The sequence below is a fragment of the Nomascus leucogenys genome, chromosome 9 (genome assembly GCF_006542625.1).
Source record: "Nomascus leucogenys isolate Asia chromosome 9, Asia_NLE_v1, whole genome shotgun sequence".
In the NCBI taxonomy this organism is placed as follows: domain Eukaryota; kingdom Metazoa; phylum Chordata; class Mammalia; order Primates; family Hylobatidae; genus Nomascus; species Nomascus leucogenys.
Genome location: NC_044389.1, coordinates 47,369,743 through 47,432,680, shown reverse-complemented (window position 1 = coordinate 47,432,680; position 62,938 = coordinate 47,369,743). Strand labels below are relative to the sequence as shown.

The 62,938-nt window shown below is 37.8% G+C and overlaps 1 protein-coding gene across 3 annotated transcripts; it reads right to left on the bottom strand.

Annotated features, from left to right (window-relative positions):
* Positions 1 to 2,675: 2,675 nt before the first annotated feature.
* NMU (neuromedin U) lies at positions 2,676 to 40,135 on the bottom strand. 3 transcript variants are annotated; one of them, XM_030818918.1, is made up of 10 exons: positions 39,899 to 40,135; positions 34,196 to 34,254; positions 23,805 to 23,852; positions 16,604 to 16,663; positions 14,921 to 14,950; positions 14,782 to 14,832; positions 12,758 to 12,832; positions 8,064 to 8,117; positions 6,676 to 6,715; positions 2,676 to 2,856 (listed from the first exon to the last, which is right to left on the bottom strand). In XM_030818918.1, the coding sequence occupies exons 1-9, from the start codon at positions 40,005 to 40,007 to the stop codon at positions 6,680 to 6,682; spliced, it is 522 nt and encodes a 173-aa protein (XP_030674778.1). In that variant the 5' UTR covers positions 40,008 to 40,135; the 3' UTR covers positions 2,676 to 2,856; positions 6,676 to 6,679. The 3 variants fall into 3 exon arrangements, with proteins under 3 accessions (XP_030674778.1, XP_030674780.1, XP_030674779.1); XM_030818920.1 differs by lacking the exon at positions 12,758 to 12,832 and having other exon boundaries at positions 39,899 to 40,092; XM_030818919.1 differs by lacking the exon at positions 23,805 to 23,852 and having other exon boundaries at positions 39,899 to 40,092.
* Positions 40,136 to 62,938: the final 22,803 nt, after the last annotated feature.

The following is a 62,938-nucleotide window of genomic DNA, read 5'->3' as shown; positions in this document are numbered from 1 at the left end:
CCCTTCAGAGGAGGCGTTCTTAACCTGGAGTCCATAGACTCTATATTTTTTTGTTTTGAAACAGGGTCTTACTCTGTCTCACCGACTGGAGTGAAGTGGTACAAACACTGCTCACAGCAGCCTCCACCTCCAGGGCTCAAGCAATCCTCCTGTCTAAGCGTCCCATGTAGCTGGGATCACGGATGCATGTGCCGTCATACCTAGCCAACTTTTTAAATTTTTTTGTAGAGACGGGGGTCTCACATGTTGCCTAGGCTGGTTTCGAACTCCTGAGCTCAAGTGATCCTCCCACCTCAGCCTCCCAAAGTGCTGGGATTACAGGCATGAGCCACTACACTTAGCCCATACAATGTATTTGGATAGATTTTAGGGAATATGTTGCCCCCCAGCCCCCAAGTGTACAGGTAATTTTGTTGTTATGTGTACTTTTTTTCTGAAATTAAGAGCCAGAGCTTTCACTAGATGCTTAACTGGGACTGTAGGCTCCCCAACTCCATCTTAAAAAAATCCACTGCCTTAAGTGACAGAAGCTCTGGCTTTAGGCCAGGCATGGTGGCACAAGCCTGCAATCCCAGCTCTTTGGGAGGCTGAGGCAGGTGGATTACCTGAGGTCAGGAGTTCAAGACCAGCCTGGCCAACATGGTGAAACCCCATCTCTACTAAAAATACAAAAACTAACAGGACGTGGCGGGTGCCTATAATCCCAGCTACTCAGGAGGCTGAGGCAGGAGAATCACTTGAACCCAGGAGGCAGAGGTTGCAGTGAGTCAAGATCACGCCACTGCACTCCAGCCTGGGCGACAGAGTGAGATCTGTCTAAATTAAAAAAAAAAAAAAAAAAAAAGCTCTGGCTTTAGGTAGGATGCCTAGACAGGTAGGGGTTCCTTTGTGTTTAAATTAAGGAAAGGATGTTTACTGGGAGCTGCCAGGAACTTGAGGAAAACACTTGGTGTTTTATACAAGTTGTTTTACACAGTTCCAGAGATATACTCACAGGACTTGGAAAGAAAAAAAAAAATGTTTTTAATGACATAACTTTAAACTTGGGTTCAACATGGGACCAGTCCATCTCTAGTGCCTAGCTGACACTTAATACAAATCTCATACTCCTAGTAGCCCATATATTCTGTTGTGTTTGTGTATGAGACATGAATCGGTTAAATATAAATAATTAAAAACATATCACAATTTTTGTAATCATGTCTTGGTATTTTTCTCATCTTCTTCTTCTTTCTTCTTCTTCATCCCAGGAGCCCTAAAAATGTTACCTATGTCTCTCTGGATTTCTGAGAGGCCCTGAGAACTGCTGATTAAATTAATATTCTTTTCTTATTTTGACAATCCAAAGTCCAGGCTAGTTGAAGTACTGTGCACAGAACTAGCTAATGCTGCCCCATGCATTTGTGGTTTTAGGGCAGCATGCTCTCCTTGCTCTCAAGTCCCCATCTTATCAAGGCAATTTATTTTTCTAAAAATAATGTATTTTTTTCTCTTCTTATATTCTTCACTCAGATTGACAAGGAGTGAAATTCAGGAACTTTGTTAGTAAAAGGTGTAACTTAAGCTACAATAATTGGTCAACATTAGAAAGACAAGGGTTTGTTAGATACTCTGCTCTGAAGAATGTCTGTATAGACCTAATTCTACCTACTCAAAAGAGCCATTCCTTTCTAATCAGCCAGCAACCTTCCTGATGGAGGAGGTGGGAATCTAAGACAGAGGTCAGAAGGAACAAAGATCAAGGGGAACCTGAGAGGAGATAAATTCAATCTCCATCTGAAGTTAATTCTGTGCCCACTAAACATTTATTTGATGTTACAAGTTCCCAATGTGTGTTCATGATCCTCTATCAATAAGATTATTTTCTTTCTGTTAATAGACAAGACTGGTTGCTGTTCAGATATTGCGAGGTGAAGTAACTTATTTTAGGATAAATTGAATACTATGAGTTGGTAGAAAAAGTTAGTCCTCTGATATATTTGTAGCAATCAGAAATCCATTATACAGTTTATAAATCAGAACTTGCTTATTGGACTATTCGATGGGTTATGGCCCAATCCTCCAACTAGTATAGTTTCAGTTGATGCTCACATTCTAAGATTGGTAGCTACTGGGCATTCTGGTATTTATGAGAGCTGGTGGTTTTGTCACTGACAAAAATCCAAATATGATAAAGTAAAACAGCTCATTAAAACTCAACTCTCAACTCTCTCTGAGTGCCTTTAATGAAAACATCAAAAAAGCATGTGGGCAGGGCACGGTGACTCATGCCTGTAATCTCAACACTTTGGGAGGCCAAGGCAGGTGGATAACCTGTGGTCAAGAGTTCAAGACCAGCCTGGCCAACATGGCGAAACCCCATCTCTACTAAAAATACAAAAAAAATACACACACAAAAAATTAGCTGGGCGTGGTGGCGCATGCCTGTAATCCCAGCTAGTCGGGAGGCTGAGGCAGGAGAATCGCTTGAACCCGGGAGGCAGAGGTTGCAGTGAGCCGAGATCGCACCACTGCACTCCAGCCTGGGTGACAGAGCCAAACTGTCTGAAAAAAAAAAAAAAAGAAAATGCATGTGTGCATGTGTGCCAGTACTGTCAAACCCGGCAGGGATCTAAGGAACATCATTATTTACAGGTTTATTACACAGTATTTCTCATTAAAACACTAAGCAAAAATATTTTTAGATGTTTTAATTTTCAACAAATTGAACATTTACAACATTGTTACAACTGAGAACAGTGACAACACGGGGATTTTCAACAGAGTACATTTAGCAAGGATTTTTTTCAGAAAAAAACAAAATGTCAGTACATTTTGTATTCCATAGCATTGCTCTGTGGAAAATTAGCTGGTATCCTGTAAAAAAAGAAAAATTGAATTAAAGTGTAAACGACCACATGAACGTGTATATATGTTTGTATATAGACATTTCTATAAATATTTTGTCATAGAATGATAACATTAGCATCTGACATATTTCCCAGCTGTATATATATATATATATATACACACACACACAGACAGAAGAATATATGTGTGTATATATATATATTATATGTGTATATATAATATATATGTAAGTATATATATATTATATATGTGTATATATTATATGTATGTATATATATATTATATATGTGTATATATAATATATATGTATGTATATATATATTATATATGTGTATATATATATATTTTTGAGACAGAGTCTTGCTCTGTTGCCCAGGTTGGAGTGCAGTGGTGCAATCTTGGCTCACTGCAACCTCCACCTCCTGGGTTCAAGCAATTCTTCTGCTTCAGCCTCCTGAGTAGCTGGGATTACAGAAGTGCACCACCACGCCCGGCTAATTTTTGTATTTTTAGTAGAGACAGAGTTTCACCATGTTGGTCAGGCTGGTCTCGAACTCCTGACCTCTAGTGATCTGCCCGCTTTGGCCTCCCAAAGTGCTGGGATTACAGGTGTGAGTCACCGTACCCGGCCTGTCTGTATATTTTTAACTATATATCATTTAATCTATCTCTAATGGAACACTTCTTCTGTATGTCTGTGTCTTCCAACAGTTTACAGTATTTAACTATTTAAAAGTGATTTCCTAATGCTCATTAATACCAATAAGATTTATGAATAAGCTATTTCAAAAGCTTGCATTTACTCCTTGTATATCTATTTCCTCCTATATTTGCAACTAAATCATTCTATTTTATGTTTAACCACTTTCTAAATAAATATAGGTCATCAGGATAGAGAAAGGCCTTAGAAAATCAGATGAGAAAAACAAAGAAAAAATGATTATTATATTGTTCTTCTATTGGCAAAATAAAATGAAATCACGAGTACATTAGTTTATGTACACCCTAATCTTGAAAATAATCTGAATAAAGCAATTATTCTCAATTTTGAAGTTTTTTTTTTTTTTTACTAAATTCGCCAAATCATGGATTAAATTCTGTTTCACATTGTGAACACTCTAATACTTATTTCAATGTTACAATCACAGGTATTTTTTCCCATTTAGTATTAAGCTATTTAATAAAATTTTTAAATGCCAATGTACATTTATAATATTATAAAAGATAAAATAGTTTCTTTTCCATTAGCTCTCTGTTCTTTGTTCCTGAAAAAATACAAAATTAAGAATATGTTTTCTCATATTCCTTATGTGAACATAATTTATCAGGCCTCTTCTGAAGCAGGAGTTAATACTAAACACAGTTTGCAAATTCAAGTTCCTAATTATGTCCCATGAGCACATTAAATTTTTCCTTCGCTTTTCCACTATTTGAATCTTTTATTTCTTTCTTTTCTAATTGAATTGGCTAACACATTAAGAACTACATTAAATAAGAAATTAGAGAGTATCTTTATCTTGTTCCTGACATTAACGGAAATGCTCCAAAGTGTTTCACTAACAAGCCAGCTACTGTACTAACTTGGTTTGAGACCATTATATAAATCATGTCAAGAAAGGATTAATCTCTTTCTAATAGATCAGAAATTGATGTGAAATTTTACCAAAAGCATCTATTGAGATTATCATATAACTTTTCTTCTAATAGTGAAAACTTTTAACACACTTCTTAAAGTTGAACCATCCTTGAGTTGCTGGAACAAATCTTACTTAGTGGGATCATAAAATTATTTAAGTATACTGATGAATACTGTTTAATAATATTCCTTTTAAATTTTTACATTAATATTTATAATTACAATTTACTTAGAGTTTCATTTTTTATACTTTTTTTAAGTTTTGGTATTAACATTATGCTGGCTTCATAAAAATATTTAGTAATTTCTCTTCTTTCTCTGAGCTGAAAAAATTCAAAATTATTGGCTTAGTACTTTTTGAGGGTATATTGTGAGTATAGTTTCTTTTTTTTTTTTTTCTTTTTTTTGAGACAGAGTATAGTTTTGAGTGGGCATAGTTTCTTTTTTTTTTTGCTCTTGTTGCCCAGGCTGGAGTGCAATGGTGCGATCTTGGCTCACTGCAACCTCCATCTCCTGGGTTCAAGTGATTCTCCTGCCTCAGCCTCCCGAGTAGCTGGGATTACAGGCATGCACCACCACGCCAGGCTAATTTTGTATTTTTAGGAGAGACAGGATTTCTCCATGTTGGTCGGGCTGGTCTTGAACTCCCTACCTCAGGTGATCTGCCCACCTTGGCCTCCCAAGGTGCTGGGATTACAGGCGTGAGCCACCGCACCTGGCTGAGAGTACAGTTTCTAGATAACATTTTCCAATTTTTCCCCATACCTATTAGTCTGTTTAGTGTTTTTCTTTCCTCTGAGGTCAATTTTGGTAGCACCTACTTTATTAGACAATCCTCCATTTTATCCAGGTTTCCAAACTGATATGTAGAGAGATGTGCAAAGTACTCTTTCGTGATTTTTATTTCTTCTCTGTTTTAATTTCTCTTTTCATTTGTACTTTTTTATATTTATGATTTTACCCTTTTTCTTGATTACACTAGTATAATTTATTTTATTTTTTGTAAAGAATTACTGACAGATTTTTGCTTTGTTTACCGTCCTTCTACTTTACTATTTTTAACATCAATTTCTTCTTTCATTTTTATAACTTTCTTCCTTCTGCCTTCTTGAAGTTTACTTTGTTGTTGTTTTGGTTGTGGGGTTTTTGTGTTTTGTTTTGTTTTGTTTTTTGTGAGATAAGTTCTTGTTCTATTGCCTTGGCTGGAGTGCAGAGGAAAGATCATAGCTGACAGCCTCAAACTCCTGGGCTCAAGTGATCCTCCCATCTCAGCCTCTGAAGTAGCTAGGACTACAGGCATGCATCACTACATTTGGCTAATGTTTTTTCTTAAGTTTTTGTAGAGATGGGTCTCAAAATCCTGTGCTCAGGTGATCCTCGTGCCCTGGCCTCCGAAAGTGATGGGATTACAGGCATGAGCCACTATGCCCAGTCTAAAATGAATGATATATTTGAAAAAACACGTTCAGCAAAAATCCAGATTTAGGATTACAAAAGCTTAATAGAATACACTTTTATTTTTGTGGTATAAATTTATGAATCTGCATTTGGGTTTGATTTCAACATTTTATTGTCTAATAAAATATTAGAATTAACATATTTATTAAACATGTGGGAACAGTCAACAGCTACTAAATTTCTACTCTATGTCCAGCACTGAGGTAGAAATTCTGGTAGCACAAAAGAAGAGGTCATTCTCTCATGTCTTTCCACATTTTAAAATATTCTCTAGAAACTGGTAAATCACTAGCTTTTATAAAGAATCTTTGAGTATCGGTTATTTAGATGACAGAAGTACTTTCAAGTCTGTAAATCTTGGCCCGTTATGATAGACACTGATTACTGCAATAAGAATTCATTCCTTGACATATCCTACTTGCACAATAAATGATCTTAAGATCAATGTCTACAAAATCACTTATGATAATTACTATTGTGACATAGTCTGAGGAATAAATGACATAGGCAAAGCAAATGAGGCCCTAAAATACTGGTATTTTCTCATTACAATAAAGCCCTTACAGCTCCTATCATTGTAGTATTTATATGGAATATTCATGTACATATGCAATCAAATAATAGAAATATATTTAGCATAATTTGTGACTATTTGAAAACAACAGCAAATGTCAAACTGTGTTGAACTGTGAAATGCATACTATTTATTTATTTATTTATTTCTCACATACCATTTTAAATGAACCCTGCTGACCTTCTTCCATTCCGTGGCTGAAAAATAATAGATTAGAAATAAATCAGTTTAACTAAAGATGGAAGCTAAAAGTCATAGAAACAGATTGATGATTTAGAGGAGTGTTTAATGCACATCACAATCATCTAGGGGGCTTTTTACAACATAGACTGCTGGACCCCATAGCCAGAATTTCTGATTTAGTAGGTCTGAGAATCCTGAGAAATTTGTATTTCTAACAAGTTCTGAGGTGCTGCTAATGCTGCAAAGACCACCATGAACTAGATGCTATTTGACTTTGCTTATTTCCTTGATGGTACCAACATTTTAAAACAAATGTTCTCAATTTTATTTTGATATGAACCAAAATGAACTTACTGAAGTCAGGGCTGTTTAGTTGCTTACTTCTTCCTGCTATCAGTCCAATTCCTTCATTCAATCCCTTCTCTAATTTGCTGTTAGAATTATTTTTCAAAAGCCAAATCTTAACACATTTGCCCCCTCCTTAGCCTTTAGTGTAAAGCTGAAATTTCTTGGCTAAATATTTCATCAACAAATTCCCATTGATTCTTCAGGATTCAGCCCTTGAAGTCTTCTCTGTACCTCTTCCATTCCCCAGCTGGAATTAAATGCTTTTCTTTTGGAAATCACAGCCTTTGGACTACAAGTGCATTGCACACAGTACTTTATATTTGTTTACTTATCTGTTTTAGAGCCTATCTAAATTCCTAGATCATAGGAATGGAATCCTATCTGTCTTGATAGTCCCAGCCCTTGGTACATTGCTCAGCACCCAGTAGAAGTTCAATAAATAGTTGTTGAATGAATTAATTAAAACTTTCTGGTAATGTATTAAGGATGCAAATATTTTACCAAGTGTAGCTGCCTAGAAAAAAACCTCACATTTTATAGACAATGTGGACAAACAAAATCAGAAATGTAATCCTGAAATTCTGTCTACGTATACCTTTTATTATGGCAGATTCTTTTAATTTTAAGAATTTGTGAAAGTATTCATAACTCTTCCAATCTACTGAGTTAAAATTTTTGTAAATAATTCCATAGAACATAAGGAATAGTGTATCTTTAAGACACTTGCTTTCTATACATAAAATGTCATGGAATTAAAGTGTCAAATAGGTGAATGCTATTTGAGGTGTTTAAACATGAGCAATAATAGATCAAAGAAGAGATCAGAGATCAGAGATACTGTGGTATTGAAGCAATAAGGTGGTGACAGAAGTGAATGTCAGACTGTAGCACCTGATGCCAAGCATCTATAAACTTTAAAACTTAATTGAAATGTAAAAGTTAATTAAATACACAGGGAACATATTTTTAAATTTTGGTGTAGATTGATTTTTTAAAAATACAGTATGTACCTACCCTGAATAAAAAATATCCTCGACTTTGACTTGCAAAGGGACTTTGGAATTGTTCCTAGAAGAGAAAATGAGGGCATTACAAATCAAATAACACTAAAAATAAGTGCAAATTCTCCTTGAAAGTACATTGACGGTCAAAATTACTTTCAACTATCATAACTAAACATAGAGGGAATCAGGGACTTGAATAGAGAATTTTTGTATCATACCTGAAAATTTTCAACAACTAGCAGTATCATCAGAATCTTATATTTAAAAATAATTTCCTTGTCAGTGTGACAGATTTGCCTTTCAGGAATTTTGTCAGTTGTAGGTGAATTCATCAATAAGTAGAAAGAGAAATGACAGACACTTCATAATTGACTATATTTAAAATCTCCTTTCAGCATTTTGTAAGAATGAAATAATTTATTTAAAATACATATTGCATGTGTTAACCCATGAACAGGGGAAAATATAAAACAGAATTGTGTTAAAGCTAAAAAATATTATCCAATATTTCTACAGAAATGTAGTTTGAAATTTCAGGACAAATTTGGTAAATTACATTTATTCAATGAAGCTTTAGGACAGATGTTCCTAATATAATTATATGTGCAGAATGTTAATTTTTAAATTTCCAAATATTAATAGGAACGACCCAATTATTCATAATAAGTATATCTTTTTCTTAAACATTTCATTTTAAAATTCATGAAAAAAATACATTAACATTTTATGGTTTCCATAAAATTGGCTTATAGCTCCCTATTTTCATTAACAATTACCCATATCATAAAAGCATTATCAGCATGGCTATCACCATGAAATCTTTCAGCCAAGACCTTTTTCAACTATTTTATAATATGAATACAATCATATTAAATTCTAAGAAATGGCTCTGATATATGTTTAAATTCTGAAATACTTAGTTTGCAACAAATGTATCTTAAATCCTCAATATTTGTACTTAATTTTCATCTTTACTATAACTCCCCAAATTACTTAACATTGACAAAAAATCTGTATTTAAAAATGTACACACTGTATACATGTATCAAAATATCACGTGTACCCCCAAAATATGTATAATATACCAATGAAAAATAAAAAATAAAGTTTAAGTTTTCAAAATTTAAAAAAATGTACACATATAAACCATATGTTTATATACCTATATAAGCAACATTCTCAGCTGGGCACAGTGGCTCATGCCTGTAATCTGAGCACTTTGGGAGGCCGATGTGGGGGAATCACTTGAGCCCAGGAGTTTAAGACCAGCCTGGGCAACACAGAGAGACCTAGTCTCTACAAATAATAAAAAAATTTAGCCAGGTATGATGGCATACACCTGTGAACCCCGCTCCTCAGGCTCCTCAGGAGGCTGAGGTGGGAGGATTGCCTGAGCCGAGGAGGTCAAGTCTGCAGTAAGCCATGATCACATCACTGTACTCCAGCCTAGGTGACAGAGAAAGACCCTGTCTCAAAAAAAAAAATAATAATAAAAATAAAAAATTCAAATGCATATTATATCAAAGAGAAAAAACTAAAAGGCAGGACAAAATGTAAATTTAAATGTGCCAAATATTTAAAACTTCCAAATGCTAAACCCAAACATACAGATTTTTTTAGAGTTTTATCATTAGCATAGAGCATCATATAAAATAATCTGGGAGGTAGAGATAAAAGATGTGGGAATGAAACTGGAAGATGTGTAGCAAACAAAATTTAAGAAAAGTGTTTTAAGATCTAAAACCTCATTTCTTCAAGAATTCAAAATATTTCACTATCAAAGATATATTTTAAAATTAGATGACTTAGGCCCAGCAAAGCAAACACTATCCTGCAATTGCATTTCATCTTTTACTTTATTTTCTTTCATAGCTTTCTAGGAAACTTAACTGGCTGCAAAATACCCTTAAGATTTATCATTTGTCTGAAAATATAGATGGTATCACTGAAGGTGGAAAATTCAGTCAATGTACTAAACTGTCCACAATACTGAGTGATTAGCTTTGGTTTTGTAAATCACGGCACTGAAATAATGTAGTCACACTAATGATTGTTGGTGTCTTTTAAGAAACTGAAGCTTTAAGTTGAAATTGTTTACTAATTCATAACTCGAGCGAACACTTTAAGAAGTAAAAGTTAAATCAAAAAAGCATGTATTACTTCTAGAGAGTTTGATGACAACTGCTTTTTTCTTCATTCTGCAAATTCTAAAATTTTAAGTGGCTACTGCCTAAGATCTTACATTTCTCTTCACAGTTGGCATCAGATATTGTCTTCTTTGATGGAAGCTTCATTTAAGAATGTGAAGATTCTAGGGAGGAAATACTGGCCATAAAAATAAATTTTGAGGAATATATTCACCTAAACTCTATGCGTTTTTAAAAGTATCTGAAAACTTTGGGTAGCACTTTAAGAAGAATAAATTAAATATGGTATTGAAATTAAGGAAAACTTTGATGATCTGAACTCAACTTTTTTTTTTCTTTTTGAGATGGAGTCTTGCTCTGTCACCTAGGCTGGAGTGCAGTGGCACGATCTCGGCTTACTGCAACCTCTGCCTCCCCGATTCAAATGATTCTCCTGCCTCAGCCTCCCAAGTAGCTGGGATTACAGGTGCCGCCACCACGCCAGCTAATTTTTTTTTTTTTTGTCTTTTTAGTAGAGACGGGATTTCATCATGATGGACAGGCTGGTCTCAAACTCCTGACCTCAGGTGATCCACCCACCTCGGCCTCCCAAAGTGCTGGGATTACAGGAGTGAGCCACCGTGCCCAGCCTGAATTCAACTTTTAATAATAAAATACATAACTTAAAAATAACACAATAAAAGTATCCAAGATTAAACTACAAAGGGTACAGCATAGTGAAAAAAAATTGCCTAGATCAGAAGTCAGAAGACTATGTTGTACTTTCTCTTACTAATACGATCTGGGGAAACTCCTTCAACTATTCTGACTTGCTTTCCCTTTTGTAAATGGGAAATAATACTTGTATAAGTACTAACAGAATTCCTCAAAGAATAAAATGAGATAATATAAGACTGAAAATTATAATGTATTATAGCAAGGGAAGGCATTACTTAAAAATAATCCTAGAGGCCGGGAGTGGTGGCTCACGCCTGTAATATCAGCCCTTTGGGAAGCCGAGGCGGGCGGATCACGAGGTCAGGAGATGGAGACCATCCTGGCTAACACGGTGAAACCCAGTCTCTACTAAAAATACAAAAAATTAGCCGGGCGTGGTGGTGGGCGCCTGTAGTTCCAGCTACTCGGGAGGCTGAGGCAGGAGAATGGCGTGAACTCTGGAGGTGGAGCTTGCAGTGAGCCAAGATCGCACCACTGCACTCCAGCCTGGGCGACAGAGCAAGAGTCTGTCTCAAAAAAAAAAAAAAAACGTATGTGTGTGTATGTGTATATATATATATGTACACACATATATGTGTGTACATAATCCTAGAAATTACATAATCCTAGAAATTATCAGTGTTACAAGAGTTAGGATTCTTTTTTCTTTTTTTTTTTTTGAGACAGAGTCTCGCGCTGTCACTATGCTGGAGTGCAGTGGCTCCATCTCTGCTCACTGCAACCTCCGCCTCCCGAGTTCAAGCAATTCTCCCGCCTCAGCCTCCCGAGTAGCTGGAACTACAGGCGCACACCATCATGCCCAGCTAATTTTTGTATTTTTAGTAGAGACGGGGTTTCACCATGTTGGCCAGGCTGGTCTCAAACTCCTGACCTCAAATGATCTACCCACCTCAGCCTCCCAAAGTGCTGGGATTACAGGCGTGAGCGACAAGAGTTAGGATTCTTTTTAAATGACTGTAAAATCTCCACAATGTAACACAGTAAGAATGTGTTAATGGGGTTACATTCATCTTACACATAGATGCTGGATTTAGATCACATTTTTTGTTGAAAAAAACAAAGTACATAATATTTAGTTTCTGATATTTACTTCATGAACCATACTCTTACTTTTTTTTTTTTGAGACAGAGTCTGGCTCTGTCACCCAAACTGGAGTGCAGTGCGACCGCTGCCTCCTGGGTTCAAGCGATTCTTGTGCCTCAGGCTCTGAGTACCTGGGATTACAGGCATGCGCCAATATGCCTGGCTAATTTTTTTTTTTGTATTTTTAGTAGAGATGGGGTTTCGCCATGTTGCCAAGGCTGGTCTTGAACTCCTGACCTCAAGGGATCCACCCACCTGGGCCTTCCAAAGTTGAAGGGATTACAGGTGTGAGCCACCAGGCCTGGCCTACTCTTAACAACATTTAAATAGTTGAGCAGAAAGCTTGCCATCCTAGCTATTTGCCAAGCTGGATACAGAGGGGCAGTACATTGCATTGTCCTTTTATTTGTTCTCTTATTCCTACCTAAGGACTGGACACAAGCAATGTCCTTTCTTAAACTAAGAATAGATTTTCTCACCAAGAGAGTCATGGCTTTTGGAAAACAGTATAATTCCAGCTTTCCTCAATGTCCACAGCTTCAGCTAGAAGGGACACAATATTGCAGGGGGCCATGGAAGGGCGGCTTGAACAATTCTCTTCTAGTCTGCAAACAGATGCTCTTACATTGGCTAACTGGGTATTAGTGTGGGCTTATCCTGAAGAGCAGCATTTGATGAACTACCACAGCTGGGAATTAACAGAAAGGGCTGCCCCACACGGAATGGCAAAGCCAGCATGCAGTTTGTATTACATACGTCCACTCTGAATCTCTTCATTCTTCTTTCATGCAGGTGAGGAATGAGCTGCAGCAACGGATGCACAACAGACGACTGAGAGGACATGAACACACACGTGATGAGTGCACGGCTTCTCAGCACTGGCCATCAAGACGGTTTCCTAATTTGTTTTTGTTTTTACCCACTAAACTTGTCCCAGACAAAACAAAATTAAAGATGTCACCTAAAACAGCTCTTTGGGAGCAATTCAAAGAACTGTGGAGAATAAACCAAGAGGTGGGATAAAATTTGGTAGCCCTACGCTGGGATTTTTATCCTCATATTGAGAAGAAGCACTTTCCCGACGGCTGCAGCTCTCTTGTGAACTGTCAGCAAGTAAAACCCCTCACTGCCTCTTTGAGAGGCAAAAGGCAGTCTGTCTGTTACTAGACTTACTCAAAATAATTCGGACCAGGCGAAACCCACGCTGCCAGTAGCAATTTTCCACTATAAATATGTTAATCTGGAAGATTATACTATACACACATCTAGTAACCTCCTTTGTAAATTATATACTTAAAACAGAAATGTTGGGAGAAAGACAACAATGTGTGAATATGATAATGTGTTCTCGATAGTGAAAACTGTGACTAAGATACATTTTCCCAAAATGTAAAAGTGCCAAGCCAAAGAAAATGAAAGCACACTTGAGATATGTAGCTACCTACCTGACATGGCTGCATTTTTTAAAAAGGTATGGGTCACATTGAGACTTCTCATTAATGTTAAATTCATTTATCACATGGGTTATGTTGAGCCCTGTAGAACAGTTATCTGTTAACTAATTCAACTTGTACTTGGTGTACAGCCAGTATAATCTTTTGCCTCCTCATATGTAAGAATATTCCATGTGATAAGTATTTCAAACTCAGTTTAAGATTACAGTTACCTTTCCATAGGTATATATCTGTTTAAAATACACTATGCTCCTCATTTCCTAAATTCGTTCATGGAAGTGAATCACAAGTGTGGAAATAATATTATAGTCAAATAATTTCTAACTATTCTAGATTGAAACACCAAATAGGTTGGTTAGCATTTTTAAAATCCATGCATACAAAAAGAAAACTACTGCTAATACTACAAGACTTTAAAGTGAACTGAATTCAAATTACTGGTTTTTGGCTAACCTTAGAGAATACATTCTCACATTAAATGCCTAATTACTAATAAGAAGATCTTAGGAATAGAAGAGGATATTTCTAATTATATTTAATTACATTTTTCATAATCATCCTTTAAAATAAAAAATGCCCTTGGATCAAATGATTTTTAAATTTGCAACAACTGCCATCTAAAACAATATGTTTTACTTATTTATTTGCTTTTTTTATTTTCTTGGTCTTTAGAATGTGTTTCACAAAAGCAGGGATTTTTCTTTTCTTTTCTTTTTTTTTTTTTGAGACAGAGTATCGCTCTGTCATCCAGGCTGGAGTGCAGTGGCGTGATCTCAGCTCACTGCAACCTCCACCTCCTGGGTACAAGCAATTATCTTGCCTCAACCTCCCGAGTAGCTGGGACCACAGGCATGCACCACCACACCCGGCTAATTTTTGTATTTTTAGTAGAGATGGTTTCACCATGTTGGCCAGGCTGGTCTCGAACTCTGGACTTCAAGTGATCCTCCCGCCTCGGCCTCCCAAACTGCTGGGATTACAGGCATGAGCCACCATGCCAGGCCAGGGATTTCTTTTTTAAATTTTGTTTTATTTATTGCTATATTTCTAGTACCTAGGATTGTGCCTGGCACATAGCATGTAGCTAATACTTTGTAAATAACTGTTAAATGAATGAATGAATTAACAAATGAATTTAATGTACAGGTAGTAATTGACATATAAAATAAATCAAATGTATAATAAATATTGAATTTCATTCCTTTACTCACATATAAACTTTTAAAGTAAAAAATTTGAATTCTGATCTAGCTCTATTATGCTGCAAAAAGTTTCATTCTTTTAAACAAATATTAGTGATTACTAAGAAGTAGTTCTACAACTTACCACAACATGTGAATTGCCCAACTTCTGTGTCTTCGAATAATGAAATAAGAACTGTTTAAAAAAAGCAGTAAGTTTTACTATAAAAGTTAATGGTTCCCTTATTATTTTATAAGGTATAGATTTATGAAAATCATCTTACCCTTTTAGTATTATCTTTTTCATCTTGTTCCTATTGAAAAGAGATATTATATATATCATTATACATTGTAAAATTTTACTATCTTATATAGAGTAATTTTATAATGTTATAACACACAATTATTTAAAACACATGACTCATGTTACATATAAAATATAAGAACTGAAATTAGTTAAGCATCCGTTGCTCTAAAAATAAGTGGGAAATTAATTGAATATTGTTTACAAATAAAGATGTGCATGAAGATCTCTTTACTACAACTTTATTCATAAGTGTAAAAAATTGGAAACATCCTAAATATTCAACAGTGGTAGAATGGGAAATTATTATATCATGACACAATGGAATATTCAGAGGAGACGACTGAAAGAATCACATGCAAATATTTTTACTGTTTATCACTAAATATGAAGGTTATGAGTTGGTTTTGATGTCTTCCATAAAAAAACTTTTAGCCAGGCGCGGTGGCTTACGCCTGTAATCTCAGCACTTTTGGAGGCCGAGGCGGGCGGATCACGAGGTCAGGAGATCGAGACCATCCTGGCTAACACGGTGAAACCCCGTCTCTACTAAAAAAAATACAAAAAATTAGCCAGGTCTGGTGGCGGGAGCACCTGTAGTCCCAGCTACTCAGGAGGCTGAGGCAGAAGAATGGCGTGAACCTGGGAGGCGGAGCTTGCAGTGAGCTGAGATGGCGCCACTGTACTCCAGCCTGGGTGACAGAACGAGACTCCATCTCAATTAAAAAAAAAAAAAAATTAAATCATATAATTCCTTTTTTGTTGTTCTTTCTTACTTGCTTTTAATATAAATGGAAGATCATGAATAAACACCATTGTCCTTTCTTTTATCTTAATTAGGAAAAATCAATTACACTTTTTGGACAATGTCACCATTAGAAACAATGGATAAATATACAATTGTAGGCAGAGATTATTTAGTTTCATAAAACATTTATGCTTTCAAATTATCAATTTTTTTCTTTGAGTTATTATATATGAAAGGTATGGAATTCAGAGTGTACCAATGACCACAGATTAAGTTAGAATTGCAAATGAAGAATATAATTCCAAACCTGAAGCTCTCATCTTTAATAAAGTAGCTTTAAAATAAGTTCATCCATAAGATAAGAGATTATAAAATTAGGTATGGTGCTTATGCTACTTTTCAAGTTCCCATCTACTCTCACTCCAGGACAAAAAGTTCTCCCAGAAGAATCAAGTAATTTTAATAAGAAACCAAGACAATGACAATACAGTTTGCCTTTTTTTTTTTTTTTTTGCATTCTTAATGCCCTACTCTCCCACAAAGTACAATGTCCTAACCTTTGAACCATGAGATGTGCTTAGCAGCTTAGAAAGATGCATCTGTTCTCCAAAGTAGCATAAGTCAGGGCAAGAAAAGAGAGCCAACATGACCCCATATTTATTCCTCCGGACTGGAACTTATTTTATGTTTGATGGGGCCATATGATTTCCCAATTAGATTACTGTAAGCTCCATTAATATGATGCTCAATGCTCAGACATCAGAGAACGTGAAGTATTTCTTATCCAAAAACAATTTTTCCTCTTCTAACTTGTCTTGGCATGCTTCCTAAATTGGGCATATTTCCTTCCAGGAGAAATTCCAAGAAATTTTTGGATAATTTTTGTCTACAAACAAAACACTATTTCAACCTTACCTGAGGCTTTGGTAGCATTCCCATAATCACAAAGCAAAGCTCCTCCAGCGCATTGGATGCCTAACAGAAATGAGAAGATATGTAAGTTATGCTTCTGCTTTAACGACATTTACATAGAAGAGATAACTATAAAATGTTAGGGGCATGAGGAAATGCTAACTACCTAGAAAAGAATCCTTCTGTAGATTATTAAAACTGTTGGAATCCTTTGATTTCTCTCACAACAAAAACTTGGCTGTAAAAGTAAAGCCTTCCTTCTAACCAGAAAACAAAAAAAAAGGTAAGTACGGTACATATGCACCCATGAAGGCTTCCGCTGTGATCTTGATACATAGTTCTCAGCACTTGCTAAAATATTATGAAATTCTATGACTGAGAGTAACAAGGGACAGTGCCAGAAGAGGAATTATTCTTCCCAGCTTGTAGCAAAATATCTACATGCCAAAGCCGTGAGCCTCGCTGAATATTACTCATTATTGGCTAATTTGAAAATCCTGCAATTGCTCGAAAACAATGGGAAGTGGAGGAGAAGAAGCCATGCGTGGTGCACCTAATCTGAGTACCACCCTTCCAGATTGCTGACTGCACACCCCAGGATCAGGTTTTTCAAAGCACAGAAGTAGGGCAGGGCTCTGTGGTTAGCAGCCAGCTGGGTGTGGTAAGGAGTAGAAGAAATGGACAAGCAGGGGCGAAACCTGCTTTGCACGGAATTTAGCACAGTAGCACCATGAACAATGGATTACTTAATATATGCATTTTGGAAGTAATGAAGAACTAGAACAGTAGGGAGGGCAATATAATTAGTGGTTAAAAGCATGAGCTGTGGAGTTGGGAAGCCTGTAACTCTATCGCAGTGCAAATTCCATTTCTGCTCTTTATTAGCTGTGTAACCTTGGGCTGGTTACCTAACCTCTCTAAATTTCCGTTTCTTCAGCTCTAAGTCAGGGATGACGTCATTGCAGAGCGTTCTTAGAAGAATTAAATGTAGGTAAAGTTCTCAGGTTGATTTACAGCTGAAGTGATTCTTAATTTAGAAGTTATATGAAAAAGAGGTCAGGTGCAGAGGCTCACGCCTGTAATGCCAGCACTTTGGGAGGCTGAGGCAGACGGATCACCTGAGGTCAGGAATTCGAGACCAGCCTGGCCGACATGGTGAAACCCAGTCTCTACTAAAATACAAAAAATTAGCCGGGCATGGTAGCACGCACCTGTAATTTCAGCTACTCGGGAGGCTGAGGCAAGAGAATCACTTGAACCTGGGAGGCAGAGGTTGCAGTGAGCCGAGATCTCGACACTGCACTCCAGCCTGGGTGACGGAGTGAGACTCTGTCTCAAAAAAAAAAAAAAAAAGAAAGACATATGAAAAGAATTGTTCAGGGCCTCCAGTAATCTCACCTTCTCTGCCTTTGAACAACAGTACATGCTTGACATGGTTGGTTGCGGTTAGAGATGCAGGTGGAGTCAACAGTTTTTCTGTGCACCCTTCCTAGCATCAGAGGTCTGCTTTGTTCTCTTCATTCCATTTGTTTGCTTGTCATGCAAATTCTTGGGATATTTATTAATAATGCCTCATATGTATACAGTGTTTCAATAAACTATAAAACATTTTCATATACAGTCATGCACCACGTAATGGCATGTCAGTCAATGAGTCAATGATAGAATGCATATACAATGGTGGTCACATAAGATTATTATGAAGCTGAAAAACTCCTATCATCTAGTCACATCTTGATGATCCTGACCTGTGTAGGCCTAGGCTAATATGCATGCTGTGTCTTCATTTTTAACAACAAAGTTTAAAAAGTCAAAAAAATTCTTTTTAATTTCAAAAGCTTATAGAAAGAGGATATAAAGAAAGAAAATATTTCTGTATACCTGTTCAGTGTGTTTGTGTTTTAAGCCAAGTGTCATTACAAAAGTGAAAAAAGTTCTAAAATATTAAAAAGTTGGCCAGGAATAGTGGCTCATGCCTGTAATTCCAGCACTTTGGGAGGCCGAGGTGGAAGAATTGCTTGAGCCCAGGAGTTTGAGACCAGCCTGGACAACGTAGCAAGATCCTGTCTCTACAAAAAATACAAAAAATTAGCCAGGTGTGGTGGTGCATGCCTGTAGTCCCAGCTACTCAGGAGGCTGAAATGGGAGGATCATCTGAGCTAGGAGTTTGAGGCTACAGTGAGCCATGATTATGCCACTGCACTCCAGCCTGGATGACAGAATGAAACCGTCTTGAAAAAGAAAAAATTAAAAAGTTTATAAAAGTAAAAAAGTTACAATAAGCTAAGGTTAATTTATTATTGAAGAGAGAAAAATTTTTAAATAAATTTAATGCAGCCTAAGTTTACAGTGTTTATGAAATCTGCAGTAGTGTATAGTAATGTCCTAGGCCTTCACAATCACTCATTACTGACTCACTGACTCATCCAAGGCAACTTCCAGTCTTTCAAGCTCCATTCATAGTGAGTGCCCTATACAAGTGTATCATTTTTTATCTTTTATATTATGTATTTACTGTACCTTTTTTACATTTAGATATGTTTAATTACATAGTGTGTTACAACTGCCCACAATATTCAGTGCAGTAATGGGTTGTACAGGTTTGTAGCCATATAGCCTAGGTGTGTAGTAGGCTGTACGTCTAGATTTGTGTAAGTATACTCTATGATGTTTACACAATGACAAATCATCTAAGGACACATTTCTCAGAATGTATATCCCCATTGTTAAGTGATGCATGACTATACATAATTTCTATTCTGTCCTACACAGGACATGAATTGTTATTCTTATATACAGAAGAAGTAAGGTTCTAAAGACTGTCACTTGCCCAATACCACACATGGCTAGGAGTTGGAGGAGTGAGGCTGGGACCTTGGCCTTCTCATTTGTAGATATTATTGTGTTGCATTGGTATTGCCTGCTAAGCCTGGAGTTGGGAGTTGGCTGCGAGAAAAACTAGAGTGTGAACACTGATACATCCTTTCTCACTGGTTATACTTAAGGGCTGAATACACAGGTCACCCCACAAAAATCTGAAATAAAATCCCTATAACTTCTCTTACCAGCTTGGTCAAGATGGTGAGACCCCCATCTTTACACAAAATTTTTTTCTTTTAATTAGCTGGGCATGGTGGCATGCTCCTGTAGTCCCAGCTATTCAGGAGGCTGAGGTGGGAGGATTACTTGAGCCCAGGAGTTCGTAGCTGTGGTGAGCTATAATTGTATCACTGCATTCCAGCCTGGGTGACAGAGTGAGACCCTATCTCTAAAAACAACAACAAAATGCTCCACTTATGCTCATTTCAAAATAGAAAATACAAAACAATAAGAAGAAAATACCCAGTGGTGTTATGTGTCAAAAATGTATTTCACCTCAAAGAAGAATAAACACTTATGGCTGATTTCAAAATAGAAAATACAAAACAATAGGAAGAAAATACCTAGTGATGTCATGTTTCAAAAATGTATTTCAACTCAAAGAAGAATAAATTCACACATGTGAGTTGTTTCTTCTTAGAAAACAGTTTCTAAGCTGGATGAGCTTCAGTAAGATTGAACTTTGACTGAAAAAGTTTCAAGGCAAATTCATTTTCCCCAACTCCCCTTTACAAGAAGCCAATTCTCAACTATTCTTCAAAGGATTTAAATACATGAAAGTTTTAATATCTTATTTTTAAGTGTATAGACCTTAAAGATAACATTTTCTACTTGGTAAAAATGTTTCATAGCAATGGTCACATAATCACATAAATAATAAGATAATAGTGTATGTGAAAATTAACAATGTTTTAACATTGTATCAAATTTGGTGGTACATATATACCACCGAATACTATGCAGCCATAAAAAAGAATGAGATCATGTCCTTTGCAGCAACATGGATGGAGCTGGAGGGTATTACCCTAAGTGAAATAACATAGGAACAGAAAACCAAATACCACATGTTCTCATTTATGAGTAGGAGCTAAACACAGATGCAAGTGGGCAAAAAGAAGGGAACAATAGATACCGGGGCCTACTTGAGGGTGGATGGTGGAAAGAGGGTTAGGGTAAAAAAATACCTATCTAGTACTATGCTTATTACCTGGGTGATGAAATAATCTATACACCAAACCTCCACGACACACTGTACCTACATAACAAACCTGCACATTTACCCCTGAACCTAAAATTAAAAAAAACTATTTAGGGTCTGTGGGCTGTATCAAGGGATTTTGATACTATTCTAATTGCAATAAGAAACCATATGAAGATTTGGAGCAAAGCAGTGATATGATGTCTTAGTATTTTAAATGACTAAGTGATGCTAAAACCTTAAATCTGAGTACAATAGCTATACTTATCACTAGTTTTCAGTTGTGTACCGAATTGCCCACTCATGAATTGAGATTATCAATGTTTTGAGAAAATAATGACAATTTTTAGAAATTACAGTAATTACTGTTATAATAATATCCCCATTGAATCACGCCCCCCTGTATCCATTGCCTTTATGTAGTCAGTCCCCTAACGCAGACACTGAGTGTGGCGCCCACATTGACTCTTTGTCTTGCTTTGGCCAATGGGGCATGAGTAAACATGTCACAAGCAGAGGTTTGAAACCCACTTAGGTGATGGAGCTTGCTCTCCCACTGCTGGTGGAACCCAGCAACCATGTGAAAAAAAAGCTCAGACTAGCCTGCTGGACTGTAAGCAACACTTCACCCAGTTGCCTCCACCACCCCTGCTGATAGCCAGCCAATGAACACCAAGCATATGAAGAAACCCAGCCACGAAGTAAGCCCATAAAATGATATATTCCCAAAACATCAGGAATACAATTTTTAAAAACAATTCCTAATTTACTAATATTACTTATTCTTGTGAAGGTACCCAAATACAGTTACTATACATAAGCACCATTCCAAAGAGATGCATCTGTATTAGTTTAGCAGCTATTTCTAGGGAAGGGACTTGTGAATCTATCTCTTTTATATAATTTCTTTCATTTCTTTCCTTTGAGTTTTGAATAATTCATAATTTCACAAGTTTCAAAATTAAAAAATTATAAGATGATATCTAGTTAAAAAGTCCTCCTATTTCTGCCCTATCCACCTAGGACTCCCCTTCCACATAACCATTATCATTTATTTTGTATGTATTCTTCCAGAATTTATATTTTTTGAGAGCTAAATCAGTAAAACCATATTTATGTGGTTTTTAAACTAGTGAATGGGCCAAAAAAAGGGATGATATAATGATATTTGTTACAAGAGAACAATTTCTGTATAGCATGTTTGCTACTGGGTTTTATTAACTAAGTAATTAAAGAGATATTATATTGAGTCTCTTCTCAAGCATGATTCCAGGTGCTGGGTATAAATGTATTCCATATAAGAACATCACCAATATACTATGGTGAAACCAAAATTAGGTTTTAATGCATAGCTTTAATTTCACATGTAATAAAACAATAATTTTTTAAAGTATTAAATTTATTACAATTTCAATTGTAAATGTAAAACTTTCAAATAGTAAATTTACTAAGCTCCTCTTGAAAGAGGCACAGTACTGAAATCCAGTCAAACATTAGTTTATCTTGATGAAGTTTAAATGAGTGCTTTAAAATTCATCCTCTTAGTACTGAAGACCTAAAAGTGATTTTGAGGATGTTCCTGAATTTTAAATACAACACAAATGCATATATGCTGATTAATATCATCTCATGTTATTAATATGTATCTGCCAATGCTCCTTGAATAATTTGAAACATTGTTCAAAAACATCATCTATTGTGATCCTGGTCTTGCTTTACTATCTAATACCTCAAATTTCCAGCAGGAACCTAGGGAATGGGTTGAGGCAGGAGAAATACAACACTATACAAGGCTGTTTCTTCACACTGGCCAGGAAAACACAACTGGAGACTGTGTGACCAACAGCCTGGGCACCTCGGCCAAACTATGTAGGGAGTATGCCCCAGGCGCATAGCTGATGACTCTGAAAGCAGCATCATCCAGTAAAGACAATGTAAGAACACACTTATTCCCCACTCCTTAAGTGTCCATGCAGAGGAGCTAGATTAGCACTCCTGGCCTCTTTCCAAAACCTTCTCTTAATTCTTTTCTATTGAAGAGGAATGAGCTGTCTGGTAGGTGAACTGAGAGGAAGAAATTGGGCATGTTCAGTTCAGCTCTTTCCTCTATGGAGTCAGTGCTCTTGCTCTGGTCAGCTGTTCTTGCCTGGTCTCTGCCCTGTGGCTGAGAATCTGACTGGTGGAAAGCTCAGAGTCACTGTCTGAGACTTGCAGGCAAGTTTAATTCTGGAGGCAATTATAGCAAACACACTTGATATCAGATCTGAAGCCACAGTCACGAATGGACTTTTCAGTTATAATGATGATGCTTTGACCTCCAAAAGTCTGACTCACAAATTCATCTCTCAGTGGTTTCAAACTCAATTGGGAGATAGGATATTTGTCCGCAAATAGAGCAATAGATACAGTATTTTAAATTTTTATTATTATTTAAACTTTTATTTTAGGTTCAGGAGTACATGTGCAAGATTGTCATGTAGGTAAACTTGCGTCACAGGGGTCTGTTATACAGATTATTTCGTCACCCAGGTACTAAATCTAGTACCCAATAGTTACTGATCCTCTCTCTCCTCCCACCTCCACCCTCGAGCAGGCCCTGTGTCTGTTGTTCCCCTCTTTGTGTCCATGTGTTCTCATCACTTAACTCCCACTTATAAGTGAGAACATGCAGTATTTGGTTTTCTGTTCCTGTGTTAGTTTGCTTAAATTTTTATTATTTGGTAGAGACAGGGTCTTGCTATGTTGCCCAGGCTAGTCTTGAACTCCCAGCCTCAAGTGATCCTCCCACCTGGGCCTCTCAAAGCACTGGGATTACAGGCATGAGCCACTGCACCCTGACAGATACAGTATTTCTAACTTAACACATAATTGGATTTTGAAATTAATATTTTAATTTGACATTACAAAATGTGTATATTGTCTGCAAATCTATTTTATTTAGAGATGAAAGCCCTAGCATATTACAACACAAGCCCACAGTATTGATTATTATCTGCAGCAAATGTAATAATATCTCATACGCTGACATGTTTTCATGAGCACATAAAGGTTCCAAACGCAGCAATGGAGAGTTTAAGCACTACACAAACACCTACATTATTACAAAATATCTTCAATTGGAATTACCTGAGGCTGGGAATCAATGGACAGAAAAGACGAACAAGCATCATCTATCTGTAGAAAACAAAAATGTCAGTTACAACCTGGGAATGGACAGAAAATAACAGAAAGTAAATTTTACAAAGTCACATTACCTATGGAACATTAAGCACAGTTCCATGACAGTTTAGGACTCTGGATTTGGAAGACAGGAGCCTCAAAAACTTTGTAAGAAAGTCTTGGAAATGAGACTTCCCTAAAGATGTCCCCCTAACCACAGGGTATACGTCTCTAGTGACTGCTGACGGGGACCATCCCAGGGCATGAAGATGCCTCACATTAATATATTGAGGAAAAGACTTTCACGTATTATTTAGCCTGAGAAATGTGAGAGCTGACTAAAGAATGACCTTGAAATTAAGGCAGACCTTTGGTTATCATATGGTTCTTTATGACACATGAACCTAATGTCACCTAAATGAACATAATAACAGCATGATAAACAGCATACCAGAAAAACTGTTCATACAACATAGACAATCCACTAGATCTCTCCAAGAAACCAGTATTGGAAGACAGTTCTATTTTATAATGAGGGTTTATTGAGCTACAGTTGGCAACTAACTATTTTCAGTCCTTATCCTAAAAAGAAAACTTGAGACTTTACACGGTAGAATGAGAGATTTATATTAATCATAAAAAAACTATGCTGAGATGTTAAGCACTAAGCTGGATGTCTGGCATTGTTTATGACATTTATTTCTTTGATGGCCTTTTAAAATGGAACTGGAAAAAAATGGTACTGATTCTTGTCTCTCTGGAATGATTGAGGTTGAGTCCTATTTATGGTATTCCATCTCAGAGGCCCGTTTCAGTCCCAGAATTCTTTTTTTCATACCAGGGGGTGGATTATTATACTTTACTGTCATAAATTCTCAAGCCCCTCATTGCTTCCAAGTTGAACATGTCCTAAAACATATTATTTCCTAACTTAGAGAATAACACAGGTATAAGATATTATAGAAAACATAAGCTTATGTCTCCTTCCTTTTTATCCTCACAGAACTTTTATCCTCCTTTTATCCTCATCTTCCCTTTATATCCCAAATATTTAGGGAATTGTTTGTTCCACTCATCCTTTGCACCCACCCACCTGGTCCCTCTTCCTTGCCATACAAACCTGAAATATGGACATACACACACACACACACACACTGAGGGTAGGGGCCATGTTATCGCTAAATTGCCCAGAATAAGTGTTCAACAAAAATCCTTTAATTAAGTTGTATTAAACTTGTGGGGGAAAAAAAGTGAATTGAGAGGGGAAAGTCAAAAAGATAACCATTTTAAAGCTCTGACTTTTGAGCAATGCTTACTACATCACCTCCAGATGTCACCTTCTGTGGTTTAGTAGGGTAGAAGGAAGTAGTTCCTCCTGAGTTTTTTGTGATGTGCAGGTATCTGAAGACATTACCCACTTCAGGGGAACACTGTCCACCCACAGACCAGGCTGCCCATCTATGTGAGGTGGTCCATGTTCAAGAAGAGAGAACCCTTGAATCTCAGGACATTAACGTCATTTGAATAAAAACATCAGACTTTTAAAAACCCAGTTAGTCAAATTAGGAGATAACTGCAAAGTTTTTCAGTCTTTGTTCTCATTTCTTTGAAGGACACAGGAACGATGCTTGCCCACTTCCCATTTGAGTATGCATTTGTTCATTGTACTCAGCATATGGCTCTAATGGTTTTGAATGCCACTGACTGCTTTTGAGAACTCTGTAGAGGTCATTGGTAAATCTCATTGAAAATGTTTAGGTCTCTACATATGGTTAGAAAGAATGTGTTTCTAGTGCCCGGGTAGCTCTGTAATTATTACTATTTATTTATTTTTATTTTACTTTAAGTTCTGGGAAACGTATAGAAAGTGCAGGTTTGTTACATAGGTATACACATGTCATGGTGGTTTGCTGCACCCATCAACTCATCATCTAGGTTTTAAGCCCCGCATGCATTAGGTATTTGTCTTAATGCTCTCCCTCCCCTTTCCCCCCAATACCCCCGACAGGCTCCGGTGTGTGATGTTCCCCTCCCTGTGTGCATTTGTTCTCATTGTTCAACTCCCACTTACGAGTGAGAAAATGTGGTGTTTGGTTTTCTGTTCCTGTGTTGGTTTGCTGTAGCTCTGTAATTTTTAAATCTTCAAGCAGAAAAATTAACTATATGTTCCTAGCATCTTAACTTTCTTTCTCTTTCTTTCTTTCTTTCCTTCTTTCTTTCTTTCCTTCTTTCTTTCTTTCTTTCTTTTTCTTTCTTCTCTCTTTCTTCTTTCTTTCTTTTCTCTTCTCTCTCTTCTTTCTTCCTTTTCTTCTCTCTTCTCTCTCTCTTCTCTTTCTTTCTTTCTCTCTTCTCTTTCTTCTCTCTTTTTCTTCTCTTTCTGCTCTTTCTTTCTTTTCTTCTCTCTTTCTTCTCTCTTCTCTTTCTTTCTTTCTTCTCTTTCTTTTCTCTTTCTTTCTTCTCTCTTTCTTTCTTTCTCTCTCTCTTTCTCTCTTTCTTTCTTTCTTTTTTTTTTTTGTCTGGCTGTCTCCCAGACTGCAGTGCAGTGGTACAACAAGAGCTCACTGCAGCCTTGACTTCTTGGGCTCAAGTGATCCTCTCACCTCAACCTCTTGAGTAGCTGGGACCACAGGCAAGCACCACCATGCCTGGCTTATTTTTTATTATTTATAGAGATGAGGTCTCACTATGTTACCCAGGCTGGTCTTGAACTCCTGAGCTCAAGTGATCCTCCTGCCTCAGCCTGTCAAAGAACTGGTATTAGGCCTGAGACACCTTGCCCAGCTGCATCTTAACTTCTTTAAATATCTTTTTTTCTGTAAAAGAATGTACACTTTTTTTTTGCAAGTCTGAGTTTTTTCCAGCATTATCATATAAAGTATTTTTCCAAATATTTTCCATGGAAATATAGAATATTTCAAGCTAAAATAAATGTGTCTGTACTATACATTAATATCTGTTATCTAAGTCACTCTTCATCTTATTTATATTTCTAGCATGTACCTAGATATTCTATCAAGGCAGAGACCCTTGTAATAACACTTGATGAATTTCTATACTGTTGAAGACTGTTTTATACTTGGCACTTAGCATCTATCTTATCTTTTCCCTTATGTATTTTGTTGCGGGTGACCTAAGTACAAAGGGTACTCTTCTCAGTTCATAGCTCACTATTATCATTAGCCTTGCCTTACTTATTTGTTCCTTTTATATTTCCATTTCCTGCCCCCATTCCACCCTCCTGCAGGCAACTCTTCTAGTGTATTTGAGGCATATCCTCCATTTGTATATGTTTTTGTAAAACCCATATTGTTGTTTTGTGTGCATGTATATTTCCTCACTTTCTTTCCACTTAACACTATCCATTGAGACCTATCCATGTTGCTGGGTGTCTATCTAGTATGTTGCTTCAAGTGCTGTAGTATATTCTATAATGTGTGCCCACCACATGTTGCCTATCCACTCCCCAGTGACAGACAGCTGGGTTCCCTCCAATTCCTTCCACTACAAGCAAAGCTATAATCAACCTCCTTGAATCTCTTCTCCACTTATGGATCTGTGGGAGAATATCTTTGGGCCATCTACCCAGGAGCGGGAATGCTGGATCGTGGGGGTATCTAGGTTGTTTTCTAGATGGCTCTACCAGTTAGCAGTCTGCCCAGCAATGCATGAGAGTTTGTAGACCCCCCACATCCTTGTAACATTTGCAATTAACTAGCCTAATAGGTAGAAAGTGACACTTTGCCCTTGTCCCAATTTTCATTTCATTGTTACTAATGAACATGTTTATATGTTTTAGATGTTTGTTAACATTTTGAACTTCCTCTTCTGTAAACTGTTCGTATCCTTTGACTATTTTCATTTTGAAGTCTTATCTTTATCCAATTGATTTGGTGTAGTTTCTTGTATATTCTAGAAAAGCAACCCCTTACTGGTTTTAGATATTGTCAATATCTTCTTTCAAAGGCTGGGCAGGGTGGTTCATACCTGTAATTCCAGCACTTTGGGAAGCCGAGGTGGGCGGATCACTTGAGGTCAGGAGTTTGAGACCAGCCTGGCCAACATGGCAAGACTCTGTCTCCACTTAAAATACAAAAATTAGCCAGCCGTGGTGGCACGCGCCTGTAGTCCCAGCTACTCAGGAGGCTGAGACACGAGAATCACTTGAACTCTAGGAGGCGGAGGTTGCACTGAGCTGAGGTCATGCCACTGTACTCCAGCCTGGGCGACAGAGCGAGACCCTGGCTCAAAAACAAAAACAAAACAAACAAACAAAAAACCAACAAAGGCCCTTACCATTTTCCATGGAGTCCTTTGCTGAAAGAAGTTTTACTTTTAATGTAATTTAATTCATGAATGTTTTTGGCCTTACGATTTATATTTGAAGTTTCTTACGACTTATATTTGAAGTTTCATTCAAGAAGTTTTTCCCTGCTCCTAACAAAGATATTGTCCTATATGATTTTCTACTAACTCTATAATTTACCTTTTATATTTCTTTCTTTAGGGGTGAGGTGTCTAAGGCATTTATCCACCAACTCCCTTTGGTCCTCAATTGGGGGCTGCTCTCAGTGGTGCAGTCATTTATTCTCAGTCACTTCTGGCTGGCGCAAGCACAGGCAGTGCAGGAAGAGTCACGGATGCTTGCAATCAGAAACTATAAATTTCCAGTACGCTGGGATGGCAAATGCCAAAGGGATATGACAAGTACTGGTGGTGACTGCTATTCTCTCCAAGCTCTAGTCTCTGTTCCATTGGTTCATTCTGTCTGTTCTTGTGCAATTACCATGACTTTTTTTTTTTTATTACTGCAATTTTTATACTATGTCTCAATAGCCGATAAGGCAAGTTCCCACTAGTAGCTCTTCATATTTAAAATGTTTTCAGCTAATTGTAGACCTTTATTTTTCCATATCAATTTTAGGTTAAATTTTAAAGTTTTTTTTTTTTAAGTAAATGAAATTGTTTGAGATTGCATTGATTTTATGGGATTTATATTAATTAACAAGGAAAACTGATATTTTTATTATATTAAATTAATTGTTTCATCCAAGAGAGAATGTCTCTCCAAATATTTATATCATCATCTATTTTCTTTATTAGAAATTAATTTTCTACTCCATAAATTTAGGGTGTATTTTCGGTTAATTTCTAAATACTTACAGATTTTGTCACTATTGTGTATACTACAGCATTTTAAACTGTACTTTTATGTTACTTTTCCCTAGTGAAAAGAAATGTTATTGATTCTTGTATATTGGATATTATATCCAAAAGTCTCCTGAACTCTCAAACTAGTTCTAATAGTTCAAGAGCAAGAAGTTTGTTAATGCAATTCATTGCAGTTATAGACTAAAAGAGAAAAAGCACATTGCTTATCTCAATAGTGACACAAATGAAGTATTTAAGTTCACATTTTATTTAGGATTAACAAAACTCTTAGCAAGACAGGAAAATAAGAGAACTTTCTTAACTGGGTAAAGGTTATGTATCAAACTTCTAGAGCAAGTTTATACTTTATGGAAAAGCTTTAGATACATTTACTGTGTAAGACAGTAAGCAGGCCTTGGCCAGTGATACAAGGAAAGAAGAAATTGTTCCTTCAGTGCTTATCATTATTACCACTGCACCTTTTTTGGCACACCATATTTATCTAGGAATTTATCCATTTCATCTAATTTCAAAATTATCACCAGATAGCCGTCCATACTTTCTTTTTAACAGCTTTACTGAGATATAATCCACAAGCCATACAATTCACCCATTTAAAGTGCACAACTCAATGGTTTTTAGTGTATTTACAGAGTTGCACAACCATCCATCACACAGTCAATTATCCATAATATTACTTTAAAACTTTTTTTATATCTCTATTTTTCTTGGGTTCTACCTTTTTTTGGTCTATATCTTGCTTCTTTGCCTTCCCCTCTGCCTTTTGAAGTTAGTACTACCAGCGCTTAACTTACTGAAAGAACAAATATATGATTTTGTTAAAACTGTTGCTCTGCTCTCTTTTTAAAATTTATTTCTGCCATTATTATTATTATTATTTATTATTTTTTGAGATGGAGTCTCACTCTGTCACCCAGGCTGGAGTGCAGTGGTGCCATCTCGGCTCACTGCAACCTCCGCTTCCGAGGCTCAAGTGATTCTCTTGCCTCAGCCTCCTGAGTAGCTGGGATTACAGGCACACACCACCATGCCCGGATAATTTGTGTGTTATTAGTAGACGAGGTTTTACTATGTTGGCGGGGCTGGTCTCGAACTCCTGATCTCGTGATCCGCCCACCTCGGCCTCCCAAAGTGCTGGGATTACAGGTGTGAGCCACCACACCCGGCCTTATTTTATTATTTACTTCGTTCCTGTTTCTTTTAATTTTCCCTGTTCTTTTTCACCTCATTTTTAGCAGAATGCTTAGCTTATTAATGTTTTTAAATTTTCTTCTCCCCAATAAATATATATGAAGCTAAAATTTCTCTCTAGCTACTGTTTTAGCTGTAGCTTATACATTTTGAGTTATAATGTTTTTATTTTTTTCCCTGAAGGTCTATCAGTTGTTAAATAAATTTTGTAATTTTCTTTTTAGCCCAGAGTTATTTACCAAAATACTATATATATCCAAACGGAAGAGATACTTGTTATACTTTGTTATTAATTTCTAATTTTATCGCATTATAACTGGAAAACATTTGGAAGGCATTTTTTTCTAACTTATGGACTCTTCCTTTCTGTCTAACACATTCTGTTTTTCAGATGCTCCAATTATACACAAAGAGAATGTGTATACTATTTAGTGCAGGTTTTAAACAATCTTTCTGTCTTTTTTTTTTTTTCCTGAAATGGGGTTTCACTATGTTGTCCAGACTGGTCTTAAATTCCTGGGCTGAAGTCGCTGGGCGCAGTGGCTCGTGCCTGTAATCCCAGCACTTTGGGAGGCTGAGGCGGGTGGATCATGAGGTCAAGAGATGGAGACCATCCTGGCCAACATGGTGAAACCCCGTCTCTACTAAAAATACAAAAATTAGCTGGACATGATGGTGTGCGCCTGTAGTCCCAGCTACTTGAGAGGCTGAGGTGGGAGAATTGCTTGAACCCGGGAGGCGGAGGTTGCAGTGAGCAGAGATCGAGCCACTGCATTCCAGCATGGTAACAGCAAGACCATGTATCAAAAAAAAAAAAAAAAAAATTCCTAGGTAGAAGTAATCCTCCCATTTCAGCCTCCCAAGTAGTGAAAAATATTTCTAGTAGCTATAATTTATTAATTGTATGATTATGCTGTTGTTATAGCTACTTATGAGCTATCTGCTTTAACTGTCAGTTTTTGAGAGAGGTGTATTAAACTCTCCAACTATAACTGTTGATTTACCTATTTTTTTCCCTGAAGGTCTATCAGCTGTCAAATAAATTTTAAGGTTACATTATTAGTATATATTAATGATGTCTATATTTTTTTGTTCTGGTTTTCTTTTTTTAACACACGAGATCCTTATTTGTCTGTTATGATGGTTCATTTGAATTCTATGTGATCAGATATATTCTCTTTCAGTTTCTATTTGCTTGCTACATCATTTTCCATCCTTTTATACTTAGTCTTTTTTTGTTTTCTGTTTTAAGTGTGATACTGATAGACAATAGATTTCTGGATCTATTAAAAAAAATCCAATCTTCTTCATCCCTGGGATGTAAGGCTGGTTCAACATATGCAAATCAATAAATGTAATCCAGCATATAAACAGAACCAAAGACAAAAACCACATGATTATCTCAATAGATGCAGAAAAGGCCTTTGACAAAATTCAACAACCCTTCATGCTAAAAACTCTCAATAAATTAGGTATTGATGGGACGTATCTCAAAATAATAAGAGCTATCTATGACAAACCCACAGCCAACATCATACTGAATGGGCAAAAACTGGAAGCATTCCCTTTGAAAACTGGCACAAGACAAGGATGCCCTCTCTCACCACTCCTATTCAACATAGTGTTGGAAGTTCTGGCCAGGGCAATCAGGCAGGAGAAGGAAATAAAGGGTATTCAATTAGGAAAAAGGGAAGTCAAAGTGTCCCTGTTTGCAGATGACATGATTGTATACCTAGAAAACCCCACTGTCTCAGCCCAAAATCTCCTCAAGCTGGTAAGCAACTTCAGCAAAGTCTCAGGATACAAAATCGATGTACAAAATTCACAAGCATTCTTGTACACCAATAACAGACAAACAGAGAGCCAAATCATGAGTGAACTCCCATTCACAATTGCTTCAAAGAGAATAAAATACCTAGGAACCCAACTTACAAGGGACGTGAAGGATCTCTTCAAGGAGAACTACAAACCACTGCTCAATGAACTAAAAGAGGATACAAACAAATGGAAGAACATTCCATGCTCATGGGTTGGAAGAATCAATATCATGAAAATGGCCATACTGCCCAAGGTAATTTATAGATTCAATGCCATCCCCATCAAGCTACCAATGACTTTCTTCACAGAATTGGAAAAAACTACTTTAAAGTTCATATGGAACCGAAAAAGAGCCCACATTGCCAAGTCAATCCTAAGCCAAAAGAACAAAACTGGAGGCATCACGCTACCTGACTTCAAACTATACTACAAGGCTACAGTAATCAAAACAGCATGGTACTGGTACCACAACAGAGACATAGATCAACGGAACAGAACAGAGCCCTCAGAAATAATGCCACATATCTACAACTATCTGATCTTTGACAAACCTGACAAAAACAAGCAATGGGGAAAGGATTCCCTATTTAATAAATGGTGCTGGGAAAACTGGCTAGCCATATGTAGAAAGCTGAAACTGGATCCCTTCCTTACACCTTATACAAAAATTAATTCAAGATGGATTAAAGACTTACATGTTAGACCTAAAACCATAAAAACCCTAGAAGAAAACCTAGGCAATACCATTCAGGACATAGGCATGGGCAAGGACTTCATGTCTAAAACACCAAAAGCAATGGCAACAAAAGCCAAAATTGACAAATGGGATCTAATTAAACTAAACAGCTTCTGCACAGCAAAAGAAACTACCATCAGAGTAAACAGGCAACCTACAAAATGGGAGAAAATTTTTGCAACCTACTCATCTGACAAAGGGCTAATATCCAGAATCTACAATGAACTCAAACAAATTTACAAGAAAAAAACAAACAATGCCATCAAAAAGTGGGCAAAGGACATGAACAGACACTTCTCAAAAGAAGACATTTATGCAGCCATAAAACACATGAAAAAATGCTCATCATCACTGGCCATCAGAGAAATGCAAATCAAAACCACAATGAGATACCATCTCACACCAGTTAGAATGGCCATCATTAAAAAGTCAGGAAACAACAGGTGCTGGAGAGTATGTGGAGAAATAGGAACACTTTTACACTGTTGGTGGGACTGTAAACTAGTTCAACCATTGTGGAAGTCAGTGTGGCGATTCCTCAGGGATCTAGAACTAGAAATACCATTTGACCCAGCCATCCCATTACTGGGTATATACCCAAAGGACTATAAATCATGTTGCTATAAAGACACATGCACATGTATGTTTATTGCGGCACTATTCACAATAGCAAAGAGTTGGAACCAACCCAAATATCCAACAACGATAGACTGGATTAAGAAAATGTGGCACATATACACCATGGAATACTATGCAGCCATAAAAAATGATGAGTTCATGTCCTTTGTAGGGACATGGATGAAACTGGAAACCATCATTCTCAGTAAACTATCGCAAGGACAAAAAACCAAACACTGCATGTTCTCACTTATAGGTGGGAATTGAACAATGAGAACACATGGACACAGGAAGGGGAACATCACACTCTGGGGACTGTTGTGGGGTAGGGGGGAGGGGGGAGGGACAGCATTAGGAGTATACATAATGCTAAATGACGAGTTAATGGGTGCAGCAAACCAACACGGCACATGGATACATATGTAACAAACTTGCACATTGTGCACATGTACCCTAAAACTTAAAGTATAATAATAATAATAAATATGTTAAAAAAATAAAATAAACTTTGAATTGATGAAAAAAAAATCCAATCTTAGAATCTCTGTCTTTTAAGTACATACACATTTACTGTAACTACTCTGTTCTTGTATTACTCTATTATATCCTGTTATTAGGACTTATTTCCGCCCTCTTAACTATTTACAAAATTTTTGTTTCTTTTCTTCTTTCCTTCTCTTTTATTTAATAAAAATAGTAATTCTGGGTTTTATTGTTAGAGTGTTGGTAAAATCATAGTTCTCCCAAAGTTCAATTATACATTTTAACATGATAATTTCAAAGAAGGGTAAAGTTTCTACAAATTTGTGTGATGATAGTTCCTTACCTCATTCCACAACTGTAGCTGTTGTTCAGGCTGTAATCCTTGAGGTAATATTGGAGCACCTAAAAATAAAGTTATAGCCACAGGTTAATTTTATAGCATTTCTTCTAAAATTAAATATCCATATATAATTCTTTCTGGCACACTTTCTTCATTTTTCACTGTACATCATCACCCACCTATTTCAACTAAATATTTCAGCATTTGGCTTAGTACAAGGAGACATAATTACTACATAAACCTTAATAACATTACAAAGATATTACTCTCAAGAACGAATTACTTATGTCTACAGACAAATAGAAACACATCTCATGATCATGAATTGGAAGAATGAATATTGTGAAAATGACCATACTGCCCAAAGCAATCTACAGATTCAATGCAATTCCCATCAAAATACCAACATCATTTTTTATAGAACTAGAAAAAACAATCCTAAAATTCATATAAAACCAAAAAGAGCCCACACAGCCAAAGCAATACTAAGCAAAAAGAATACATCTGGAGGCATCACATTACTGGACTTCAAATTATACTATAAGCCTATAGTTACCAAAACAGTATGGTACTGGTATAAAAATAGGCATTTAGACTAACGGAAAAGAATAGAGAACAAAGAAAGAAAGCCAAATACTTAAAACCAACTATTCTTCAACAAAGTACACAAAAACATAAATTGGAGAAAGGACACCCTATTCAATAAATGGTGCTAGGAAAACTGACAAGCCACATACAGAAGAATGAAAGTGGATCCTTATCTCTCACCTTAAAAATCAACTCAAGACCTATCAAAGACTTAAATATAAGACTTGAGACCATAACAATTCTAGAAGGTCCATTGGAAAAACTCTTTTGGACATTGGCTTAGGCAAAGAATTCATGACTAAAACCCCAAAAGCAAATGCAACAAAAACAAAAATAAATAAATGGGACCTAATTAACTAAAAGGCTTCTGCACAGCAAAAGAAATAATTAGCAGAGTAAACAGACAACCCACAGAGTAGGAGAAAATATTTGCAAACTATGCATCCAACAAAGGACTAGTATCCAGAATCTGTGAGGAACTCGAATCAGCGAGAAAAAACAATCCCATCAAAAAGTTGGCAAAGGACATGAATAGACATTTCTCAAAAGAAGATATACAAACAGCCAACAAACATATGAAAAAAATGCTCAGCATCACTAATCATCAGGGAAATGCAAATTAAAACCACAAGATAACACCTTACTCCTGCAAGAACAGCCATAATTAAAAAGTCAAACAATAGATGTTGGCATGGATGTGTAAAAAGGGAAAACTTTTACACTACTGGTGGGAATGTAAACTAGTACAACCACTATGGAAAACAGTATGGAAATTCCTTAAAGAACCAAAAGCACATCTATGGTTTGATCCAGCAATCCCACTACTGGGTATCCATCCAAAGGAAAAGAAGTCATTATATGAAAAAGACACATGCACACACATGTTTATAGCAGCACAATTTGTAACTGCAAAGATATGGAAACAACCTAAGTGCCTACCGACCAACAAGTGGATAAAGAAAATGTGGTGTATATATACACCATGGACTATCTCTCAGCCATAAAAAGGAACAAAATAATGTCTTTTGCAGCAACTTAGATGGAGCTGGAGGCCATTATTTGAAGTGAAGGAATGGGAAACTAAATACCATATGTTATCACTTATAAGTGGGAGCTAAGCTATGAGGATACAAAACATAGAGTGATGTAATGGACTTCGGGGACTCGGAGGTGGAGGCTAGGAGGGGGTTGGGGGATAAAAGACTACATATTGGGTACAGTGTTCACTGCTCGGATGACGGGTGCCCTAAAAACTTAGAAAATCAGTCTAGTTAATTGCATATTCTGATAGATTTTTTTTCCTAATTCTACCATGTTTTAAGCAACTCTTGCCTTGAATTCATACAAGTTTTTACTATTATTTCATTTAAGTTCTAATAACAACAATAATAATGACAGTTATCAACTACACTTTCTGTGGTACTAAGCATTAGAAATAACTTATAAAGGTCATGCAGTCCATAAAAGAGTTGGTTTATTTCAGAACCTGACAGAATCCCCTTTCATGGGACAACTATTCAAAGTGGGTAAACAATCTTACACACTTCTCAATTATATATTTCTCACCCTACCACAAACATATATCCCGAAGTCACAGTTATCTGGTAGATCCTACCCTGAGCTCATTGTTTTCAGGAAGGGATAAAGCTGTGCTTCTCAAATTTCCATATAAAACACCTGGTGATCTCACTAAATGAGATTCTGTTTGACACAGCATTCCTGTTTAAATAATGCTATTTTTTATTCTTATACTTTCGACCATCCCCGACTCCCAGTAAAAGTAGAAGCTTCCACCTCAACTTCACTGTGTTCAGACACACCGCCTCATCAGGACCATGGAGAGTTTGCTTCTTTCCATTTCCCAAGCTTGCGTGAGCCACTTAGAAAGGCCACTATGCCTAACTTAGCCCCAGGCATTTCCATAAAATAGAAAAAGGGTATTTTGCGGCCCTTCTAAAAAACACGTAAACACAGTTTCATGGTAAAAAAAAAAAAAAAAAAAAAAAAAGAGAGGAGACAAAATTTAAAAAAATTCTATAGTTTATAGAAAACGACTAATATCCTGGCTGGGCGCAGTAGCTCACGCCTGTAATCCCAGCACTTTGGGAGGCCGAGGCGGGTGGATCACGAGGTCAGGAGATCGAGACCATCCTGGCTAACACGGTGAAACCTCGTCTCTACTAAAAATACAAGAAAATTAGCCGGGCATGGTGGCAGGCGCCTGTAGTCCCAGCTATTCGGGAGGCTGAGCCAGGAGAATGGCATGAACCCAGGAGGCGGAGCTTGCAGTGAGCCCAGATGGCGCCACTGCACTCCAGCCTGGGAGACAGAGTGACATTCTGTCTCCAACAACAAAAAAAAAGAAAACGACTAATATCCTATGACTGAACCCAAACGTAAGGAGGAGTTATTCTTTCTTTTGTCTATGTGTTAATTAGAGTCAATATGATTTTCATTCTGGATATGGACTTCATACTGTCAAAAAGCAACACTGTAATTAGATCACTTTCCATGTTTTCAGAGACAGTGCCTGTATCATAAAAACTGTACTGTTTTCGGTAAGTTTCACCGAGAAACTTCAAGATGTTTATACTTCATTACTATCCAGTAAAGTGAAATCTTCAGTCTTACACAGCATACTCTGCTGGAAATAATAACTTGTACATCCGTAAGTACATTATGTATAAGAAGGACAGACCTGATTATTCTAAAAGTAGCGCCAATTTTCTTTTCTCATTGCGAGTATGTACTTCACTGTCGGATTGGGAAGTGAGAAATCGTTACTGCCAAGTGAACATTAAGAATTATTCTATGAGCAAGAGGCCTGGGCAGGAAAAGACACTCCTTAACTTAGTCTTGACCATTTGATAACTTATTGTCACAGGCAAAATCAAGTAACAGTTTGATGCAGATATCCAAAATGTGTTCCTCTTATAGGAAGTTTCCTTCTTTATTTTACTAGTGTTCTCTGAATAGTAAATTGTTTCCATCCACTGAATCTGTGGCTGACCTTTTATCTTCGCATGGCCATTGTATGCTCTAATTCTTTTTTTTTTTTTTTTTTTTGCTAAGGATGCTGCATTTAGTGACACTTTTATTTTCCTCTGGCATTACGACACCTGTTGTGTTGTTTTTCGAGGCATCCAGTTGCATCTTGCATGATGATTGACCATGGTAGATAATCTCTGGGTTTTGCTTATGTATGTCACGCCCCCCTTGGTGCCATCTTTAGGGACTCAAGACTGGGGCAGATCACATGGCTATTCACCCTCTCCCCCTCCTACTACATTTTTAAAGAGATAAAATTAGTTTTTTAGTATTCAGAGCAGGTCTGAAGGGGAATGAAGACACAAAAGGGCAATCTAGGGGGCCTCTGGGTAGTAAAAGAAGTATCTCATTCTTTTACTTGAAAAATATTGGGGATATTTATGAGACGATTGATATGTCAGCAGATACGCTCTTTTGGAAACAAAAACCAAGACTCATCTCTTTTAGGAAGCAGCTGCTGCCTTCTACAGTTACTGTTCAATCACCAGCAGTCTGAAATTCTCCAACTCACCCCAAGGCAGTTATCTCTGATGCAAATTTCACTGCATGCATATAGCATGCAAATGCATAGAAAGCCATTTTCTTTACATAGCAAAGTCACTTTTCGAACCATGCTTATCAGCATCCTTAAGAAGGCAGATAAAGATTACCATCCTAAGTTACCAATAATATATTTAAAATCCTAAAAGATGAACATTTACCTTGGGAGAAAGTCATGTTGTATCACCACTGGCTATATGGAGAAGGTTTGGGTCTGCTAGCTTCTGACTGCCTGGATTTCAAAGCCAAATTATCTTGCTTTTCAAGTAGGGGAGTCTCTCTCTCTCTCTCTCTCTCTCTCTCTCTCTCTCTCTCTCTCTCTCTCACACACACACACACACACACACACACCCCCCTCCAATGCCTCAGGAAAGGACAAAATCAAAACAATGAGAGGAGAACAATAAAAATAAATAGATTAGGAAAAGAATAACGGTCTCTATTTCCCCATCTCTAATTGAGGGCTCGACTACAGGCTCTGCAGTTGTGATTTTAAGTACCGAACGTTCTGAACAATGACACAACAGTCTGCCACTTTTACCTCACAGAAAGGAGAGCAGAGGGAAGCTAAGAGAACCTTCTGCCAAGCTAGAAAATTTATAGCCAGGCAGTGGTTGGCAAGGGAGGGACCCCTGACTTGGGGATGAATGATGGTCCCCATAAGGAACCTGCAAAAGTAAGCTGTAACCTTTGGAGAAACCAGAAAATGATCTCTCCACTGGAACGTTTACGTTCTGCTCGGCTATGTCTCCAAAGCTTCAGATCTCCTTCCCTGACCTTGCGTTTCCTATTTCTTCTAAGCCAAGCTCAGCAAGTCCCTATTGTTAGCAAATCACATCTGCCATCACTTGCTGTAGCTGTCGCACTGCCTGAAAGCCTGGCTTGCACACTTGCCTCTCCAACTTTGTGTGATGAGAAGTTCTCTATTCCTTTTCCCTATCTAGTGCCTGAAAACCGGTAAGGCACAAAGCCCACTCCTTCCCCCTTCTAAGCGGTTAGCGTGGGGCCCGTTATACCGCTCAGGTTTATCTCAACATAACACCAGCTCACCCACCAAAGAGGCTGAGCACTCGCCAAGTTTATCTTGCCTCAGCGGATGAAGTATCAAACTCACTCTTGTTTTGCTTCAACCATCAATCCCTCCAATAATTGCAATCAAAAGGAAAGCATTTTAATGTTCACTATTTTAATACCCGTTTCCACGGGCCGAGGGGGGGTGGAAATCCCGAGGATGAGGGAGCCCTACCAGTCTCCACCTATCGCAGCCGGCCCCGCGCAGGGTCTCCGCTGGGCATCAACGCGCGGGGCCTGGGTATTTTGGCCCTGGCCGGGCCCCTTGCTCCTACGTCGCTAGTTGCCCTGGGGCGGCGACCTGTGCCTGGGAGGCGGGAAACCCCGCGGCTCCAGAGAAGCCAAGCGAAGTCCCAGAAGCCATGTAAAGGTGAGAGAAAGAAGGTAGAAGAGAGCGGTGAGTGGAGCCAGAGAGAGGCGCGCATGGCGTGGCGGCGGCCGGGTGCGGGGCCGTCTTACCTCGGCAGGCGCCCGCGCACCAGGCAAGCAGCAGCAGCAGCAGGAGCGGGGACGCTGCGGCCACCTGTCCGGCGGGCGACCTGGGGCGGCAGCTCGCTGTTCGCAGCATCTCGGCGACTGCGGGAGGCTCGGTGCTAGGGACCCTGCGCTGCGCCACGCGTAGCTAGTGCTTCACCTGGTGCTGGCCGTGCCTCCAGCGTCCCTGGAGCGCCGCTCGCGGGGCCCGGACACAGAACTGAGCGCCCGGCGCTCCGTCAACTTTTAAATCTCGCGCACACGTGGGCTGGGCTGCGCGGCGCCTACCTCGCGTCACCCCGCCCCGCTGCCTGCCCGCGCCCCACCCTGCAGCGGGACCCGAGCCCCCTAGCCTGAGTTTCTGACCCAAGTACCACGCATTTTCGCTCTGGGATAAAGAGAATGGAATTTAAATAATGCACCATTCCCACCTTTGGAAGGACTGGACTGGTAACAGGATGTGGATGGCAAATCAGGCCGTCTGAGTTTTTAAACTTGGTAGTGGCGACGCTCTCCGGTGTCCTGGGTCTATGTTGGACGCCCTTTCCCCTTCACCTCTTCCAGAGCTCTGGCAGTCCCTAGTACGCACCTCTGTGGAAGCACCTCTGTTTTGTTCCCCGGTTTATCCCCAGTTCCAAGCTTAATGCCTGGTGCATATCAGGGCAGTGTTGGTTCAACTGTGATGTTGATGCTATCGACCCTCCTCCAAATTCCTGCAAAATCACAGACCCCTTAGGGAAATGCAGTTGCCTGTTAATAAAGGATAAAGAAGAAAGGACTGCTGGGGCTTGACCACACACACATTTCTAACTGGTCTGGGGTGCCGGTTATCCTACGGATTTCCAAGCCTTAGGAAACTCCTTTTTCTATGCATTTCTGCTGCTATTGCATCCTGATTTCTACCGTGACCAGACTCCCTCTTTCCATCTCTATACTTTCCTGTATTTCCTTGACTGGAAACGTTCAGGAAGCAGCCTCTTCCAGGACACCAGCTAATACAGTCCTAATTTCCTTCTACAGAAAGAGAGAAAACTAGTCTTTATTATTATTATTATTTCAAGTTTCGGGGTACATGCGCAGGATGTGCAGGTTTGTTCCATAGCTAAACGTGTTCCATGGTGGTTTGCTGCACCTATCAACCCGTCAGCTAGGAATTATGTCCAGCATGCATTAGCTATTTTTCCTGATGCTCCTTCTGCCCCCGCGCCGCCCCTCCCCGCCCCATAGCCCCTCGCCATGGGCCCCAGTGTGTGAAAACCGGTGAAAACCGGTCTTATTTGACCTCCCTTTGAAAGGCGAGGAATGCTGAGGAAAGGGCAGGAAGTACATTAACATATTTGAAGGGGCGTTTTTGCGTCAGGCACTTTCTCATGCTATTTTATTTAATATTCATGGTATCTCTGGGATGTAAAAGTACTGAAATTCTCATTAATGATGCCAGGAGAGATTAAACAATCTGCTCAAGACTGTCAGCATGTGAAGAAGCCACTGGCTATTCTACTCCACCAAGATACTTCTCCCTAAATCAAGAGTTTTAATGTATCAGGCACATACAGTTCAACCTACTGTAAGCAAGACCTGACCTTTGGGGATACAAGATTTAGTGACAGAGTTACAATTTGGTAAAGGACCCTAAACCCTTACTCAAATAGCTGAATTACAAGGCAGATTGGGATAGTGCTGTGTCAGAAATACGAAGAGAGGCAGGAGAAAACCTGACAGATTAGGTTAAAAAAAAAATGGCCACCTTCTTTAAATTCTTTATACACAGGAAACATGTAAGAAAGACTAGATTATAGGGTCTGGTCCAAGTTCAAGGATGGGTGAGAAAATACTGGATTCAAGGTTCTTGTACTTTGATTTATTCCCAAAGTAGTAAAAAAAAAAAAAAAAAAAAAAAAAAAAAAAAAAGGGAGCACAAGGGATGTAAATGACCTACGGATGCAAGCAAGTGAACATGGCTCTGCTTCCCTGTGACCTTCTTCCTGGTGTCTCCCAGAGGTGCACTGAAAGATCACCAGTCCCAGCAGCCAGTGTGAGCGTGAAATGTCAGCCAGAGCAGAGAAGCCTGAAATAGTGGGCTCAATGTTTTTTATATCCCCAGTAGGTCAGCAAAATAAACAACTTGTGTATTAAAGGTTTTTTGTTTGTTTGTTTTTTGTTTTTCCTGCATGAACCAGGCTGCTTGGAATGTTCTTGTACATGCCCCCTAGTGTACATGTGCAAGAGTTTTCTGAGGAATATTCCCAGGAGTGGAGTTATTAGGTCACAGGGGATGATCTAGCTAAACTCTGTTTTACATTGTTTTCCAAAGTGTTATACCAATTTACATTCCCACCAACCATGAATGAAGTTTCCATGGCTATTCATTCATGCAAAAACCTTTGTCAGTTTGGTGAGTGTGACTTCTTTTCTTTTTTTTTTTTCGAGATGGAGTCTCACTCTGTCACCCAGGCTGGAGTGCAGTGGCAGGATCTTGGCTCACTGCAACCTCTGCCTCCCAGTTCAAGGGATCCTCCTGTCTCAGCCTCCTAAGTAGTTGGGACTACAGGTGTGCACCACCACACCTGGCTAATTTTTGTATTTTTAGTAAAGATGAAGTTTCACCATGTTGGCCAGGCTGGTCTTTAAACGCTTGACCTCAGGTAATCCCCCTGCCTCAGCCTCCCAAAATGTTGGGACTATAGACATAAGCCGCCGAGCCCAGCGAGGGTGACTTCTTATTGTGGACTTAGTTTGCAATCCCAGTTTACTACAGAGGTTGAGTAATTTTCCACAAATTTTTGGCCATTATTGCTTCCTCTTCTGTGAAATATCTCAGTGAAAATTTATTTCACCCATTTTCCCCCATTGGGTTGTTAGCTTTTTTCTTATTCATTATAGCAAAGCTTTATGTATTTGGGAACATTTGTTTGATTAAATATGTGGCAAATATTTTCTCCCTGTTTATGGCTTTTCTTCCATTATTTTTAATATGAGTTGTTATTTTTGAAGAAATGTTCAGGAAAAGACTTGCAGGCTTGAAGGTCATGCCATTATGTGACTTGAATGATAAGAGAAGATAGATAGGGGAGCAGGAAAGTGGGGGCACATAGGCACTGGATTCCTCTGGGAACAGATTACTAAATGGAAGCTGATTCCACAGGTACCCCTTTGTCCAAGCATTGCAAAGAAGTGAAATCCCAGATCACTGCAGTGGTGCCTTGATAATTTAGTTACAGATATTCCAATCTGTACTTCTAAATTCACATTCATTTAAGTTGAGCTTGTATATCCATGTATACCAGCTTTGAGAGCATTTCCATTTATTCCGTATCAGATTGAAAGTTTGATTCTTAATGCCATGCTGATTCCTCTCACCTATTATCTCTTGCATTCTTCACCACAAATTGGCAACTGGACTTTGCTTTCTGCTGACAATCTATAACAATGAAAGTTCAATTGGTCAAGGGTCTGCAGATTAGCAAGACCTACTAGCTTGTGATAGAGATGTCTAGAAAAGTTGTCATGGAAAGGATTAAAAAGGGGAGGAGAGTCGGATATCAGGAGAATGAGAGAGTCAGCAATAGATAGAAACCAGTCAGGCAGCTAAGTGGTATTTCATGCCTGTAATCCCAGAGCTTTGGGAAGCTAAGGTAGGAGGATCACTTGTGGCCAGGAGTCCAAGACCAGCCTGGGCAACATAATGAAACCTCATCTCTACAAAAAATAAAAAGAAAATTTAGTTGGATGCAGTGGCATGTAGTCCTAGCTACTCAGGAGGCTGAGGCAGGTGGATTGCTTGAGCCCAGGAATTTGAGGTTGCAGTGAGCTATGATTGTGCCACTACACTCCAGCCTGGGCAACAGAGTGAAACTGTGTCTCTATGAGTGGATGAATGAATGAATGAATGAATGAATACATATATACATACATACATATATACACATATACAGTCAGTTTGCAATAGGGAAGTCTAGTAATAAGCAAAGAGATCCAGCTTCAGGAACTAAAAGTAGAGGCAAGATCTGGAAAATTTAAGGGCTCTAGGCAAGGTGAAGTCATGAAGTCCTTCAAATATTAATCGAACACCTACTGGGCTCCATTCTGGGAGCTTGGGATATAGCAGTGATGTCTCTGCCTTGGAGTTGGCGGATTTTCAAGGGAGTCAGATAATAAGAAAGTAAATTTTAAAATTAGCAATTTCAGCTAGTAGCAAATGCTATAAAAGAAATTAAACCAGGGTAATGAAATAATAGAAGGTGGCTGGCAGTTGGGGGAAAGATACTTGAGCCAGGATCATCTAGGCATGCCTCTCTGAGGAGGGCTTATGGGAGGCCTGAATGATGAGAAGGAATGAGTTATGGGAAGAACTGTGAAAAAGGAACCCCAGACAGAGGGACCATCAAGTGCAAAGGTCCCGAGGCAGAAACAAGTCTCAAAGGTTTAAGGAGCAGAAGGAAGCCAGCGTAGCTGGCACGGAGTGAGTGAATGGAGTGTGGGGAGCTGAGGTCAGTGAAGTAGGCAGGGTAGGGTCTTGATCATTCATGAGTCTTAGGGGCCATAATAATGAGTTTAGATTTTTCTCTAAATAGAATGGGAAGCCTTTGGAGGATTTAAAGAAGAGGAGTGAGATGATCTGAACTATATTTGAAAAAGATCACTCCAGCTTCAGTGAAGAGCAGGCTCTGGGGGACCTGAATAGAAGCAGGGAGACCAGGTAAGAGGATACTACAGAAGCTCATGCCATGGCCAAAAGGAACGAGTATTACTCAAGAAATCTTTGCCTACTCCGATGTCCTGGAGAGTTTCCCTAATGTTTTCTTTTAGTAGTTTCATAGTTTGAGGTCTTAAATTTAAGTCTTTAATCCATTTTGACTTGATTTTTGTATATGGTGACAGAGGTCTAGTTTTATTCTTCTGTATACGGATTGTCAGTTTTCCAAGCACCATTTGTTGAAGAGACTGTCCTTTTCCAATGTATGTTCTTGGCAACTTTGTCAAAAATGAGTTGACTTTAGATATATGGATTTGTTTCTGGCTTATCTACTCTGTTCCATTGGTCTGTGTGTCTGTTTTTATGCTAGTACCATGCTGTTTTGGTTACTATAGCTCTGTAGTATGATTTGAAGTCAGGTAATGTAATTCCTCCAGTTTTGTTATTTTGCTTGGGATAGCTTTGACTATTCTGGTTCATTTGTGGTTCCATATAAATTTTAGGATCTTTTTTCTACTTCTGTGAATAATATCATTGGTATTTTAATAGGGATTGCATTGACTCTGTAGATTGCTTTGGGTAGTATGAACATTTTAACAGTGTTGATTTAGGAGGACTTTTGAATAAACTGAACTGTACTGAGAAATCATCCTAGGAGAAATGCTTTTCTAAAAGACAATGAAAGTACAATGAATACAAGAAATGGAAGACTATAGATCAAATAAATTGATGTTTCTTAAGACTTCCTGTTGTAGGATAATTCACTTTGCCCTGATAATGACACAACAGTTCACGTAATTGTAAGAAATACAACATCCTTTACAGGAAAGGAAAACTTTTCTTATTTCTCTAATTACTTGCTAAAATTAATTTTAAACCATTTACAAAAATAATAAGCAACATTATGAAAAGTCCTTCCTTTTGAGGTTCTTTTCAGATTCACCCAGTGAATGTAGTTTGGACTGATGGGCTAATGGCAAATAAAAGATTTGTATGAAAGTCCAAGAGCCATTCTTTTGCAAAAAAGGTTTCATCTCTTCAGCCTCTTGGGGTCATGAAGCATTGCAGGTGGGGATAGTTTTGATGAATTCTCTAAGTGCTGGCCATGGAAGGTTAAGATGCCATCTGAAAGCAGCATGGGTATATCTCAGAGAGAGCCTTGAGAAATAAATTTCTTTTGAGAAAAGTAATAAGAGAATTTTTTAAAAAGCAAAGTCAATGGCTTTTTACATTTACATTGATGCCCACAAGGCTAGATTTTCACATGATAGATGTACTGAGAGTAAAGCCATTAAAGAAAAGCAGCAATGTCACTGCAAAATTGGAACATGACATTAAAAAAAATTCAGTCCATTGAAGGCAGAATCTTTTCTTGTTCCTTAAATTGCAATGAAAATATTAATAACTACTAATGAAAAATTTATTAGATTTTCTTGACATATTTATAAATCACATCTGGACAAAGCTAGCAAAAAAAACAGGTATTTCCAGACCTATGAAGTTTTGCAAAAATGGAACCTAAAATTAAATGATAGCTATAAAAATACAAGGACAGATGATAAAGTAATTTTTATTATTTCTACACAGTATAGCCATTTTTTATTGCTAGACTAGTTTTCAATCTATTTAAAAATAAATCAAAACATTATTATGCTTTCTAAAGGCATCTGGTATTTATGAAAAAATACATAAAGTTTTTATATAGACATGTTCAGATCAAAATTTTTATTGCATTTGGGCAAAAGTGATTGAAAAAAGTGAAGAGAAAAGAAGTTGGTATAATTTGATGTTTTTAAAAAAGTTTAAATAATTGAAAGATACCTGGAATGAATTACTGAATATAAAAATAAGTCACATATTAGTTAATGTTATAAAAGGGGTAATCACTACTCATTTTATCTCCAGTATCGCAAATAATTTAAGCTCTGATTTTTTAAGTAAAAAATATCTGTATTTTTTAATACAGATATGAAATGCTGAAAGTTGTATAAATATGCATGTCATGTTGCTCTAAATTAAATACTAATTGTTATTATTTTAAGAAATTTAAGAAATTTCTGAGAATAAAATTAGCCAGTGTTGAGCAGTTTATTTTCTTTGTTCATCTGTAATCAAATCCTTTTTTCCTAAAAAATTAATCACATGTCCCTTTTCTATGTTTTCATCCATTAGTGTGAATTCAGATGTAAGCTACTTTCAATCTTCCCAAGTTTCAACCATAATTTTAAAGTTTTTAAACAGTTTAAAGGGAAAAAGCAAAAACAGACAATATATTTACTTCTTAGAGAAAACTGAAAAACAAAGTTAAGGCAATCATTGCATTAACTGAGTAGGTTTGCAAGCAGGTTATCTCTGGTCTTCTCTATTATGACATCTATTGGTTTGGTGCAAAGTAATGGCAAAAACTCAATTACTTTTGCACCAATCTAATATATGTTTAATGTCTATTGGTTCAATTGCCAACAATTGATTGGTGGCAATTGTTGATCAATTAAAACCACCTTGAACTTTTTTGCTTTCATCCTTCTCTCCTCCTACACTTTTATTCCCTTTTTAACATGGTGGCTCACGCCTATAATTCCAACATTTTGGGAGGCCGAGGTGGGAGGATTGCTTGAGCCCAGGGATTCCAGACCAGCCTGGGCAACATAGGGAGACCCTGTCTCTACAAAAATAGAAAAATTAAAGTTAAAGTTTAAAAATATCAAAGAATTGCTTCTAATTCCTGTTCTATCCCACCACATCATTATTACTCTAGCTTAGAGATCTTCAGGTATACGGAGTTAATTCTATACTGGGAAAGGCATTTGAGGTAGATAGTAGTTATCTTCTTGATGACATCTTCCTTCCTTGATCACCTGATACTTAGCAGAAACTTCCTTCCTCTCAGCACTTTCTATCTCCTTTGCATAGCTTTTTTCCCCCTGAGCACTTATACCCTCCTGATAATACCATACTACATGTCTATATCTAGATAATTTTTCATTTGCTTATTATCTGTCTCCTTTTAGTAGAATGAGAACTCCAAGTAAGGTTTTAAATCCCTTTTATCATTTTAAAAACACTCATTTTATATTTGCTTTTATATTCTTCTAATATCTCAAGTTCTCGGTGGTGTCAAGATAACTTGGCACATAGTGGGCACTACAGAGTATATGTAAATGAATCAGGGAAATAAATAATCTGATTTATGAAGCTTCTATTTATACTATTATTCAAACTTTAAGTACGTATGCATAAATGGTGATATACCCTTAAACTATACTGGAATAATGAACAGTCTTTCACTGTATAAACCATTTCGTAGAATCTTCCTGAGTTCTATGTCCTATTTTGTTGTAGTCAATTTGGGAGATGAGAAGCTGAAATTGATAAAGAGTCAATTAGCATATGGTGGAAAATAAAAATATAGAAGTATTATTAGGAACTGGGATTATCTAGCCAGGAGAGCAAGGATTCTTGGAGGGAGTGTGACCTCATGGTTGAGAGACTGAGCAGTGGAGCTGGACAATCTGACTTTGAGTCGTGGCAACACCCACCTGCTCAGTGGAATACACTGGGATGACAATTAGCTTCTGAAAGCTTGTTTTTGTTATGTTTAAAATGTGAGTGTATGATTTTTTGCTTTTTGGCCTACACAGCACCCCTGTTTTGGAAGACTGTGCCTTCCCTCTTCTATAATAATTTTACACAATTCAGGGATCAATCTCTGGATTTGTGCAGGGGTTATGGTGAAGGTGTTCTCATTCTCTGTTAATCTGACGTGTAAGGACAATATTGCTTACATAGAGAGAGGCTGTTTTACAGTGAAACCAGCCAGCAATGAGAGATGGAGAGACAGAGAGAGAGAGAGAGAGAGAGAGATTGATATTGATAAACATACTGACGGTCAGCTGGTCAGCTGTGCCTGAAACCAGGTCCATCCTTTGGAGTTTGGAGTTAGGTAAATCAAAAATTTCCATTTTTCTTTTAAGTTGGGTTTGAGAAATTTGCAACAGTGACTGAAACAAAATACATACCCAATAAATTTTAGTGTGTTGGTGATGATAAATGGAGGAGGAAGAAAAGTCATCACATAGCAGAGAGGGCTTTAAAAACTTCTAAAGTTTTATTCAATTTTGTGTGTATTTCATAATGAGAGTGGCAATGTCTAAAATAGGAAGAACAGATATGAGAAAGAGGAGAATTCATTTTCTTCCACCAAACTTTCAAAGACCTAGACCCACCAATTCTTCACGGAGAGAGGAGGTTACTATACTAATCACTACGTAGCCTCTTACTATTTGGGCCTTTCCATAAACACACAACCCAAGCTCTCACCAATTTTTAAACACTTTTAATTTTATGTAATTATAGATTCACAGGAAATTGTTAAAAAATGTACAACGAGGTCCTATGGATCCTTCGCTTAGTTTTCCCCAGTGATAACATCTTGAATAACACGATATTAAAACCAGGAAATTGACATTGGTACAACCCATAGAACTTATTTAGATGTCACCACATTTACATGTACTCATTTGTGTGAGTGTGTAGTTCTATGCAATTTTATCAAATACGCAGACTCTTGTAACCACCACCACAGTCAAGATACAGAACAGTTCCATCCACAAGCCTCCCTTACATTATCTTTTTTTTTTTTTTTTTTTTTTTTTTGAGATGGTATCTCGCTCTGTTGCCCAGGCTGGAGTGCAGTGGTGTGATCTTGGCTCATTGCAACCTTCACCTCTGGCTCCCCTGCCACCTGGGTTCAAGCGATTCTCCTGCCGCAGCCTTGGGAGTTGCTGGGATTACAGGTGTCCACCACCACACTCAGCTAGTTTTTGTTATTTTTAGTAGAGACTGGGTTTTACTATGTTGGTCAGGCTGATCTCAAACTCCTGACCTCAAGTGATCCTCCTGCCTCGGCTTCCCAAAGTGCTGGGGTTACAGGCCTGAGCCACTGCGCCAGCCACATTATCCTTTTATAACCATACCCACCCACCATGTTCTTATCCCCAGCCCCTGGCAACCACTAATCTATTCTTCATCCCTATAATTTTGTTATTTTTAATTTTATGAATGTTATTTTGTTTTATGAATGTTATATATTTTATTTTATGAATGTTATATAGAATCATATACTATGTTATCTTTGGATTTTTTTTTCACTCAGCATAATTTCCTTGAGATCATCCAAGTTGTGTATGTCAGTAGCTTGTTCCTTTTTATTGTATTCCATTTCACTCTTCCCCGCCTGAAGGGCATTTGGTTGTTTCTGGTTTTTTACTCTTATGAAAAAGATGCTATGAATGTTCTTTTACAGGTTTTTGTGTTGACATAAATTTTCACTTCTCTGGAATAAATGGCCTAGAGTGCAATTGCTGGGTTGTATAGTAAGCACTTGTTTAGAGAATGAGAAACTAATTTCTAGAGTGGCTGTACCATTTTACACTCCCAGCAGCAGTGAGTGATTCCGTTTCTTCATATCTTTGTAAGCATTTGGTGTTATCGCTACTTTTTATTTTAGCCATTCTCATAGGTGTGTAGTAATATCTTGTTGTAGTTTTAATCTGCATTTCCCCCCAAAAGCTAGTGATGTTGGGCATCTTTTCAGTCGCTCATTTGCCATCTGTGTGTCCTCTTCAGTGGGACACAGGACATTTCCTTCAGACAGGAAATGTCTGCTCCTGTCTTTTGCCCACTTTCTAATTGGATTGTTTAGTTTTTTACTGTTGAGTTTTGAGTGTTCTTTCTATATACTAGATACAAGGCTTTGTGTTGAATATGTGATTCACCAGTATTTTCTTCGTGTCTGTAGTTCATTTTTTCATCCTCTTTACAAGGTCTTTTGCAGAGCAGACTTTTTAATTGTGAGGTCCAACTTACCACATTTTTCTTTTTATGGATTGCGCTTTTGGTGTCAAGTCTGAAAACTCTCCACCTAGCCCTGGGTTCTGAAGAGTTTTCTCTTATGATTTTTTCCTACAAGTTTTATAGTTTTATATTTAAATCTGTTATTAATTTTAAGTTAATTTTTGCATAAGGTATGAGATATAGGGGAAGGTTAACACTTTTTTGCCTATAGATATCCAATTGCTCCAGAATCATTTTTTGAAAAGGCTGTCATAAATTTTTAAAAACATTATGTTGCCTTCGATTGTGTTTTCATGCTTTTGATATTATTTTCAAAACTATTGAGAAAATGGGATAACCACTTTTTATTTAAAAGTCACTTTAGGATAATCTTGTTTGCTTTGATTTGACTGTACTGTAACTGCAGCCTCTGAAAGCCATTTTTGCTGACAGATCAGCTGCATCTCATTACATCTCAGGAAAAGGAACAGCAGCCCTCCAAAAGAGTATACTCTTAGAAATGCCGTGACCTTTTCTAGTCCAGAAAAAAATGCTGCTTATAAAAGAAATACCCAAAAGCCAATGTTTCCATTATTTAACATAGTTTCTTCTTCCTCAACAAAAACTGGCATGTTCATGAGAGTTAATGAGACTGTAGAAAAATCAATGCCTCAAAGTGTTAGGCGGAAACTTTTCAAAAAGCTCATGTACTGAGTAAGTCAATGTGCAGTAAGTTTAGATCAAAACATATGCCAGCACATAGCTTCATTTTCAACAAAACATACTGAGTTTAGAACTTAAAAATGCCAAAGGAAAGACCTGTACAACCCTTCTGTCAACCGGAAAACTATACTGGACTGTGAATAGGGGTCTCTGGATAGAATAGTAGGTATCTTTTTCCCTCAATCAACACAAAGATCTTTACATTCTCAGGATAATTTAAGCAGATCCGTGTATACTTTAAAGAAATAACTCATTGGAAGATAGGTAAGTGTGGCCAGATGTGGTGGCTCACGCCTGTAATCCCAGTACTTTGGGAGGCTGAGGCAGGTGGATCACCTGAGGTCAGGAGTTCAAGACCAGCCTGGACAACATGATGAAACCCCATACTACTAAAAATACAAAATTAGCTGGGTGTGGTGACACACTCCTGTAATCCCAGCTACTAGGGAGGCTGAGGCAGGAGAATCGCATGAACCCGGGAGGCAGAGGTTGCATTGAGCCGAGATCATGCCATTGTACTGCAGCTTGGGCAACAAGAGTGAAACTCTGTCTCAGAAAAAAAAAAAAAAGAATTGTAGAAGATAGGTAAATGTATGTAAAGCTGCTGACACACGTGTATCCATTTCCTAAAAGCTGCTGAAACACGTGTATCCATTTCCTAACTATCACTTAGATATAGACATGATAGAACAGCATCATATAGTATGCTTGGGGCTTCAAAATTCAATATAATTCCACTGATATAATTTATAGCTGTAAATTTTCTCAGGAATCTATGCCTATGGAATAATATCATTATTAAGAATAATAATAGATGCTATACATATATTATCTCAGTGAAGAAGAAGTAGTTATATATTCAACATTCTTAAAAAAAAGAATTTTCAACCCAGAATTTCATATCCAGCCAAACTAAGCTTCGTAAGTGAAGGAGAAATAAAATACTTTACAGACAAGCAAACGCTGAGTGATTTTGTCACCACCAGGCCTGCCCTAAAAGAGCTCCTGAAGGAAGCACTAAACATGGAAAGGAACAACCGGTACCAGCCAGTGCAAAAACATGCCAAATTGTAAAGACCATCGAGGCTAGGAAGAAACTGCATCAACTAACGAGCAAAATAACCAACTAACATCATAATGACAGGATCAGATTCACACATAACAATATTAACTTTAAATGTAAATGGGCTAAATGCTCCAATTAAAAGACACAGACTGGCAAACTGGATAAGGAGTCAGGACCCATCAGTGTGCTGTATTCAGGAAACCCATCTCACGTGCAGAGACACACATAGACTCAAAATAAAGGGATGGAGGAAGATCTACCAAGCAAATGGAAAACAAAAAAAGGCAGGGGTTGCAATCCTAGTCTCTGATAAAATAGACTTTAAACCAACAAAGATCAAAGGAGACAAAGAAGGCCATTACATAATGGTAAAGGGATCAATTCAACAAGAAGAACTAACTATTCTAAATATATATGCACCCAACACAGGAGCACCCAGATTCATAAAGCAAGTCCTGAGTGACTTACAAAGGGACTTAAACTCCCACACAATAATAATGGGAGATTTTAACACCCCACTGTCAACATTAGACAGATCAACGAGACAGAAAGTTAACAAGGATATCCAAGAATTGAACTCAGCTCTGCACAAAGTGGACCTAATAGACATCTACAGAACTCTCCACCCCAAATCAACAGAATATACATTTTTTTCAGCACCACACCACACCTATTCCAAAATTGACCACATAGTTGGAAGTAAAGCTCTCCTCAGCAAATGTAAAAGAACAGAAATTATAACAAACTGTCTCTCAGACCACAGTGCAATCAAACTAGAACTCAGGATTAAGAAACTCACTCAAAACCGCTCAACTACATGGAAACTGAACAACCTGCTCCTGAATGACTATTGGGTACATAATGAAATGAAGGCAGAAATAAAGATGTTCTTTGAAACCAATGAGAACAAAGACACAGCATACCAGAATCTCTGGGACACATTCAAAGCAGTGTGTAGAGGGAAATTTATAGCACCAAATGCCCACAAGAGAAAGCAGGAAAGATCCAAAATTGACGCCCTAACATCACAATTAAAAGAACTAGAAAAGGAAGAGCAAACACATTCAAAAGCTAGCAGAAGGCTAGAAATAACTAAAATCAGATCAGAACTGAAGGAAATAGAGACACAAAAAACCCTTCAAAAAATTAATGAATCCAGGAGCTGGTTTTTTGAAAGGATCAACAAAATTGATAGACTGCTAGCAAGACTAATAAAGAAGAAAAGAGAGAAGACTCAAATAGATGCAATAAAAAATGAAAAAGGGGATATCACCACCGATCCCACAGAAATACAATCTACCATCAGAGAATACTACAAACACCTCTATGCAAATAAACTAGAAAATCTAGAAGAAATGGATAAATTCCTCGACAAATACACCCTCCCAAGACTAAACCAGGAAGAAGTTGAATCTCTGAATAGACCAATAACAGGTTCTGAAATTGTGGCAATAATCAATAGCTTACCAATCAAAAAGAGTCCAGGACCTGATGGATTCACAGCCGAATTCTACCAGAGGTACAAGGAGGAACTGGTACCATTCTTTCTGAAACTATTCCAATCGATAGAAAAAGAGGGAATCCTCCCTAACACATTTTATGAAGCCAGCATCATCCTGATACCAAAGCCTGACAGAGACATAACCAAAAAAGAGAATTTCAGACCAATATCCTTGATGAACATTGATGCAAAAATCCTCAATAAAATACTGGCAAACCGAATCCAGCAGCACATCAAAAAGCTTATCCACCATGATCAAGTGGGCTTCATCCCTGGGATGCAAGGCTGGTTCAACATACGCAAATCAATAAATGTAATCCAGCATATAAACAGAACCAAAGACAAAAACCACATGATTATCTCAATAGATGCAGAAAAGGCCTTTGACAAAATTCAACAACCCTTCATGCTAAAAACTCTCAATAAATTAGGTATTGGTGGGACGTATCTCAAAATAATAAGAGCTATCTATGACAAACCCACAGCCAATATCATACTGAATGGGCAAAAACTGGAAGCATTCCCTCTGAAAACTGTCACAAGACAGGGTTGCCCTCTCTCACCGCTCCTATTCAACATAGTGCTGGAAGTTCTGGCCAGAGCAATCAGGCAGGAGAAGAAAATAAAGGGTATTCAATTAGGAAAAGAAGAAGTCAAATTGTCCCTGTTTGCAGATGACATGATTGTATATCTAGAAAACCCCATTGTCTCAGTCCAAAATCTCCTTAAGCTGATTAACAACTTCAGCAAAGTCTCAGGATACAAAATCAATGTACAAAAATCACAAGCATTCTTGTACACCAATCACAAACAGAGAGCCAAATCATGAGTGAACTCCCATTCACAATTGCTTCAAAGAGAATAAAATACCTAGGAATCCAACTTACAAGGGATGTGAAGGACCTCTTCAAGGAGAACTACAAACCACTGCTCAATGAAATAAAAGAGGATACAAACAAATGGAAGAACATTCCATGCTCATGGGTTGGAAGAATCAATATCGTGAAAATGGCCATACTGCCCAAGGTAATTCATAGATTCAATGCCATCCCCATCAAGCTACCAATGACTTTCTTCACAGAATTGGAAAAAACTACTTTAAAGTTCATATGGAACCAAAAAAGAGCCCGCATCGCCAAGTCAATCCTAAGCCAAAAGAACAAAGCTGGAGGCATCATGCTACCTGACTTCAAACTATACTACAAGGCAACCAAAACAGCATGGTACTGGTACCACAACAGAAACATAGATCAATGGAACAGAACAGAGCCCTCAGAAATGATGCCACATATCTACAACTATCTCATCTTTGACAAACCTGACAAAAACAAGCAATGGGGAAAGGATTCCCTATTTAATAAATGGTGCTGGGAAAACTGGCTAGCCATATGTAGAAAGCTGAAACTGGATCCCTTCCTTACACCTTATACAAAAATTAATTCAAGATGGATAAAAGACTTAAATGTTAGACCTGAAACCATTAAAATCCTACAAGAAAACCTAGGCAATACCATTCAGGACATAGGCGTGGGCAAGGACTTCATGTCTAAAACACCAAAAGCAATGGCAACAAAAGCCAAAATTGACAAATGGGATCTAATTAAACTAAAGAGCTTCTGCACAGCAAAAGAAACTACCATCAGAGTGAACAGACAACCTACAGAATGGGAGAAAATTTTTGCAATCTATTCATCTGACAAAGGGCTAATATCCAGAATCTACAATGAACTCAAATTTACAAGAAAAAAACAAACAACCCCATCAAAAAGTGGGCAAAGGACATGAACAGACACTTCTCAAAAGAAGACATTTATGCAGCCAAAAAACACATGAAAAAATGCTCATCATCACTGGCCATCAGAGAAATGCAAATCAAAACCACAGTGAGATACCATCTCACACCAGTTAGAATGGCCATCATTAAAAAATCAGGAAACAACAGGTGCTGGAGAGGATGTGGAGAAATAGGAACACTTTTACACTGTTGGTGGGACTGTAAACTAGTTCAACCATTGTGGAAGTCAGTGTGGCGATTCCTCAGGGATCTCGAACTAGAAATACCATTTGACCCAGCCATCCCATTACTGGGTATATACCCAAAGGACTATAAATCATGCTGCTATAAAGACACATGCACACGTATGTTTATTGCAGCACTATTCACAATAGCAAAGAGTTGGAACCAACCCAAATGTCCAACAACGATAGACTGGATTAAGAAAATGTGGCACATATACACCATGGAATACTATGCAGCCATAAAAAATGATGAGTTCATGTCCTTTGTAGGGACATGGATGAAACTGGAAAACATCATTCTCAGTAAACTATCGCAAGGACAAAAAACCAAACACTGCATGTTCTCACTCATAGGTGCGAATTGAACAATGAGAACTCATGGACACAGCAAGGGGGACATCACACTCCGGGGCCTGTTGTGGGGTGGGGGGAGGGGGGAGGGACAGCATTAGGAGATATACCTAATGCTAAATGACGAGTTAATGGGTGCAGGAAATCAACATGGCACATGGATACATATGTAACAAACCTGCACATTGTGCACATGTACCCTAAAACCTAAAGTATAATAATAAAAAAAAAAAAGATAAAATGAAATACACTAAAATGGTCATTGTAGTTGTTTTTTTTTTTTAATTTTCTCTCATTTGGACTTGTTTTACAATGTGATTAAATTACTTTTCCAGGTAAAAATACATGTGATATATTTAAAAGGTTATTGTTTGCATTTTATTATATGTAAATTATTTCTCCACAACATGCTTAACAAGAGAGTAAATGAAATGCATGTGTAAAACATATACTACCTAAAAATAAACTTTCTTCTTTTTCTTAAGGGAAAAGGCTTGAGAGGGAAAAGAACTGATGACAAATAAGAGCAATGTATGCATCAGTTTAGATAACAATTCAAACAAATCAATTATATATACATAAACAAGGCATTCAGAACTGGATATTTTATGGTATTAAAGAATTGTTGTTGGCTGGGCACGGTGGCTCATGCCTGTAATCCCAGCACTTTGGGAGGCCAAGGCAGGTGGATCACCTGAGGTCAGGAGTTCAAGACCAGCTTGGCCAATATGGTGAAACCCTGTCTCTACTAAAAATACAAAAATTAGCAAGGTATAGTGGCGTGTACCTGTAGCCCCAGCTACTTGGGAGGCTGAGGCAGGAGAATTGCCTGAACTGGGAGGCGGAGGTTGCAATGAGTGGAGATAGTGCCATTGCACTCCAGCCTAGGTGATAGAGCAAGACTTGTCTCAAAAAGAAAAAAAAAATTATTGTTAAGCTTTTAATGAATGTATAATTTGCATACAATAAAATGCACAGATTTTAAGTGTTCTGTATGACAAGTTTTAACAATTGCATCCCCTTGGGTAATTATTACCAAAAACAAAATATAGATGTAGCTATAGAACATTTTCATCACCCCTGAAAGTTCCCTCTAGTTCCTTCCCAGTCAGTAACTCTCCACTCCTACCTCAGAGGCAATCACTTTCTGCCTTCTAGCATCATAGATCAATTTTGCTGTTCTTGGAGTTCATATAAATGGAATCATACACTAATGTACTCTTTTGTATCTGGCTTCTTTCACACATCATTACACATCATGAAATTCACCCATTCTAAGTGTACAATCGAGTGACTTTAGTAAACTTATAAGATGTGCAGCCATCATCATAATCTGGTTTTAGAATATGTATATCACCCCAGAAAGATTCTTCCTACTCATTTTCAGGTAATCCCCATTCCTACTCCCAACCCAGGCAACTGTTTGCTTTTCTAAACATTTTATACTGAATTACAAAACCTGTGGTCTTTTTTGTCAGGCTTTGTTTTTATAAGTGAGATTATATGTTATTTGCAACTTGCTTCATAAAATTCCACTGAGGGAGAGAAGCAGTGAATGAGGTTGAGTTAGATGAAACAAGAGGCCATGAGTTGATGGTTTTGCAGCTGGGGGATGGATGCCTGGGGGTTCACTGAACCTTTTTAATTCTGTGTTTGAAATATTCATAATAAAATTTAAAAGTTGAAGAAAACACATGTACACAGTTTTTTGTTGTTGTTGTTGTTTTTTAAGGAACCAAGTATTTAAGCTGTTGAACCAATTGTAATAGTTCATTCTGGAATTTCTATAATCTGCTACTTAGGTAATTCTTAGTAAATAACTGTCTTAGAACACAAAAAGATATGAATGCCTTATATACAATTTCCCCTTCAAAACCATTCATTTTTTTTTCTTCTTCTTCTTTTTGAGATGCAGTTTCACTCTTGTCGCCCAGGCTGGAGTGCAATGGCACCATCTTGGCTCACCACAACCTCCACCTTCCAAGTTCAAGCAATTGTCCTGCAAGTTCAAGTAATTCTCCTGCCTCAGCCTACTGAGTAGCTGGGATTACAGGCGTGTGCCACCACACCTGGCTAATTTTTTATTTTTAGTAGAGACAGGGTTTCACCATGTTGTTCAGGCTGGTCTCAAACTCCAGACCTCAGACCTCAGGTGACTGCCCATCTTGGCCTCCCAAAGTGTTGGGATTACAGGTGTGAGCCACCATGCCTGGCCTCAAAACTATTCTTCTTGTTGAAGAGATTATCACTGATACATTCAGTAATATAATAGCTTTATTGTCCTTTTTTTTTTTTTATTTTAGATAGGGTCTCACTCTGTCCCCAGGCTGGAGTGCAGTGGCAGGCTCACTGCTCACTGCAGGCTCAATTTCCTGGGCCCAAGGGCTCCTCCCACCTCAACCTCCCTAGGAGCTGGGACTACAGGAGCACACCACCACACCCAGCTAATTTTTGTATTGTTTGTAGAGACAGAGTTTTGCTATGTTGCCCAGGTTGGTCTCAAACCCCAGGGCTGAAACAATCTGCCCACCTCAGCCTCCCAAAATACTGGGATTATAGGCGTGAGTCACTATCCCCACAAAACAAGTCTTACTAGTGAGAAAAATGTTATCATTTAGAGTTTCTCCGACTAACGTGGGTGATTCTAATACGAATTCTTACGAGATACTGATTGTATCAGTTGTATCGTCTTTCTTAGTTAGAATCTACTGGGGGCAAAATAGAAGGATTCATAAATCACTTAACTTTTTTTCTTCCTCTGAGTGCCTTGATATCCCAGGTGCATCAGAAACTACTTAAAACCATTTCTATAGTTTGAATGTGTTCCTTAAAAAGCACGTTTTGGAAACTTAATTCCCAATTGCAACAATGTTGGAAAGTGGGTGGGGTCTAATGGGAGATGTTCAGGTCAAGAGGACTCCACTCTCATGAATGGATTAATGCCAACTTTAAAAGGGCTTGAGGCTGCAAATTCAATCTCTTGCTCTTTTGCGAGTGCTCTTTTGCCCTTCTGCCTTCCACCACGGGATAATGCAGCAAGAAGGCCCTCACCAGATGCCTGTTCCACAGTCTTGGACTTCCCAGCCTCCAGAAGCAGGTGCCAAATAAACTTCTGTGTATTATAAATTACCCAGCCTGTGGTATTCTGTTATAGCAGCACAAAACAGTCTAAGAGAGCTATTAGAGCTATTGTAATCAAATTCTTTTAAATCATTAGCATTATTTTCAATATCTTAAGGCAACTAAATAATTTGCCCCAGATCATAGATGAATAAATAAAAAAAACAGCATCTTGGAAAATAAAATTCTAATGTATTTTTTATTGTCTTAGAAATGAGTTTTTATATTTATTAATGATATCACACCTATCAAGTATTAGCATTCTCATCTATAATCATTGCCATTTTTCAAAAACCACAATAAGAATACCATCTAGACCCAGTCACACAAGATAACTGACCATTCTTATTCTTATTATGTCAAAGGACAGTCTAGAGAAAACAGTTCATTTTAAACATCATCCCTAAGAACTACTAACATTCTCTTGGGACAGAGAAGAGAAGGCTCCCATTGCTTGTCAGTAGATTTGACGGCAGACTTTCATTCTTTTCTTTCTTTCTTTTTTGGATACAGAGTCTTGCTTTGTCACCCAGGCTGGAGTGCTGTGGCACGATCTCAGCTCACAGAAACCTCTGCTTACTGAGTCCAAGCAATTCTTGTGCCTCAGCCTCCCAAATAGCTAGGATTATACACGTGGGCCACCACACTCAGCTAATTTTTGTATTTTTAGTAGAGACGGAGTTTCACCACATTGGTCAGCCTGGTCTCAAACTCCACTTTCTCCACTTTCTTTTTTTTTTTGACAGGGTCTTGTTCTGTTACCCAGGCTAGATTGCAATGGCACAATGACAGCTCACTGCAACCTTGACCTCTTGGGTTCAAGTGATCTCCCTGCCTCAGTCTCCCATGTAGCTGGGACCATAGGCCCATGCCACCACGCCTGGCTAACTTTTTCATTTTTTGTAGAGATGAGGTCTCATTTTGTTGTCCAGGCTGGAACAGCAGATTTTCATTTCCAAGCACATATAGTACTCATTTAAAACTTATACAGATATCAAGTGGATAATATCTCCCTTCTTCCCAAGATTTGATTGATGATTTAGTTCTGTGATCTTCTACTTCATGAGGGTGTGATTTCATGAGAGTCATTTTAATTCTCTAGGTCTGAGATGGAACTGAAGTGTTACTTTTTTGATTGTTAATTGTGAAATCTCAAAATTCATTTAACCCACTTTTGAGTCTTATACACTAAAAAATGACACACTCTAGGCATTCCAAGTTATTTAACTTTATCATGCCCTCTAGATTCACGATCATCACTTAACTTAAACTCAGTTGGATTGTGAATGTAAATGGCTCTAGACAATCCCTGAATCCTGTTATCTCCCCAAGTGAAGGACTCTTAATCATCAAAAAAAAGTATCCTGTCAATGTATTAGATTAAAAATAACATCAGTGAAATGTTTATTTCCAAATGCCTTTTTTTGTACAGGAGTGCAAGTAACTTAAAAGTGAAATTTTAAAGCTTGTAAAAGTTTGGCTTATGAATAAACTTTCTGCACATTTAAGTATTTAAAGTTCTCTTGCTTTGGCAGCCATTATCTAAAAATTATAACTATTTCTTTTCAACTTCTTAGAGAAATTACAAGTTCAAATCAAGTTGCTAGATGTAAATGACTACTGTTTTCAAAACCCTGTGCACAGTTTTTTGTTTTTTTTTTTTAAGTAGAGGCCTTCAAAACCACTTTGATATTATCAAAAGTCCAAGCTTAGCTACATATTTTATTTTCACATTTGGACTTTTCTCATGAATGTGTCATGCCCAAGACAAAACATAGCTGCATATATGGAAACTAAGTTTGTATCTCTGCTTAAATAACCAAGATATGTTGCATTTGAAACAGCAAAAACAAACCAACATTTTCATTCCAACTGCTCTTTGAACAATCGTTATTTATTTATTTTTTTAAATGGAGTCTCGCTCTGTCACCCAGGCTGGAGTACAGTGGCACGATCTTGTCTCACTGCAACCTCCGCCTCCCAGGTTCAAGCGATTCTCCTGCCTCAGACTCCCAAGTAGCTGGGATTATAGGCATGCACCACCATGCCCGGCTAATTTTTAAATTTTAAGTAGAGACGGGGTTTCATTTTGTTAGCCAGTCTGATCTCAAACTCCTAAATTCAGGTGATCTGCCTGTGTCACCCTCCCAAAGTGCTGGGATTACAGGTATGAACCACCGCACCTGGCCTGAACAATCATTTTCTATAAACTCCACCATCTAGACTGTCCACTACTTATGAGTGGCAACACATTGGCTAGTTGACAAACAACTGGGCTCAGTAACAATTTACTAAATTTTGTGAGAAATTATATTATCTGCTGATATTCACAAGTTTGTGGTTTCATACGATCTCAAGATATAACCCATGGGAATGTCAAGGGTCCACAGAGTTACCATACACATTTTATAGATTAGAAAAATAAAATTCAGAGAAGGTGACTTTCTCAAGGAAACACACTTAATAAATGGCCAAGTCTGGGAGCCATCTCTATTGAGAAAGCATATTCCATTTCCTCCGTGAATGGGACCTTTTAAGCACCAACACTCAGCAAACACTCTGCGCACAGGTGATATTTTTCTTTTATAATCAAAGCTTGAGCTATGTAGTGACAAAGATGATAGAGTCCACAAACCCATATTTGCAATTCTGAAATTCAAAAAGCCCCAAAGTAGGTTTTGTAATTCGTTTCACACCTGACCTGACTTGAATTCATTTGCTGGCAAAACTTGGCCTGAAATGTAATGATTTTTCATGGCTCTTATTTATTTCATTTAGTGTGAGTAATCATATATTTTGTTGCATAATTATTAATATGCTTGTTACAGAGCTCTTCCTCAGACTAAATGGGGTTGTTATGTCATGCGTGGTAAATGTACAGTATTACTTATAACTTTTTTTTAAATTCTGAATTTCAAAACAGCTGGCTTAAGGGTTTTAGATAAGAAACTATAGACCTGAAGAATAAAAATATTAATAGCAATAACAATGAGAGTAAAACTTGCATTCTACAGTTTGATCTCATCTTTATGCATTTTTACAAAATGCTTTCAAGTAAATCTTATTGCATTGTCACCAAATGTGAATACTTCCTAATGTCTTTGGACAGATTAGTGCTGTTATCAAGTCCCTTGGGCCAAATATAGGCCTGACATCAAACTGATGCAGGACTTTTCTTCTCACTTTGCAAACCGATGACCCCTGGCCAGCAATGCTCCATGCAGGGCCTTGCTCAGCCACACTGGTGTGCACTAGCTTGCCTGTGTTATAGCTTGTACCCACATTTGTTCCTGAGCTCTTGTACCACACACAAGAAGAATGAGGATGTGCAGGACATTGGAGGGTGAAGAGGGTGGAGAATAATTGTATTGAGCAATGTAAATGGCTTTCAGTGGAGAAGGGACAGGGTGGGGATGGATCCCCTGTGTGGCTGGGTCTGGGGCCTTTTATGGACTCAGAATGGGGAGTGCATGCTGATTGGTTTGTGAGTATGCAAAAAAAGTTAAAGGGATGACACCACTCAAAGATGGGCATGACAGTGTAGAAAACCAATTAGGAAAGGGTAGGTATATGTAAAATGGGTGAAGGATGGGAACTAATCAGAGGAAGGTGCACCAAATGGGAGGACAAGTTCTCAATCCAGTCTGAGGATTTAACTTGCAGCTTGGCTTTCAGGCTTTAAACTGTCTTCAGCTTGGAGATGGGGTTTTGCTG

Excerpts from the sequence above, each read along its gene's own strand:
- NMU (XM_030818918.1), bottom strand. The coding sequence starts at position 40,007 with ATGCTGCGAACAGCGAGCTGCCGCCCCAGGTCGCCCGCCGGACAGGTG. Across the intron at positions 34,255-39,898 it reads GTGCGCGGGCGCCTGCCGAG|GTGCTCCAATATTACCTCAA; the intron begins GTAAGACGGCCC and ends CTTTATTTTTAG. Across the intron at positions 12,833-14,781 it reads TGGGCAATTCACATGTTGTG|TCGTCTGTTGTGCATCCGTT; the intron begins GTAAGTTGTAGA and ends ATGTCCTCTCAG.